This window comes from Ovis aries, chromosome 16 (genome assembly GCF_016772045.2).
Source record: "Ovis aries strain OAR_USU_Benz2616 breed Rambouillet chromosome 16, ARS-UI_Ramb_v3.0, whole genome shotgun sequence".
NCBI classification, from domain to species: Eukaryota; Metazoa; Chordata; class Mammalia; order Artiodactyla; family Bovidae; genus Ovis; species Ovis aries.
In genome coordinates, this window is record NC_056069.1 from 24,826,989 (window position 1) to 24,899,077 (window position 72,089).

Here is a 72,089-nt window from a genome sequence, read left to right on the forward strand (position 1 = left end):
AAGAAATTTTATGTGAATGCCAGCCACATCCTTCCTCGGGTGTGCTGGTCACTATCACCTTGATAGGGTGTGTGGCTTGTGTTGAAGGAGCTAAAACCTGCACAAAGTGTGAGATAGGATTTCCTCTCTGTTTAGTGGCTTCACCATCTTATCAGAAGCGGGGTCTGCTCCCAAGTTGCCAGAGCGGTAGCCTTGAAGATTGAGCAGGTTTTGTTCCTGTTAAGTGTGTTTTTCCTTCTCCCCACACTGGGGCCTTGCTTTTATCCCAGTGTTGAAGCATGTGGGGCTTGTGTGCTTACAGAGGTCCAGTGTGCTCTCTGTGTATGTGTCTGACCTCCACTCTCACACACAGCCCAAAGTCATGTCTTCTCCCTTGTTGTGGTTGTCCCAGATCTAGTACAAGGTTGTGGCAGAAAGTGAGCAGGGCCTGAGCGTTTGCCCTAGCACGACTGGAGACTGCGGCATTGCAGTTGCAGGAACTGAAGCAGCTGTCCCATTGTCAGACGGCTGGGCGACTTCCGTGGTGCTGTTTGAGTGAGTGGCAGAAAGGCTGCCACGGCCCCACCTGAATCACCTCCCAGGTCACCTCTGCATCTCTAGATTCAGTCTTTTCTCAGGACCCGGCTGTCCTACATCCAGCGTAAAGCTACGGCATGGAACAGGCAGGACTGGAGCATTTACTTAGCTGGAACTGGGGATGGCCGTATGTGTTGGGGGGAATCTTTCTTGCAGCCTTGGTTGTTTTCTTCCAGCTTTCTGTGAGAACTGTTCCACATACAGATATATTTTTGATATGTTTATGGTAGGAGGTGAGCTCCATGTCTACTTATTCCGCCATCTTGACCCCTCTCCACTTTCAGCATTTTGAAACTTAAACTTTGATTCTTCTCTGCATATGATAAGCTTTGGCATATCCATATTATGAAGTACAATACTTCCATTAAAATCACATCCTAAACAAAAACTTTTTGACATAGAGATATCTCCACAAAAAAAAAGGTGAAAATTTTATATACCTTTTCTTAAATTTATTTTTTAATTGGAGGAAGATTGCTTTATAATGTTGTGTTGGTCTCTGCAGCGCAACAGTGTGAATCAGCCATAATTATGCACATATCCCCTCCCTTCTGAGCCTCTCTCCCCTCCCCCCATGTATTCCTTTTGTAACTTGCTTTTCTCCTTAAATTTAGTGAGTATTTTTCCACTTTAGTCAATATTTTTCTGGAAAATGATTTTTATTAGCAGGATAGTATTTTATAACTTGAATAGACTTTAGTTTGCTTAACAAATTTCTTACATTTTCAACATTTCAGATTACAGAATGCCTCACAAATTTTGTATAATTTTATTGTAACAGAGTAAATTCTTTAATTCTTGCTCTTCTACTTCTCAAATTATATTAAGAGCCTTAACATACTCTCTGGCAGAAAGATTGTTCTAATTTATGCTACAAATCAGCAACAAAGAGGTATTGTTTACCATACTAAGCAACACTGAATATCATCATAATTTTTAGCCTTATTGACTAGACAAAATCCCCCCAAAATACAAATATTTCTTCAGTTCAGTTCAGTCCAATCACTCAGTCATGTCTAACTCTTTGCAACTCCATGGACTGCAGCACACCAGGCTTCCCTGTCCATCACCAACTCCCAGAGCCTACTCAAACTCATATCCATCGCGTTGGTGATGCCATCTAACCATCTCATCCTCCGTCGTCCCCTTCTCCTCCTGCCTTCAATCTTTCCCAGCGTCAGGGTCTTTTCCAAAGAGTTGGTTCTTCGCATCAGGTGGCCAAAGTATTGGCGTTTCAGCTTCAGCTTCAGTCCTTCCAATGAATATTCAGGACCGATTTCCTTTAAGAGGGACTGGTTGGATCTCCTTGCAATTTCCTCTTATGTTTCCCTATTTGTTGTTGTCTTTTTGTTCCTCGGGCACAAGAGGCCTTTCTTGTGCCAGAGGAAGAATATATAGGTGAATATGCCATTCACAGTTACGAAGGGACACAAAAAGCATACTTAGCTTGGATTTTTTAAAAATATACAATAAAATGATTATTTACAGAGATGTGGGCAGGGCTGAGGGACCAACAAAATGTTGAGGCACTGTGATATTGGGATTTCTAGTAAGAAACATATATTCCATCTTGGGCTCCATTTCTGTCACAGAGCTTCTAAAATCCTTGGAGTTTCCTAAGCGGAGAGAGAGACAAAATACATTTTTTAATTATGTTAAGAGTTACCTTTGGAAAGCCCCTAGGTAATCTAAGGATGGGGGTTGGTTGCCAGAATAGCCAGTCATGTGGTTAGAGGTTTAGAAAACTTTCAGTCCTCATCCTCGGGAGAGAAAAGGAACTAGAAACTGAATTCAGTTACCTATGGCCAAGGATTTGATCAATCGTGCCTGTGTAATGAAACCTCCATAAAACTCAAAAGGAGGTGGTTCATAGCGTTTCCATGTTGGTGGACAATTCAAGGAGACAGACCCCCAGAGAAAGTGTGAAAACTCCTCCCCGTTTCCCCTTATCTTGTCCTATGCGTCTCTTCCATCTGCCTCTTCCTGAGTTTATACTATATAATAAACTAGTGATCTACTAAGTATTAATAAAATGTTTCTCTGAGTTCTCTGAGCCAGTCTAGCAAACTAGTCCAATACAAGAAAGGGGCTATTAAAACTGCCAGTCTATATAGCCGGTTATTAGAAACACAGGTAATAAGCTGGGCTTGCAACTGATGTCTGAAGTTGGGGTTAGAGGAGAAATCTTGTCAGACTGAACCCTTAACTTGTGGGATCTAAGGGTAGATAGTGTCAGAATTGAGATGAATTTTAGGATATCGAGCTGGTATAATAGCATTGCTTGGTGATATGGGGAAAACTCCCACACATCAGAATTGATGCACATTTATAGGCACCCAGAGACCAGTAACAACGGGAAGTCATGACCCCCTTGATCCTAAAGAAACAAGGGAAAGGAAACAAAACTATCAATGTGGGCTGGAGCCAGAGGAGAAAAGGCAGTCTCATCAGAGCGGCTTTCAGAGGGAGGCAATCCCACCTACAACCTGGAATCAAAACAGCAAGAGGCAGGGAATAAAATACTTCAATCTGCCTGTCTTTCCGCAGGCTGCTGTCTGTTGGTGCCTTCAGCTGGGTAAATTCAACTTGAAATCAGAGAGCAGTGCCCTGAGGCCACAGAACAGGGCAGAGAAAGACAAGAAAACAATAGAATAACCAACGCAGTGGATACTTAAGGCATTTTTTTGTTTTTTTTTTTTTTTTCTATTTAGTACTTCTATTTTATTTTTACATTCAGTATTTCTAAAATGCATTTGTAATTTTTCTTTTGATTGTACTGTATCATAGGTATAAGCTTTTTATTTAATTTTTTAGATACCTGTATAGTTATCTTAGGTACCTATACTGTATCATATTCCTATTCATTTTATCAACTGCCATTATCAAACTAAATTTGTACAGTGGGGTTCTTTTCAGCGTTTCCTACTCTGTTCCACTGATTCATTTATTTTTGTGCAGGAACACAGTATTTTCGTTATTGTGGCATGACAGTATGGTTTATCACTAGGTAGAGCAGCTCCCAAGTGTTCTTAAGTTCTGATGAAAATTATTAGGAAAAAGTAGCTTTGAAAACTGGGGGGAAATGTCAAATATAAAAACCTTAATTACTCAGATATGTTTTAAAATGGATACTGCTATGTGATATGTGCAAGTTTTCATTCTCTCCTGTGGAATTTCAATATATATTACTAGATAATAGAAGGAAGTTTTTCTGTTTCATTATATTCATTATTTTGGCATATTTTTTAGATTCCACATATACATGATACAGTATTTTTCCTTCTCTTACTTATTTCACTAAGTACAATATTCACCATGTCCACCCATGCTGCATATTGCAAAATTTCATTCTTTTTTTAATGGCTGATTGGTATCTCACTGTGTATATATACCGCATCTGCTTATCCTCTCATTTGTTGATTGACCCTTAAGTTACTTCCATATCTTTGCTGTTGTAAATAATGCTGCTATGAACATTAGGGTGCATGCATCTTTTCAAATTAGTGTTTTGTTTTGGTCAAATATATACCCAGAAGTGGAACTGCTGTATCATATGGTAATTCTATTTTTAGTTTTTCTGAGGAACATCTGTTTTTCTACAATAGCTACACCAACTGACATTCCCACCAACAGTGGACACATCCTCGCTAACATCTGTTATTTGTGGTCTTTTTGATAAGAAAGTCTCTGACAAGTGTGTGATGACATCTCATTGTTTTGATTTGCATTTTCATGATATTAGCAATGTTAATTATCTTTTCATGTGTCTGTTGGTCATCTGTATTTCTTTGGAAAAATATCTATTCAGGTCTTCTGCCCATTTTTAACTGGGTTGTTTGGTTGTTTGGTTTTTTTTCTATGTTGAGTTGCATGAGCTGTTTACACATTTTGAATATTAACCCCTTAATACTTGTACCATTTGCAGATATTTTCTCCCATTCAATAGACTGTCTATTCATTTTGTTGATGATTTCCTTTGCTATGCAAAAGCTTTTACATTTAATTAGGTCCCATTTGTTTATTTTTGCTTTTGTTTCCTTTGCATTAGGAGATTATTCATATATATTCTCAAATAGAAAATATACACATATTATTTTCAAGTATACATAGTGCATTTAAGAAAAATTACTACATACCATGTCATAGAGAAAGTCTCAACAAATTACAAAGAATGGTATTCTAGAAGCCATTTTATATTACGTCAGTATATTTTTTGTATTTGTCCTTGAAGTTAGAAAACACTAATAAACAGGATTTTGTAAATATATACGTGCAAATATACATGCTCTTATATAGTAAATAATGCTGATGAAACATAAAAGAAAATAGTCACTTCGAATCATTTATTTAGTTACTTAGAATTCTTCATCTTTCAAATTTAAATACTGTTCTGTTATTTTGTGGAGAACATCTAGCCAACTCAATTGCTAAGACAGAGTTATTTTCAAATTATGTCCAAGCTGTAAATCAGCACATTGAATCAACATTTTAATTCTTGTTTCCAACTAATTATTTGAGCGCCTTTGAAGAGAACAGTGGTTATTATTGAAAAGCCTGTTTTTGTTTAGCTTTAGTTTAGTTGCTAAGTCATGTCCAACTCTTTGTGATTCCACAGACTGTAGCCCACCAGACTCCTCTGCCTATGGGATTTCCCAGGCAAGAAAACTGGAGTGTGTTGCCATTTCCTTCTCCAGGGGCTCTTCCTGACCCAGGGATCAAACCTGCATCTCTTGCACTGACAGCCGGATTCTTTACCGCTCAGCCACCAGGGAAGCCCATATTTTTGTCAAGCTTGTGTAGATGATTATTAGGTATTTTGGATCTTTTTTTACCTGAAGTTGTTGTGTTTTTTAAAAATTCCTCTTTAGATGTGCTAAGACCATTAATAGCAATTTCCAGATAATCACAAGTAGGTGAGAAATAAGCTAAGGGCAGTCAGTGGGATAAAAATCCCCAGTGACTTTTGGACTTCCAGGAGTGGTCCACCATCTTCAGAAAAAGAAAAATCCTGGAGAAGTTTAAGGGGACTTACACTGCACATTAAAAATTAGATCAAAATATGAGGTGATCCAGTGATTAAGATATTATGCCTCCACTACAGGGGGGATGGGTTCTATCCCTGGTCAGGGAACTAAGATCCTGCGTGCCGAGTAGTATGGTCAAAAAATACAAACAAACAAACCCCAAAACAAATATATATATATATATATAACAAATATAATATACACATTATATAATATATATAAATTATAATACATAATTATATATCATATATATGAGATATATGTCTTTTTCATTAAATCAACTTATATATTATATAAATTATATAATTTATGTATTATACATATAATATATATAAAATATCACCATATATATTATACATATATAATATATATAACATCAGCATATATATTTTATATATGGTAATGTTATAATAATATATATAATAACATATATAACACATAATAATATTATATATAATATATAATATTATATATTAGGTGATATTAGAGTTTAAATTTGAAGTCAGTGTAGATGCTGTGATTCGCCTGACACCCTCTTCCTGCAGTTCTGGGTCTGAGATTGTTGTCAGTACAAACCCTGTGTACCTCCTGGCCTGCCTTCTTTCTTTTGAAGCTTGTCACCTGCCTCCCAAGCCATGCTGCTGCCACCTTTGCCAGAGCCTTTGCTAAACTTCCTTAGGTGGCGGCTGTTCAGGTGGAAGCCCCGAGTCTGCACTTTTCTCCCTGACGGAGCGAGCCCTAACCAGGCTGAGTCATCCTTCTGTCCCCAGAATGGATGAAATGTCACACTGTGTGGCATGGGTCCGATTTTCTGAGCAGTCACTAAGGGGCTGGATGATACAACTCAGAGTTCAGGAGAGTCTACTGCCTGTGAGTTGAAACTTGACTGATGAGATATGGGAAATAGTAGGGAACAGGGCAATTTCCCCTCCTTTATTCCCTGTGGAGTGCTCTAATATTCGATTTTCTCCTGAAGGTCTTCTGCATAAGTTCCAGGTGCCTGGCCAACACCCCTGCCCAGAGGCTGCAGTCTCTTTATAGTCATTGTGAAACAGTGGCCAGCACAGCCACACATCACATCACTTTGTTTCTTGTATTTTCTTCCCTTTTTCTCCCTATTTCCTCACCTTTACCATTCTGGGCTTGCACGTGCCAAATTGTATTGCAACTTGAAGGCACCCAAATAGTGTCTCAGGCTCTGTCTTTTTGTAGAAAAGATTTCCTAAAAGCTATAGCAACAGTTTTCACTTTAGTGGAGAGCTGGCGTTTTCCCCTGGCCCCTAGGAGTCACCTTCCACTTTTTTCCACCTTGCTCTCTGCCCTGGGAGGTTGCTGAACTGTATCTACAGGACATCCACACCCTCTGGCTACCAGATAGGTCCAGCCAATAGGATGCCCCAGTAGGAGATTGAAGGGAGAAAAGTATTTATTTTCCTGGTGCCTATGAGGTCACCTTGGCTGACTGTGTCCCTCAAGATGAAAGTCAGAGCTGGAGTTCTCTATCTGACCTTCTTTTTGATTTCTGAGGCCTGCTTCCTCCTCTCACTCCTTTGGACCTAAGGAACCTAAGAGCTCCACACTGCTACCCTCAGGGTAGGGTGCTGCCTTGTGGCTCAAGTCCACCCTGCCCACTCCTCTGTAATTTATCTCTTTATAAATAAATTATTCTAATTTGAATTATTCCAATTTGACAGTGCCATCTGCTTCCTGTTGGGATGAGTAATGAGAAGGAATGGTTAAATGATATTATTGTTTATCTGTGTTGGAATTGTGTGTAACCATTACAAATCACTTAATGTTCTCTAGCAAAAGAAAGTAATGCACTATTTTTTTTCTAATCGCTTAAGAAGTCAAGCAATCAGGGTTCTGGCAAAAGCAAACAAGCAAGACCAGTCAGAATTCCATCTCCCGTGTGGATGAAAATAATCAATAAGTAATCTATAATAGGAATAGAAATGATTAAAAAAAATAAAAAGAGTTTTATTTGAGCCAAAGTGAGGACTATCGCCTGGAAGACAGCCTGTCAGCTCTGAGGAACTGCTGCAGAGACACACGATTGTCACCATAGTTTTATATCTTGTCAGAACCAGGAACATTAAATAAGCCAGGCATTTACTTCTCTAGTGGCTCAGATGGTCAAGAATCTGCCTGTGATGCAGGAGACTCAGGTTCAGTCCCTGGGTTGGGAAGATCCCCTGGAAAAGAGCATGGCAACCCACTCCAATATTTTTGCCTGGAGAATTCAATGCACAGAGGAGCCTGGCCGGCTACAGGCCATAGGTTTGTGGAGAGACAGACACAACTGAAGCAACTTAGCATGCACACGTACTTCAAGGTTACAGAAAAACAGGTCAGCATTCACACAGTGAGTCAGTATGGCCTTTGCACCAAGGAAGGGGGTCTTACAACGGAAGGAGGAACAGCATTGGTGTCCCAGGACGGGAATCATTTGCTCTTTATTTTTAACATAGACATTCTTTACTTCTGGTCAATGTGCCCTTTTCTTCAATAATTAAAGCAGGTGTAAAACAGGCTGTTTTAGTTAGCAGTTAAAATTCAAGTCAACTCATATATTAGCCAGAATGACTTCCTCATAGCTCAATATGTGAAATTTTCTTTTATCGCCTGAAAGGGTCTTTAATGAAAGAATCATTTATGGGAGAGCAGGCAGAGTAAAGGGAATCAACAGGGAATTGTGAAGTACCAGGAACAAGAAATAGCAGAAGATATCACCATCCCAAGTGTTGAAGGGGCATAAGGAAGAAACAGCGTTGGAATACTGGTGCCTGATACAATTCCACGTCTTGGAAAAGAAACTGTCCCTGCAGACCTCCAGTCCCGGGGAATGCAGGTCCTGCCGGAGCCTCATCTGCAGCAGGCTGGCAGTGGAGAATGAAATGCCGTCCTCTTCCACCCCTCCTGCCTGCCAGCTTCCTCTCTCCAATCTCTGCTCTGCAGTCAGTGCCTCCTATTGGCTGAACCTCGCTGGAAACTAGCATGACACGGCCCATCAGGGTGGGCCTGCTTGGGCTCAGAGTGGGGCTGAGTAGGGCAGAGGATGGTCTGGGTTGGTGGGAGGTGGGGAGGGCAACAGACAATAACCAATACGATCAGGATATCAAACCCTTTGCAAACATAATCCTAATTTTGAGAAAAGTGATACATGTATTTATGTATAAGAGAATTCCAAACTATAAATTTAAAGTAGCTAGCTCATGGTAGTAGAGGAATAATAAATGGTTTTTATTTTTTATAGTGCTTGGTATATCTCCCAAATTTTTTTAAAAATGTATTACTTTAAAATTTATCTTAGGAAAAATAAATGCTAATTGAATGATGTGTTTAATTTTAACTTTTAAAGGAAAACATTTCCTATCAGTGGCTCCTCACGTTAAGAACTTCACTTTCTGAAATTTCTCAGAAGATCTCACCTAGAGTAAGATCAAGGCCAACGAAAGGATGTTTGTGTTTGTTTCTCAAAGTACTAGCTTGTTTTCACACTATTCTGCCCAATAATAGAAAAGAATAATCTAATATGAGACAAAGGGCATCCCAGTCCTAGTCATATTAGTAGATGTAATCCATTAATTACTATTAACTTTGTTATATAGCAGAGTTGGTCTATGACATTCACTTTGTCAAAGAACAAAATTTGTGATCCTAGAGTTGGATGCACAAGCACCAACTTCATATAAACACCTAGCTTCAAAATGCTCTCAATTTAGTTAAACTATAAACCAACATCTCTGTTTTCAAAACGACTTGCATAGCTTCTGATTTATTTTTCTACTGTTGCATACCTCTCGCATCTGCATGTAAACTACAAACAAAGCACCATAGAGAAGCTCGGGTGTTATCAGCAGTCAGCAGCTACGCTGCTGTTTTCCATACCCAGATTCCCCGGCTATTCATAGCATTGTCCTCAGCCTCACATGGGGTCCGGGGTAAAGGCAGTTGCTGCTGCTGCTGCTAAGTCGCTTCAGTCGTGTCTGACTCTGTGCGACCCCATAGACAGCAGCCCACCAGGCTCACATGTCCCTGGGATTCTCCAGGCAAGAACACTGGAGTGGGTTGTCATTTCCTTCTCCAATGCATGAAAGTGAAAAGTGAAAGTGAAGTCACTCAGTCGTGTCCGACTCTTAGCGACCCCATGGACTGCAGCCCACCAGGCTCCTCCATCCATGGGATTTTCCAGGCAAGAGTACTGGAGTGGGGTGCCATTGCCTTCTCCAAAGGCAGCTACTTTCCCCCAAAGAAGTACTTCACATGTAGAGAATGAGATAGCAAATCCTTGGAATGTCACAGACCAGCTGTTGCAGGCAATTGTTCCTAACCACCAATGTCTCAGCCACTCCTTTGGGCCAAAGCAGCAGTTGGGGGAAATAGAAGCAGCCGATGTTCTGTATAAACTCAGACACCCACGTAAGCTGGGCCTCAGAACTTTCATTGCCTGCCAAGCTATTTAAAGCTAAGGATTACGCAGTGAGAACAGATGCAGTGCATTTTGCCATCTTCTGAAATCTAACATTTTAAGTAACATTTAAAGAGCATAGTTTAAATTTTCTTGAATTCAGTCATTGTACTTTTCAAAGTGGTTTCCTAAACTTCATAATAATTTAAGTATGATTTACTACATCTTAATATTTCATAAGTATCCACAGAACATACACTGTGCTTTAAAAAATGCTGCAGCTAAGATTCAGCTTAATATATTTCAGATCCAATTTTCCAGTACTATTTTTTAACCTTCATATTCTATATTTACAAAGCTACGCTATAATAAAATACACTGAAAAGAAAAGCTTATTAAGCGAAGGCGATCACAGCTCTTTTTAGCAATACAAAACACTGTCATAAAATGGATAAGAATTTCTTAAATTGGTGTGGCTCTTTTGCCATCAACTGTTACAAATGCAAGCTTCTCTGGCATTGTTGAAGTAAGGAAGAAATAATTCTGAGTCGTTTCTACTATCAGAGGACAATCTCCTAAACTGTCAATGTTTCAGGTGTTAAGAATAGCATCAACCTGAGCTGTAGGAACATATTTAACAACTTTCCTTTCGGAATAAAAATAACAAAGACAACCTCAACATACCAGGAATTATGTCTGTGTTTTTAATCTTCATAAAAATCATTTCAAACGTGGGTAATACACATATTCCCGAGATACCATGGGCTAAACTAGAATCTTCCTCTCGACGTATGAACAGACACTAACCCGACACGATGTCACTTGGTCCCAGCCGAATCCTTTACTTCCACCACCAGAATTCCATCGTGACAGAGGATCGCCGACAAATCTTTGGTTTCAATGCCGTCGGGCAGTTTATACTGTCGGGTGAAGCTTCTGGAGATAAAACCATGCTCATCCATTCTGGTTCCATGTTGAGCTTTTATCAGCAGCCAGCCCTCGAAGGTCTGAATGATGATATCTTCGGGGAGGAATTGGACCACGTCCAGCAGGACCTGGAAGCGGGATTCGCCTCTCTGGGGCGGCATCTCAGCGGCGTCCACTGGAGGAGCCTGGGCCGCCCTGGCCTTCCCCAGGTCCACCGTGGTTGGCCCGGGCAGTGCATATAAAGCGTGATCCAGCCTGCAGTCTTCCAGACCTCGAGCTTCGAACTCCTGCTCGTATCGCACTGGAGTCTCGATGAGGTGCCTCAGGATGATTTTTGCCATAGTGGAAGCAAAGCCGGCATCCAGCAGCGTCCTCCCCGTCCGACGTCCGCGTGGAGCTTCGCCGCTGCTTTCCAACTGGATTATCAGAGGAGAGCTGCCCTTCGCTTATAACTCCGCGCAGACGCAACTCTTTAATTAGACCTGAATCACAGTGCCGCACGCTCCCTCTTGTCTTTTCGCTCCTGCTGACAATGAACAGCTATTTATAGGGTGTGTTTCGAAGTTGCTTTTAGCACACAGCCTGCTCGAGCTGCCGAGTCAAGGATTGCCCTTACATTCTCAGTTATCCTTGGCAAGTGTGTCGGCCTCGCTTACCCAGAGAGAAAAAGAGAGTCAGAAACAATATTTGAGAAATATCTGAGTGCTCTGTCTTTGTGAACTACAGTGAACTGAGGGATCAGAACAACCTAGAGATGAGCACTTATCTTGGATAAACTAAGTCTGCACTAATCCTAGTCTCCAGGCACAAAGTCAGCGGGAGGTGACTTGAGCTTTAAATTGATTAGGAATCAATTACACACACACAGGCCCATTAAAGTCTCAAACATTCAACAAGCCCTCAGCCCTCCGTCCTATACATTTACTTTCATTTCATCCTTTAATCTTCTATCCTTAAGTGACATCTGAGCCAGGCCACCTGGGTTTCTTAAATTTGACTCATGAAAAATGAGATCAAATGACTGAGCCAGACAATGATGTCCAACCTCAGATGGGGTTGGAAAGGCATAGAATAGAGAATTTTAGTAAGGAAAATAGAGCTCCAGGGCAGAGAAAAAGCTTAAAGCTTTTTGACTATTTGATACTAAAGCCCAGAAAACTAAGGATTAATCTAGTAGTATCTCTGCTGTTGAAATGGCAAAAATAAATAACATAACTCTTAACTGTAACCCCTTTAACATTAAATTTAGATTGGAAAAGAATGAGGTAACTCTTTATCCACTGCTATGGCAAGATATCCAAGACATGTTAAGTACAAAAGGAAAGTCCAGGACAGCATATAATGTGCTATATTTGTCTTTTATCTTAAGTAGGCATTTGCTTCTGAAATAGAATCTGAAAGTTATGTCGTGGGGAACAGAAGTTGCCTCCTGGGATGGTAGCAGAGTGATCAGAAGGCAGGGGCTAGAGGGAGACTTGCCTATCACTATAAACACATTTGTGCTTTTAACTTTTATACTGTGTTTGTAATGAACATACACACAAGAGGGTTTAAAATATAGAAAACTTCCTCTCCATAGAGGTTAGTATTCTCTAGAATAGGTAGACTCCAGAATACCTTTCCTTAAAACACATGTCCATTTTCTTAGAATTAAAAATAAATCTAACTAGTTTTTAGTTTTAGTTTTTTATGGTAAAAAATCTGCCTGCAATGCCAGAGACCCAGATTTGATCCCTGGGTTGGGAGGATCCTCTGGAAAAGGGAATGCCAACCTTTTCCAATATTCTTGCCTTGGAGAACATGGACAGAGGAGCCTGTTGGGCTATTGTTCATGGGATCACAAAAAGTCAGACATGACTGAGTGACTAACACTTTCACTTTCACTTAGGAAAGTCTAAAAAATTAAAAACTAAAAAACAAAATTTTAAATTTTAAAAATTAAAAATTAGAAAACAGAAGGGAACAATTTCCTTTAGCTCTTTTATAATACCCTAAAACTCTGAGTGGATTGGTATATAGTTTAAAATATGCCTTAATTATGCTGTTCACACACAGCTTTTTTGACTTGCATTTTGCAGGTTGATGACTCTTAATGGAAAAATGTATTCTTTGAAATCTTTAATGTCCTCTGACTCACAAAATATTGAGAGATGTTTTCATTGATGCTGCTCTGAGTGGTAAGTCAAAAACAGAACTCACTACCAGTGGCAGGAAATATATACGCTACTAAGGACTTGGCTTTAAATTGCTGGAAAGAGTCATAGCAAAATTGAGAAGAAAGTATATAGATTTTCTATATATCCCCTGCCCCCACACATACATAGCATCTCCCATGGTCAGCATCCCCACCAGAGGGTACACTTGTTACGATCAGTGAACCTACATTAATAACATCGTTTACATTAGGTTTCACTCTTTGTGTTGCACGTTCTATGAATTTGCCCAAAGATATAATCACGTGTATCCACCAAAATTGTATTATACAGAGTTGTTTCACTGCCCTAAAAATCCTTTGTGCTCCATCTACTCACCTCCCCTCCTCCCAACCTTTGTTCTGAAAAACTGCTGTAAAAAATAAGCCTGTGTATTTGCTGTGCTGGGTCTTCATTGCTGCCCTCCAGCTTTCTCTAGCCTTGAGCGAGGGCTGCTCCCAGAGGTGGCTTCTCTTTCGTGGAGCGTGGGCTCTAGAGTGCGGGCTCAGGAGTTGCGGCACATGGGCTCATTGCCCCAAGGCATGTGTAATCTTCCTGGACCGCGATCAAACTCATGTCCCCTGCATTGGCAGGTGGATTCCCAACCATGGGATCACCAGGGAAGGCCAAAAAAAAAAAAAAAAATCGATTTAAAAAACTAAAACTTCTCTAAAAAAATAAATACTAGAAAGATGCTGGTAGGGTGGACAGAGAAAAACATAGCCAAATTATGGGTTATTGCCTTAAGGATCTCTAAAATTAGTGAGGAGGACTAGATATGAGTGATGTTTCCATGTTGCTTATATGACTGAGTTGCTGTGGTTTAAAGGGAGTAGTCACATTTCTGGAGCAAACACCCAAGCCTTCTACTTCTGCTGTTTCCCCAAACTGCCCTTTGACCCTAATCCTGCGCCTTCTATCCTCCTCTAGGCTTCTGTTCAACCACTTACCCCTTTCTTGATGTTCTCTAGTCTCTCACTCTCCACAGGCCTCTTTCCATCAGCATAAAGTCAGTTGTACCTCATCTTTTTAAACCAAAACAACACCTACTAGCCCTTATGTCACCCCCTAGCTAATTATTCCCCTCCCAGCCCAGCTCCTTGAATTTGCAGCCTGTGTTCAATGATAACTCTTTATGCTATTGCAAAATAACTCTGCCCTGGACTGATGTCAAAGTCAGCCTTATTGCCAAATCTATACTTTAACTTCCTTAACCTCTTGAGCGTTTGACATAAGCCTCTCAGCAGGAAAGAATGTGAACTATTTTTGTCCTAGCCCTGTCGAGAGAACAACTAGAGTTTTCTCTTATCCTATTCCATGCATTCTCAGTGGAGGTGATATCACCCTTAAGGGGGCAAAAATTGGTTCTTATGGAGCAAATCAATCAAACAAAAAATCCATGTTATCTAAGATTATACCAAATCTTAGCTCTAGGGAATGGATTATGGTCTTCCAAAAGGCCAAGGTACATAAACAGTCATAAAGAATATCTGTGGAATTAACATTTCATGGGGGAGAGTGGGGAGAAATCAGGTGGAAAATGTCTTAAAGACTCTTGGGGGTGGAAGGCTGGAGCAGTAATAAAGAAAAAATTGAGGATGCAGTCCTAGTTGGCTTCATGAATTGCTCATCCAGACCCCAATGGTGTCAGGGACTCTTTGGGGGGATTTCAGTACCAACAAGGCTTAGGGTCTGAGAAGGTTCCCTAGAAAGAGTAATCTCATGGCCTCGACAAAAAGATGATAAAGGGGGATAAACGGAGCTTTGGGAATTCAAGTGTTCCTGGCAACAGAGTGACATGTTCCAGGGCCTGGAGCCAGAAGAAGATTCTGTGTTTGGAGGACAAAAGACACAGCGTGACCACAAGGCAGGCCACAGAGTAGGAAGTGGGAGAAATGAGGCCGGAGAGGTGGGGAGCAGGGACCAGATCAGGAGAGATTTGTATGTCATCTTTGTTTTCAAATAGCTACCAGTTGCTCTGTGATACAAGAATTCTTGTTTTAGAGTAAACACTAATCTTCCTCTTCATAGTCAAAAGGCCCACTGAGGATTTTTTTTTCCAAATTAAGGTTTAGATTCTATTCTGAAACATAGGTGTTAACTTCACAAAGACCCAAATCAGTGCCTTCTTCACTTTTCTGACTATACCCACAATAAGAAACATATCGTCACCAGTGAACACACATACGCACATGTGTGCGTGCTCAGTCATGTCCAACTCTTTGTGAGCTCATGGACTGTAGCCCGCCAGGCTCCTCTGTCCATGGGATTCTCCAGGCAAGGACACTTGACACAAGGGTTGTCATTTCCTCCTCCAGGGGATATCTTCCTGACCCAGGGATCAAACCTACATCTCCTAAAGCTCCGGCATTAGCAGGCAGATTCTTTACCACTGAGCTACCTGAAAAGCCCACATATACCCATACTGGGTACAAAACATTTAGCTTTACTATATGTAATACACTCTGATGGTCTCTATTTGATTCCATTTAGCTTAACAGTGAGCCTTGCAACTCACTAAATTGATTTTACAGCCAGTTTGGGAAGCACTTAGTTAACTTTTTATATTATTAAGCAAGGTGGTTCATCATCCTTGTAGGGTGAGTTATCCCTCTGTAGGGAGACTATGATGGTCTCCACTGGTTTTTCTTCTGTGGCTGCAGAGAGATGTTGAGTGGGTAAGGAAGCAAGAGATGTAGCAAGACCAGATGGCATAGCTTGTGTCAAGTGCTGAAAGGTTAAGAATGATAAGGATGGAAGCACAGACTTAGCAGTGAGGGTGTCTTTGATTTAATGAGGGAGAGTCAGAGGCAAAATCGGGCCAAGGTTGAACTGCAGTTGTTTGGGGAGTGCATGTTGCAATTTCAAGGAGTTGGGTTGGGAGGAGATGGAACACATTCACTAGAGGCTGACATAAGGTTTGGAAGGCTTGTTTTGTTTTAATAAGATTTTCTTAAGAAAAGTGACCATTAGTCTGGTGGAAAGGAGAGAATTGGTTAGTAAGGGGCCCTGATGGGCCATGGTTGATGGAGTTTGAGACCTGAAGGGCCGATATCCTAAATATTCCTTTTAAACAAAGTGGTTTTCTTATGCCATCCTCAAATCATGAGTAAAGTTTTTGTTCAGTGTTTCAGCCTGGTGTCAAATAGACTTCGAGAGAATCAAGGCAGAGATTGTACCAGGCTTTGGGGAAACAAGTGCAAAGGGCCTCTGCTATCTGAGGAAGCAGTAATGAGACAGAAGCAGATGATATCAGCAGTCTGGAAAGAGATAAAAGTGACAACCGACTTAGAACATAGACACATGCCTGAAGGAACCCTAAAAATACAATTATTACAAATGATAATTTGATTGGACTTTGCTGCAATCTTGGAGGCTGGAGTCAGCTCTGGAATGTTGGCCTTAAGGCCATGAAGGAATTTACATTTGAGATAGAAGCCGTTTTAACAGGGTTTGAGAGGATGGACCAGGAGAGAGTCCCTACTGTGTTCACTCTGCCTTCCCTAGTCCCTCCTGTTGGGTTTACCAAGGCACCCACTTTGAGGCTTGACCCTGCTTCTGCTCCCAGGCTCATTACAACCAACAGCTCATCAACAGCCTCAGCTCGCTATCACAGGGACTCACATCAGACCTGACCTTCTCAGAGCCTGTGGCGTAGCCAACAACCAGGAGTCTGCCTGTCCTTCTGAGTCTCCAGCCAGATTCCAAATTAGAGTTGGCATCAACCCCCCATTGGAGTCACCCAATTTGTAAAGCTGAATGTTAGCCACGGGTTTCTCCTTTTGAGGCCTTTTTTCCTGCCAGGTTCCACAGGCCCTCTTAAGGCCTGGATGCCATAAGGCCTGGTAAGGTTCTGAATCTTAGCTGGTGCCTGGGTCCAGGAGACTCAGGTAGAGCCTCCCTGTTCTTTCTGTAGCCATAGATCTAGTTCCTATGTCTTCCACCTTCTAGCTAGGCTGCTACCAAGCTGTCTGAGTTCTGGCTTAAAACAGCACCTGGGATCCTTGCCAGTCATCGAAGGATGACCTGTAACCATTGCTCAAGCAGCTATGCCTTTTAACTTAGTGGTGGAGCCTATAGTGCAGCCAGAGGGAGCAGCCAGGTAGCTTCGTGCCTCCCCTGCCTCATCCTCCTTTTCCTGACGTGGATTTTCTGAGCACTAGTGGTCCTCTCTCCTGAACCTGGAGCCAAGTCTCCGAACTTGGGCCCATCTCATCTCCAATAGACCCACTACTTCATGGTGGTTAATAAAACAGACTAAGCATGCATTCTTTGGCACATAGCTTCACCTGAGTATGTTTCAATTTCTTCATCTCTAAAATGTGCAAAAGCAACAGAATGTACCTCCCAGGGACATTGGTAAGATTGAACCTAATTCTGGCCACAAAGCATTTTCACTATAAGGCATTCTGCTAAGTGATCAATAAATGAAGTGTTCCTGGTGATCTCTCTAAATCATAAACAGACTGGACACTTGAAGTTATTTGTTGTCAATCAAAAACTTTAATCCTTTTTCTCAGCTACTCTTTAGAATCTTCATGGAAAAGCATATAAATCTAATTTTCTAGGGCAATACATGTTACTGAAGCCCAGATGGTATTTTAAATGGAATATATTCTAAAATCTTGGACACAGAGGGTGCTTTTGACTGTCACCGACTGGTGTAAGGTTTCTACCTTCAAAATAGGACCAACCAAGCAGCTGTCTTTGGCTCATGTTAACATTCCCATTCGAAGAGGCGGTTTCTAAGATATACTAAGCTCCTTTAGTTGCTGGGCCAAAAAAGCAAGACATGACATATTAGTTTCAGACTGGAAAGAAACAGAGATCCCGGAATTTCTACTGAGCTGTAAAACTAAATCCAGACGTGGTTGTGACGTGAAAGTCTGAAAATGAAGCCAGGAGTGGTTTCATATTTTTGTGAGATAACTGCCCTCTGGTGGCAGAGATTAGAGTTACACTCATAAGAGATATACTAATAACTGAAATTCTGAATGAGCACCTCATTCCTCTTGTCTTTTGACTCTGTGTTCCAAATAAAGGTGCTCATACACTGAGCCCATTTCACTATCCTTCCCAACCCTTGCAGCTTTTAGATCATTTGTATTTGGATGGGAGGTGGGATAAGGATTGGGAAATTTTTGAAGAATAAATTTTGAAACCTTGCTTTCTGATTGAAAACTATCAAGCACAAACTATGCTGATTCTATATAAATGTACCTAAAGAGTGTGATTAAAGAAACAGTTTTTAGGGAGAATAAAGACCTAAATTTGAATCCTCACTCTGCCCTTCACACTCTCTGTTTGCTCTAGGGCAAGTCACGACTTCTCTAAGGCTTCATTTCTTCTTTGCCAGGAAAATGGGAAAAATACATCTCTCTCTTAGGGTTGTTGTGAGGATTAGCAAAGAGATTTAAAACATTTAGACTAGAACCTGGCACATAGAAAGTGTTCAACAAATATTAGATATTATTATTTGTAATATACAATAAGATTAGAATTCTTTAGAGAAAGAAACATCCATTTCAACTCAGTAGTGGCTATTTTAAAAGCCCATTTTTCTTTAAATATTAATCAAGGCCTTGGCAAGTGTGAGATGTTATTAGATAACTATACAAGCCACTAATTCTGTGCAGATAAGGTTCAGATCAAGCCAGACCCTGGGAGAGATATACCTAAGGCTTTCCTATCATTCCAGAGTGTCTTTATCAGCTATGATCAAATGATTTTTATTCTTTTTCCACAGTTTGCTCTTAAGCCCTTTGTTACTATTAACATTACTTTTTAGTTGTTGAACTACCAAGCTTGAGAAACTCAAGTCTGCTTTTTTAACCTGAGGAAAATTGCAAGGAAATACAACTTGCCAAATGGTTCTTGGCAGGGGGAGGGAGGTATTATTTCTTCCACAATATAGTTTAACTTAAAGGTCAGATAAGGATGTCAGGTTAAAGAAAATGTAGGATTGGAGACTGTAAGCAAAGGGTAGAGTGAAGAATTGGCAGTCAGTGGCAGAGACAGAATGCAGGAGTCCTAACCAGCTTTGTAGCCCCAGGTAGGTCATCATCACATCCATGGACCTCAGTTCTCAGGTGGAAAAACAGAAAAACGACTTAACTAAAAGTTAAAAAGAAAAAAAGATGGAGAAAAGAAGACACACAGGTACGACGCTGTTTCTATGCAGCTTGCCAAAGTGTTCTCCAAAACATTAACCATTTTCTTTTTTGTCCCCCTGTTTTCCAGCCCTAGCAACTGCCTTTCTGTCCATTTCACACTCATGCCTAGCAGCCCAGGCCAGGTGAGTGGACCAAGAGTAGACCCCTGACAAGAGGTGAGCCAGTCAGATTCTATGGGGGCGTGGCATTGGGATTCTGAGACATCAGGCCCTTGTCGGCCCTTGGGCTGAGGTGTGCATGGCATTGAACGGGCATTTCCTGCCATGACAGGTCCAAGGCAGAGAGGGACAGTCCTTGTGTCCAACTTGCTCTCCTTTCTCTGTGGGGAACTGCAGAGAAGAGTGCTCATGCAGCCTCAGAGAGAATAGTTGTCTTGGAATTAGGACTTCCCTAGAAACCAAAAAAAAAATTGCTAAGAACCGATTCCCAAGTCACTTCTTGCCCTTGTGTTAATACTTTGTTAAACAACACTTGTATCATTTGGATAAAATTATCTTATTTCTAGAGCTAGTGTTAGTAGGTTTCTGCTAATCTTTAAAAAGCAAACACATATGGGTAAAGGAGAGCTTTGAGGAATTTATTCTGGGGCTCAAGACCCCAGTAAATCCATGATTAGTTAGTCCTGGACTGACTCCAAGAAGGGGCATTTCAGACACAATCCAAGCTGTTAGAGATACATTTGAGGGCAGAAGAATCTTCTTTCAGTTCAGTTCAGTTCAGTTGCTCAGTTGTGTCTGACTCTTTGCGACCCCATGAATCGCAGCACGCCAGGCCTCCCTGTCCATCACCATCTCCTGGAGTTCACTCACACTCATGTCCATCGAGTCCGTGATGCCATCCAGCCATCTCATCCTCTGTCGTCCCCTTCTCCTTCTGCCCCAAATCCCTCGCAGCATCAAAGTCTTTCCCAGTGAGTCAACTCTTCGCAGGAAGTAGCCAAAGTACTGGAGTTTCAGCTTTAGCATCATTCCTTCCAAAGAAATCCCAGGGCTGATCTCCTTCAGAATGGGCTAGTTGGATCTCCTTGCAGTCCAAGGGACTCTCAAGAGTCTTCTCCAACACCACAGTTCAAAAGCATCAATTCTTCGGTGCTCAGCTTTCTTCACAGTCCAACTCTCACATCCATACATGACCACAGGAAAACCCATAGCCTTGACTAGATGGACCTCAGTTGGCAAAGTAATGTCTCTGCTTTTGAATATGCTATCTAGGTTGGTCATAACTTTTCTTCCAAGGAGTAAGCGTCTTTTAATTTCATGGCTGCAGTCACCATCTGCAGTGATTTTGGAGCCCCAAAAAATAAAGTCTGACACTGTTTCCACTGTTTCCCCATCTATTCCCCATGAAGTGATGGGACCAGATGCCATGATCTTCGTTTTCTGAATGTTGAGCTTTAAGCCAACTTTTTCACTCTCCTCTTCTTAGGTTTCCTCAAATCCATAGCAGCCTCCTATGCTATTTTCCTGGCTCTAATGGGAATTCTAGAGGAATATTCTTGATCAGACTTTCTATTTTGTTACAAAGCAAACAGCTAAGAACAGTTGTTCAGTCACTAAGTTCTGTCTGACTCTTTGCACCCCCATAGACTGCAGCATGCCAGGCTTCCCTGTCCTTCACTGTCTCCCATAATTTGCTCAAACTCGTGTCCATTGAGTTGGTGATGCCATCCTACCATCTCATTCTGTTACCCCCTTCTCCTCCTGCCCTTTCCTAGCATCAGAGTCCTTTCTAATGAGTCAGCTGTTTGCATCAGGTGGCCAAAGTGTTAGAGCTTCAGCTTCAGCATCAGTCCTTCCAATGAATATTCAGGGTTAATTTCCTTTAGGATAGACTGGTTTGATTTCCTTGTTGTCCAAGGGCTCTCAAGAGTCTTCTCCCGCACCACAATTCAAAAGCATCAATTCTTTGGTGCTCAGTCTTTATGGTCCAACTCTCACATCCTTATATGACTACCAGAAAAACCACAGCTTTGACTATACAGACCTTTGTAGGCAAAGTGATGTCTCTGCTTTTAATATGCTAAGATCTAAGATCTTATAATTGAAAAAAACTCAAGGTGGTATTTTTACGGACTAGACTCAGAAAGTCCTCTCTGGAGGCCCGTTTGGAGGAAGAATGTAGGCTTACCCAACTGAGGCAATCTGCTCGCGTGCTCATGCGGCCCATCCATTCAGACCTCATGACAGGCAGTGTTGCATGATGGTCAAGAGCATAAGCTACAGAATTAGTTGTCTGAGTTCAAATGCTGACTCCACTCAGGACCTAAACATCTAGTAATAGCTTAGTATCCAACTCATTGGGTTCTTGTAACACCAAATGAGTTCATACATGGAGCATCCAGTAGGTAGCAGACACAGTTGTAAATACTTTTACATAAAAATAAAAGGTGGCCTGTATGCATATAAAGTGCTTAGCTTGTTGGTCACAGGTGGAACTAGAGAGACAGCTGAGAAACTGGGTGTGTAGGTTGTCTACATGTGGGAAGGCATGCTTAGTGCTTTGATAGTAAGACCCAGTTGGTATTAATTAAAATTCATAGCAACTCACTGCCCACAGCAATTGGTCAGCAATAGTCAAAGGGCAGAACAAACCCCAGTGGTTTCTTTACCTCTCTATGTGTCGGCAGGCATGCTCACAGCGGACACTGTTCTGAAGATGTCTTTTCTAAGCCCCAGAGCAAGATGCACTATCTCATAGCCAGTTCCTGGGCTTCATAGCTTGATGGAAGCAAAGTCAACAGGCTTGTCTCCTTGAGTGGCATGTTATGTCAGAACACCAACACAGAGCACATACTCAAGGGTTCATTTCTTTCCTTTACTTCTACAAAACATTAACTTTACTGGGTCGCCACATCTCATTGCAACAATCTGGCCATCTCTTAAGTACCTCCTTGTGATAACATCTTAGTAGTTACAGCATGTGCTTTTATAGAATGTATTTGTTTCATTTCTCACAACACTGTACACTGCTTTTCCCAACCCGTGAAAAGTGTAGACTTCAATAATCTACTGCCTCCAGGACTATAACCTCCAAGGAACCTATCTTTACAACTTCACTGCCTGCATCGCCTTCTTCCTACCCTTCCTTCAAACACACACACACACCCCTTGACATTTACCCACTGAAACTTTTCCCCAGATTTCCGAAACACTGTCCCAAGTCGCTGTCTTATGTGTGTAGGTCACATGCCCCTTAGGAAATGATTTAAGGAGAATTAAAAAAATAGACTACTACAGAGGTAAGGATTGAGGAAAAGCCTAGTGTAATGCAATGGCCCCAGGGCTACCAAGAGCAGAAAATTATTACAACCTTCAGGAATATTCTCAGTTTTGATTTACAATGACAAGGAAACTTTGGGGTTTTTGTTAGCTGTGGCAGCCACAGAAGTGTACCATTCAATTCCCCAGTGAAGAAAGGAGTAGACTTGGGAAATGCAAGCGTGGGGCTAGCGACGGCTTCCAGGAGTGAGAATTGTGAGAGTGTTCGGCTTTTGAGCTGAGGCCCCACCTGTTCCAGAAATCTCCCTGCTTCCTCCCCTGTCCCCCAAGACTAAGGTCTGTGGGGGCTCTAGAGCCTGGATGCTTCTATCCACACGGAGCATCTCTTACAGATCGTCTTCACTCTGGAGCACCCGTCATGTCTGCATCACAGCCTGAGGCTCTCCATCCTGTTTGTTCCCCACTCTCTTGTGATAGGCGGCAGATCTCCATCAGGCTGTGAAAGCTCTCCCAGTCCATCTCCCTTCCTCCTCTTCTTCTTCACAGGCATTTCATCCCAGCAAGCCTTTTATGCTTCTAACTCTATCTCAATATCCGCTTCCCAGAGAACCCAACTAACTCAGCAGCCATACTTGGCCATGTCTGGGGATTGAAGAGAAGAGGAAGCCAGTCCATACAGAGACTAGAGGAGAAGACAGGAGGATGGGTTTCCCTTCACCTGTTTCCACGTCCTTCCAGAGATCTGACTTCTTTTACATCCATGACTTCCTTGGGACCCTATTAATAAATTTCTTGTTTCTTCTTGAGTTAACCTAGGCTTTTACTCTTCTGTCACAAGGATAATTAATTAATAGACTTTTTTTTTGACATCCTCTTCAAAAAGAGGGAAGAGTCAGAGCCATAAAATCTCTATCCTAACTAGTCCCCTTACACAGCTCTACCAGTGCTCACCCCCAACCCCCCGCCGTCCACAACAGTAAGTCTGAAAGGGATAAGAAAAACCACCAAGAAAATTCCCCCAAGACAAGGTGGAAGAGGGAAGCCAGGGCAAGAGATGATCAACATTAATTGAAATAATCCTCTTATTCTATGGAGGAAATGGGAATTCCTGCTAAGTTAACCAGAAGAGAAAAAAAAATGTAAAGGTGTAATTGAATCTTTTAATTGAATTAATTTTAATTGAAGCAGTTAAAAATAAACTTTTTTTTAAATTGGCTCTGTGAGCAGCAGAGAAAATAAACTATAGAATATATTTCCATGTTTGGGGGCCTCTATCATTCCAATATATTTTAGTGACATAACATTGAATACCTACTATGTGCCAGGTCCAGGAAAAGTATGGGCTATGTGAAGATAAAAAACTCATTTCTTAAAATCTCAGATAAGTGCAGGAGACAAATGATGAAAAAGAAGACTAGTGATAAACACTTGGAAAAAAATTTCATTGACTTGGGTTGTACCAGTTTTTAGTAAAGAAAGGCAGTAGCCAGGGACCGGTTACTGATGCATTGGAACAAAAAGAAAAAATACCATTTTTCCAAGACGAATGGGAATTCTTTGATAATTAGGCATGTTTTGAAATGAGGAAGAGAAATTCTATACTAAATGTAACTATGGAGATCTATCAAGTGAAGAATGAGGGCTTCCCCCTGGTGGCTCCATAGTAAAGAATCCGCCTGACAAGGCAAGAAACACAGGTTCGATCCCTGATCTGGGAACATCCCACATGGTGTGGAGCAACTAAACCCGTGCAGTACAACTATTGCGCCTGTGCTCTAGTGCCTAGGAGCCACAGCTAGGCTCCACGTGCCCTAGAACCCATGCTCCGCAGCAAGAAAAGCCACTGCAATGAAGCCCACACTTTGCAGCTAGAGAGCAGCCCGCACTCACTGCAACCAGAGAAAAGCCTGCACGCAGCAAACACCCAGCACAAGTGAAAACAAAGAAATATATAAAATAAGTGAAAAAATTAAAAAGAGAAATGAAAAAGATCGGGCATTAATATCAGCAGGACATTACCCTAAGCTGTGTCTCCTAAGAGCCCCAGCTCCAAACCTGCTCTGAAGTCCTCCTAGGAAGTGTGCCGCTGGTGAGGACAGCCCGAAACCTGAGTCCTTCATGAACCTCTCCAAATCAGTTCTCTCCAGCTTTACTGCCATCATATCTTTTTGCCTTTTCAACCTAGACAATATATTAAAAAGCAGAGACATTACTTTGCCAACAAAGAAATCATTCTTCATACAATATTGGAAAGAGCTGTTCATTTCTGAGATCACACAAAGTATCATTCTATTCATGTTTGCCTCTGGAAGATTAAAGAGCCACAGTAGGTAAACAGCAGCTCTACAGAGGGATTCTTAAGTGATCAAAGAGGAATGACAGCCGGAGCCCAGTGACTTTCATCCCAGTGGCCTGCGGAAGCAGAAATTAACAGGGAACCTCAGTGAAGGCCGATCTGCAGACAAAATGAAATTCTGTTTAAGTCAGGTTTCTAGGTTACACAGCCCAAAAGCAACTGCCCTCAAAAATCAGGTTTGCTTTAAGAACCGGCAGATTAAATAAAGGATACAGAAGCAGAAGATTCATCTTACTGTGGCAGTCACTCTGGGGCAAAGCCAAAGGAAAGTGACTGTGTTCTACCCAGACTTGCAAATTCTGCTTCCACCTCTCCATGGTTTTACAGCGTTAACCCAAACTCGCACAGACATCTGTCCCTTCTGGCAACCTAGCCTTCCATTTCTCTAGGACATGTGTGTTCAGTTCAGTTCAGTCGCTCAGTTGTGTCCGACTCTTTGTGACTCCATGGACTGTAGCCCACCAGGCTCCCCTGTCCAGAGGACTTCCAGGCATGATTGCTCAATTCTAGCCTCATCCTCTTATCCTCATGATAGCCTGAATCAAGGATTTCAAATCAGGAAAACCTATGCTTGTTTCTGAGGCCTCAAAGCCGAGCATATCTTTTAGCTATGATCCTGAAGCTGAAGCTCCAATACTCTGGCCACCTGATGCGAAGAGCTGACTCATTGGAAAAGACCCTGATGCTGGGAAAGACTGAAGGCAAAAGAAGGGATCAGCAGAGGATAAGATGATTAGATAGCATTACCAACTCAATTGACATGAATCTAAGCAAACTCTGGGAGATAATGAAGGACAAGGAAACCTGGTGTGCTGCAGTCCATGGGGTCGCAAAGAGTCAGACACAGCTTATCAACTGAACAACAACAAAATCAGTAACCTAGCAAACCCTGAGCTTTAATACCTCAGTCCTGGCCTCTCTGAGCTTTAACTAGAGCTTTGCAGCCCACAGCACTGCAAAGGGGCAAGTCAGGAATTCTAAGACCCCACATTGAGCCATCTATCTCAAGGCTAGAGCTCTGGGTCATGTCAGACCTTGCAGAAGGATCTCTTCACCCTGTTCTCACTATTTTCCAGTGAGTATTTCTTTACTCAAATACATAGGTCAGAGAATCCCTGTTCCCTTTGTGGCGGTGGGGGTGAAACACTGAAATAATAGTTTTTTTTGCAAAGATTCTGACCTAGCAGGTAACATATTATAATTGCATGTAGGTATTCACATACACAGGTCAACACACATGTACACATATGTATATCTCTGTGTGTATATATATATGGGTATGTGTAAATGCATAGAGAAAGTAAGTTTAAAGAAGAAGAATAGTGTTCCCAATACTCTGGGTCTTGGTTTATCTCATCTATAAAATGGACATAAGACAGCATATCCTGGAGGTTGTTTTGAGAATTTATTGAGATGTCTGGTAACAAGGGGCCTGGCATATATTGGCTGCAGAGCAAATAAGATCATATTAATATTGTTAAAATATATGTAGCCACCTCTCCTTTCAAATCTTGTGTAAGGGGAAGGAATTTTTTGCTGTTCTGAGAGCGCTGGACAAAGAAAGCCTGCATGGCCAATCTCTGACTACCTTTGCAGAATCATCTACTTAAACTGTAAGAGGTTTGTCTACTTTATCTCAGTGACAACAAGACCTAATGTTCTATAGAAAAAAGATCTTCATGACCCAGAAAATCACGATGATGTGGTCTCTCACCTAGAGCCAGACATCCTAAAAGGCGAAATCAAGTCGGTCTTAGGAAGCATGACTATGAACAAAGCTAGTGAAGGTGATGGAATTCCAGTTGAGCTATTTCAAATACTAAAACATGATGCTGTGAAAGTGCTACACTCAATATGACAGCAAATTTAGAAAATCCAGCAGTGGCCACAGGACAGGAAAAGGTCAATTTGCATTCTAGTCCCAAAGAAAGGCAGTGCCAAAGAATGTTCAAACTACTGCACAATTGCACTCATCTCACACGCTAGCAAAGTAATGCTCAAAATTCCCCAAGCCAGGCTTAACAGTACATGAACCGTGAACTTCCAGATGTTCAAACCGGATTTAGAAAAGGCAGAGAAACCAGAGATCAAATTGCCAACATCCACTGGATCATCAAAAAAGCAAGAGAGTTGCAGAAAAACATCTACTTCTGCTTTATTGACAATGCTAAAGCCTTTGATTGTGTGGATCACCACAAACTGTAGACAATTCTTAAAGAGATGGGAATACCAAACCACCTGACCTGCCTCCTGAGGAATTTGTATGCAGGTCAAGAAGCAACAGTTAAAACTGGACATGGAATAACAGACTGGATCCAAATTGGGAAAGGAGAACATCAAGATTGTATATTGTCACCCTGCTTATTTAACGTATCTGCAGAGTACATCATGCAAAATGCCGGGCTGGATGAAGCACAAGCTGGAATCAAGATTGCTGGGAGAAATATCAATAATCTCAGATATGCAGATGACACCACCTTTATGGAAGAAAGCAAAGAAGAACTCAAGAGCCTCTTGATGAAAGTGAAAGGGGAGAGTGAAAAAGTTGGCTTAAAACTCAACTTTCAGAAAACTAAAATCATGGCATCTGGTCTCATCACTTCATGGCAAATAGATAGGGAAACAATGGAAACAGTGAGAATTTTCATGGGCTCCAAAATCATTACAGATGGTGACTGTAGCCATGAAATTAAAAGACACTTGGCTGCTTGGAAGAAAAGCTATGACCAACCTAGACAGCATATTAAAAAGAAAAGACATTACTTTGCCAACAAAGGTCTGTCTAGTCAAGGCTATTGTTTTCCCAGTGGTCATGTATGGATGTGAGAGTTGGACTATAAAGAAGGCTGAGCGCCGAAGAATTGATGCTTTTGAACTGTGGTGTTGGAGAAGACTCTTGAGAGTTCCTTGGACTGCAAGGAGATCCAACCAGTCCATCCTAAAGGAAATCAGTCCTGAATATTCATCAGAAGGACTAATGCTAAAGCTAAAACTCCTATACTTTGGCCACCTGGATGCGAAGAACTGACTCATTTGAAAAGACCCTGATGCTGGGAATGATTGAAGGTGGGAAGAGAAGGGGACGACAGAGGATGAGATGATTGGATGCCATCACTGACTCAATGGCCATGAGTTTGAGTAAGCTCTGGGACTTGGTGATGGACAGGGAGGCCTGGCGTGCTGCAGTCCATGGGGTCGCAAAGAGTCGGACACGACTGAGTGACTGGACTGAACTGAGCTGGATGCTCTATGGCCCTCAAGATGTCTCTGGCACTGTTCTTGGGATGTTATATCAGCTAGTTTAATCTTCACTTGAATCCTGTGAAGACATTTTATTTTTACCCTAATTTGAGGAAATAAGGAAACGAGGGCCCAGAGGGGTTAAGTAAACTGTCAACATACAGCTGGACTGGGACAGAGTAGAAATTGGATCCTTACAGACAGGCTTGTCTGTGCTAGAAATTGTATGTGATAGAAAATACTCTGCCCTGAAGAAACACTTGTTCCACATGTACAAAGAGGCACATGCAGTTACGTTCACTGCAGTACTGATAAGTGAAGTCTTGGAAATCATCAGAGTGCCTATCAACAGGAAACTGAAGACGTTTGTCATGGCACGTTCATGCTGTGGAATACCATGCTGAACTTTCTGGTTTATTTTGGTTTGGGTTTTACTGTGAACGTCATGGAACAATGTTCCAAAGATATTAGGTGAAAACATATGTTGCAAAGCAGGTACAGAATGACATCATTTATTTAAGATGTGAAAAGCTCCACATTTTCAATAGATAGTTAACTCTGTAACTATAGACGTATAAAATGCAAGAGTATTTTAAAGATCTGAAAATGGGGGCCAAGTTACAACAAGTTTTGGTGTTTCTGCATGTTTAAATTTTTTGACAATGGAAATTCCTCAGTCTCTTATCTGTGTGTATTTATGTATTTACTTATTATTGAAGTATGAAAAAGTGTAAACAAATTATTGAAGTATAGTTGATGTACAGCATTATATAAATTACAGATGTACAATATAGATATACAATCTATTGCTATACAAATATACAAATGATTTCACAATTTTTTAGCCTATACTATGTTTATCATTATTACTAAATACTGGCTTTATTCTCTGTGCTGTGCAATAGATCCTCATAGCTTATTTTTCATATAATGGTTTGTACTTCTTACTCCCCTACCCCTATCTTGCCCTCCCGTTCCCTCTCCCACTGGTAACCGCTGGTTTGTTCATTTTATCTGTGAATCTGCTTCTTTTTTGTCACATTCACTAATTTGTTGTAATTTTTAGGTTTCACATGTAAGTTATCTGTGTATTTAAATGAAATATATATATATATATTTTAGTTAATAATATGAAATAAGCATTTCTCCTCACTTCTTCTTACATCCTTCAGTTTGTCCATCTTGGAAAAATGGGTTCCCCTGTGATATTCTTCTGTCTGTCATCCCTGGAATGCTGGTTACCTGTTTCTACAGTAATCACCCTTGGGAAATGGATCCCCGATTCCAAGCCTTCCTAGCCTCCCATATTTCATTTCATATTTTTGTGGACTTTAACATTCTAACTTGTCTTTCTTCCTGGGCTACAGCCAAGAATCTCTGTAGGAAAAGGTGTAGATTTGAGAGAGAGGTGAGTATCTCTGATACAAACCAGTTGAAAACTTGATTTAAAAAAGTAACTTAGGATCCATGCATCTATGGCCACCTAGTCTGTAACAAAAGAAGCAGGAATATACAATGGAGCAAAGACAGTTTCTTCAATAAATAGTGCTGGGAAAACTGGACAGCTACATGTAAAAGAATGAAATTGGAACACTCCCTAATACCATACACCAAAATAAACTCAAAATGGATTAAAGACCTAGATGTAAGGCTGGATGCTATAACACTCTTAGAGGAAACCAAAGGCAGAACACTCTTTGATATAAATCACAGCAAGATTTTTTTCATTCCACTTCCTAAAGTAATGAAAGTAAAAACAAAAATAAACAAATGGGATTTAATTAAACTGACTTTTGCATGGCAAAGGAAACCAAAATAAAATGAAAAGACAACCCTCAAAATAGGAGAAAATATTTGCAAATGAAGCAACTGACAAAGGATTAGTCTCCAAAATGTACACACAGCTCATGCATTGTAATATTTAAAAATATTTAAAAATGGGCAGAAGATCTGAATAGACATTTCTCCAAAGACATACAGATGGCCAAAAAAAAAAAAAAAAAAAAACACACATGAAGAGATGCTCAATTTTATGAATTATTAGAGGAGTGCAAATCAAAAGTACAGTAAGGTACCACCACAAGTGGTCAGAATGGCTATCATCAAAAAAATAAATGCTAGAGAGACTGAGAAAAAGCAACCCCCCTACACTGTTGGTGGGAATATAATTTGGTATAGCCACTATGGAGAATAGTATAGAGGTTCCTTAAAAGCTAAAAATAGAGCTATCATATGATCCAGCAATCCCACTTCTGGCATATATCTGGGGAAAAAAAAAAAACAAAACATAAGTTGAAAGGATGCATGTGCCCCGGTATTCTTTGCAGCACTATTTACAATAACCAGAACATGGGAACAACCTAAATGTCCATCAACAGAAACAGGATAAAGAAGAAGCAGTACATCTATACAGTGAAATATTACTCAGCAGCAAAAAGGAAGAAACTGCCATTTACAGTGACCTGAATGGACCCAGAGACTGTCAGAGTGAAGTCTGTAAGAGAAAGACAAATATACGATATCACTTATATGCAGAATATAGAAAAACGGTACAAACGAACTTAGAAGCAACCCTGAATATTCATTAGAAGGACTGAGGATAAGGATGAAGCTCCAATACTTTGGGCACCTGATTTGAAGAGCTGACTCACTGGAAAAGACCCTGATGCCGGGAAAGACTAAGGGCAGAAGGAGAAGGGGGCAACAGAAGATGAGGTGGTTAGTTAGCATCACCGACTCAATGGACATGAGTTTGAGCAAACTCCAGGAGATAGTGAAGGACAGGGAAGCCTGACATGCTGCATTCCATGGGGTCGCAAAGAGTTGGACACAACTGAGCGACTGAACAACAACAAAGAAAAATGGTAGAAATGAACTTAGAGTCACAGACATAGAAAACAAGCTTATGGTTATTAAGTGGGGAAGAGAGTTGAGGGAGGGATAAATTAAGAGTTTGAATTAGCTGGTATTAAATTTTAAAAAATGAGGCATGGAACCCAGTGGCTTTCCCATCTAATTGTATGAATTTCTGATGTCTGCTCTCATTTGGTTGGGGAGTGGGAACATCAGTGGATATTTTTACTGGGCTTCATTTGCTTGATTTAAGTACACATGAATGTCTGACGCCCATGAGTGGCAGCTTGCAGGCTGTCTGTCCCTTCCATCCATTCTGGAGTCCCTTGAGATGGCATTTAAGCTGTCCTCAGCTAACTCTGTCCCTTGATGGGACCCCTGAAGGGTTTCCTAACCCTATGTCTCTTTCCTATCACCTCCCTATTTCCTGTGCAGGGGAACTTTGCCTGTTTTGATTGTCCTTTTCCTCTGCAGTTAAACTGCTTGGGCTAAAGTTGTGTCAGCTATGGCGATCTTTTTCTTAGTCCCTTTTCATTTCAACATCTGGCTTTTCAATTCACCTTTTCCCTTTTTTTCATTTGTTGTCTAAACATTTGTTGTTCAGTTGCTATGTGGTGTCTTTACTCTTTACAACCCCATGGACTGTAGCACACCAGGCTTCTCTGTCCTCCAGTATCTCCCGGAGTTTGCTCAAGTTCATGTTCATTGAGTTGGTGATGCTATCTAACCATCTCATCCTCTGCTGACCCCTTCTCATTTCGCCTTCAATCTTTCCCAGCAACAGGGTCTTTTCCAGTGAGGCAGCTCTTCACTTCAGGTAGCCAAAGTACTGGAGCTTGAGCTTGAGCTTCAGCATCTGTCCTTCCAAATATTCTGTCCTGAATCAGTCTGGAATATTCAGGGTTGATTTCCTTTTAGGATTGACTGATTTGATCTCCTTGCAATCTAAGGGACTCTCAAGAGTCTTCTCCAACCCCATGATTCAAAAGCATCAATTCTTCAGTGCTTAGCCTCCTTTATGATCAGCTCTGCCTGGGGGTATGGCTCAGTGGTAGAGTGCATGCTTGGCATGCATGAGACCCTGGGTTCAATCCCCAGTACCCCCATATTCATATTTTGGGCCTCCCTGGTGGCTCAGGTGGCAAAGAATCTGCCTACAGTGCAGGAGACCTGGGTTTGCTCCCTGGATTGGGAAGATCCCTTGGAGAAGGGAATGGCAACCCACTCCAGTATTCTTGCCTGGAGAATTCCATGGGCAGAGGATCCTGGCAGGCTACTTTGTCCATGGGGTTGCAAGCAGTCGGATATGACTGAGCAACTAAGCACAAGCACTCACATCTGAACGTGAATACTGGAAAAGCCATAGTTTTGCCAGCAAAGGTCTGTATAGTCAAAGTGATGTCTCTGCTTTTTAATACGCTGTCTGGATTTGTCATAGCTTTCCTTCCAAGGAACAAGCATCTTTTAATTTCATGTCTACAGTCACTGTACACAGTGATTTTGGAGCCTAAGAAAATAAAATCTGTCACTTCTTCCACATTTTCCCCTTCAATTGCCATGAAGTGATGGGACCAGATGCCATGATGTTAGTTTTTTGACTGTAGAGTTTCAAATCAGCTTTTTTGCTCTCCTCTTTTATCTTCATCAAGAGGCTCTTTAGTTCTTCTTTACCTTCTGCCATTTGAGTGGATCGTCTGCATATCTGAGGTTGTTGATATTTCTCCCAGCAATTTTGATCCCAGCTTGTGATTCATCCAGAACACCATTTCACATGATGTACTCTGCATATAAGTTGAATAAGCAGGGTGACAATATATAGCCTTGTCATATTCCTTTCCCAATTTTGAACCAGTCAGTTGTTCCATATTCCGTTCTAACTGTTGCTTCTTGACTTGCATACAGGTTTCTCAGGGTACAGGTAAGGTGATATGATATTCCCATCTCTTTAAGAATTTTCCACAGTGTTGTGATCCATACAGTCAAAGGATTTAGCATAGTCAATGAAGCAGAAGTAGATGTTTTTCTGGAGCTCCCTTGCTTTCTCCAAGATCTAACTAATGTTGGCAACATCTAAATACTAACGTGGACCAAAAAAGTTACTCAATAATCAAAGAAAAGGAAAATTTTATTTGAACCAACCTGAGGATTATAACCTGGGAGACAGTCTTTCAGAAAGCTCTGAGGAATGTTCTGAAGTAAGGGAACAGGTGGTCAGGATATATATATGTATATATGCTAAAGGAGCAGAGGGCAGCAAAGGGTGCAATGGCTGGATGGCACCACTGACTCAATGGGCCTGAGTTTGAGCAACCTCCAGGAGACAGTGAAGGACAGGGGAGCCTGGCATGTTGCAGTCCATGGGGTTGCATGAGAGGCAGCTGGTGGGAAAAGTGGGGAAAACATATTTATTTTTCAAAGCTTCAAATGATGAACATGCTACATGTTTTTAAGTTGGGCATTAGAAAAGAACACTTATTTGTGCTTCTTGGAAAGAAGACAGTAACTGATGCTGACAGTGCCCAGCCCAGAACTCACCTGCAAACAGTTCCCTTGGTGCTGATAGACTCTGCTTCTCTGCCTAGGGACGTTCCCTGGACCAGGGGGAACCTGTGTGCAGGGCTGCAAGGAAATTAACCGCCTGGGATCCGCGTTCAACAGAAGAGGGGCAGGAGTTTGTAGATAAATACCTCAACTTTGTCTTCTCTCAGCAGGACAGTTCTGGGGTATGTTCTGTGTAGTTTCTCAGAGGCCCCCAGGAGGATTACACCCCAATACCCACAGCAGTTTGTGCATGCTCAGTCGCTTCAGTCATGTCTGACTCTGTGCAACCCTCTGGGCTGTAGCCCACCAGGCTCCTCTGTCCATGGGATTCTCCAGGCAAGAACACTGGAGTGGGTTGCCATTTCCTCCTCCAGGGGATCTTCCCGACCCAGGGATCAAACCCACATCTCTTACTTCTCCTGCACTGGCAGGCAGGTTCTTTACTGTTAGTGCCGCCTGGGAAGCCCCCACCCACAGCAGTAATGTGCTCATAAATGCGCATATATATTAGTTTCTTTTCCCCTCCTCTGTCTTACCCATTCCCTCACCATCTTTCCTGGGATCACCTCTCAAATTAATAACCTCTATCCAAATCTTCATTTTAGGGTCTGCTTTCATGGGAGCCCAAAGACAGAAAGCATATACAGAAATCTGGAATTTTATTTCACAAGTATTACATTGTAGTCCCACAGACCTCCTGCAGCTGATTAATAGAATCAGCATTAGATTTATCAGCAGTTGGAAAAATTCTTACATCCTTTCACAGACCAGGAAAAAGTAGTGGATTGGCTAGCTCGGAATGGCCTGCACTTGACAGTAGTACGGAAAGATGGTAAGACCTCTCTCCAAAGAGAGGGAGGTGGTTTAAAGAAATGCCCTTAGGTAGTAGACCCTGGAGGGCCAGGCCAGGGCAGAAGGAGAAAAGGCCTTTTGCTAATCCTTAAGGATGAATCCAGCTCAACTAATGTCTTGTAGTTTATGGGCAATTGCTTAACATCTTTGGAAGATATGGACAAAAACATTCAGCAGGCATTAAAAGAAAAAGAAGGTTGCTTTTTTGCAAATCTGTGGCAGAAAGCAGCAGAGGAGGGAGCAATAGAAAGAGATAAGACAAACCAGGTCATGTGGGAGCACCCTGGATAAGCTACTGAGAGTCACTGTGGGATCGCACTCTGCCTGAGAAGGCAGCCTGCAGATCCTTGCTGTTCAGTGTAACCAAGAGAGGAGGCTCCTCTGGAATCAGAAGGCCGTTGGAGGAAGACCTAGGAGTCATTGTTTTGCCACCAGAACTGTGAAGACGAACATAAGGACATCAGCTCTAGATGCCAGGCGATCCACTCAGGATCTGAAGGCATTGGAGACAAGATGGGGCAGATCTGGAAAAGAGCCCAGAACCTGGGTGGCCAGAACCGGAGCTACACATGCAAGGGAGCCAGAAGCCCCAGCGTAGGCTCTGAGACCAGGGGCTTGGAAGTCTAGAAGGACCATCATCCAGTCCTGAAAGGAGAAAGCCTCAAGACTGAGTGCAGTAGTCCGGGCCAAATGATTTTTTTTTTAAACTGTCATTTAGGGAAGACTGCTATGTGGAAAAATAAATGCTGCCCTGGGTGATTCAGAGGGCTTCCCAGGGAGCCCAGCGGTAAAGAATCCACCTGCCAATGCAGGAGACACAAGAGACACGGGTTCAGTCCCTGAGTCAGGCAGATCTCCTGGAGGAGGAAGCGGCAACCCCCTCTAGTATTCTTGCCTGGAGAATCCCATGGACAGAGGAGCCCAGCAGGCTAGAGTCTATGGTGTCACAAAGAGTCGGACATGACTTAGCAACTGAACAACAACAACACGGGTGATTCAGAAGCTAAAATCTTCTAAATCAGCATGAAAAATACCAGGTGGGGCCAGTACACAGCCACCTGCTCAATTTCAAGTAAGATGCTAAAATTAATACCTGTTGTTCTTTATTTCCTCATTTATTTCCCAAATGTGCCAAGTTATCTTTGATTGTCCCTCCATCTTTCTGCCTCCATCGGGCTGAGCAATAGCAATTACATCAACAGGCATCCAGGCTCCCGGGCTTCCCTCTGGGTTCAGCCAATAGGAGCCAACAGGCAGGAGATCAGAGGGAGGAGCTGGGAGGAAGGCTGGGATGTGGGTTCCCCAGCTCTCTCTCTGTAAGGTCACCCAGAGGTCACCCAGGCTGACTATGCACCTCACCGAACATCACTGTATCTTTGAAGGGGACCTGCTGGACAGGACTCATCCTTCCAGGTTTGAATCATCTCTCTGCCCTTGTCTGATCAGGCCTGGGAGGAAACCGCTGTTGCTGCCAGTTCCTGGGTTTTCCTGCTGGGACTATGGTTCTCATGCATCCCTCACTCCTATATATTTGGTCCTTTTGAAAACAAGACCTCTTTGAAAGTGAAAGTGTTAGTCTCTTAGTTGTGTCTGACTCTTTGTGATCCCATGGACTGTACCCCACCAGGCTCCTCTGTCCATGGAATTCTCCAGGCAAGAATACTGGAGTCGGTAGCCATTCCCTTCTCCAGGGAATCTTCCCGACCCAGGGATCAAACCTGGGTCTCCTGCACCGCAGGCAGATTCTTTACTGTCTGAGCCACACCTTTGTTCTCTTTGGATAACCCTAATTTAACAGACCGTCTGCGTCCCCTTGGGGTCCTAGCTGCTACAGTAGTGGTGTCTGGTGGGGAGAGGATGAACTGGTGAGGATGGCCACAGCAGCATGATCAGGGTAGAGAGAAGTGTTGCCTTGGCCACAGGCCCCTGTGAGACCTCAGGAAGAGTTGCAGGTAACTCCATGTCGGGTCCAAAGTTACTGTGACACGACCCTCAGCAGCAGGGTCCTGTCTGAAAAGGGTTTTCCCTCCAGCTGAGTGGATGTGGGAGTGCCGAGCGCAACACCAAATCCATGGAGGATCAGGGCACTCTAGCTTCCAGGCATGGAGCCTCCACTAACACTGAAGACGGAAAAGTAAATGCCGATCACTTGCTACCCTGTAGTTGCTGTAGACAAAAGTTCATTTTTCTAAAACTTTGCTGCCAGTTTCTAACAAGCACACAGAAAATATAGCTGACCTCCAAACCCAAAGTTCACTGCCATGCCATTTTTTTAAATCTTGTCTAGGATGGTTTTCCATTTCTATTATACCTCTTTTGGAGCTCTGTGAGAGAATGAAGTCTTCTCAGTGGCTAGAAATAATTTTGTAGTAATAATATCAGCAAACTTCTAAGTGCTTCAATTTGTGCTTGCCATATATAAAGCTCTTCATTTGCAGCTCTCTTATTTAATCTTCATAGCAACCCTGTAAGTACTATAACCAAACCCATTGTCCAGATTAGAGAACCGAGGTACAGAGAATTGAAATAACTTCCGTGTAGGTAGGGAGCTGGGATATGAAGGGTGGAGTCCTAGATTCCAAGCTACACAGAGGAGTCATCTGCTCTCTATACACCCAACCACCTCATTGAGATTAGAGGACTATGCCTGGAAGTACAATGATGATAGAAGAAATTCTTGGAAAGTTTTGAAAATAAATAAGGGAGAATATGTTTAAAGTGCACACACAAAACCAATTCTAATCTAGTTTAAGGGCTGGTTCAAAACCTTTCAGAAGGGCCCTTATCACGTGCTTCCTGGCTGCAGTTCCTGAACTAGAACAGGTGCCCCAGAAGAAGAAAAGCCCACTGAAGCAGATGCCTCCAGAACTTACGGCTTCTGTTTTCAGTATATTTGAATGTCATTTCACTGATTTTGTCCTGAACAAGATATATTTACCTTGGAGTCTAGTACATAATATGAACTACTAAAGAGTAATTAAAATCTGTTGTGATTGATATAAACAAATATTGAATCATGTTGTACATAGGAAACTAATCTGTCAACTACACTTCAATGAAAAGAAACCAATTGTGCCATTTAAGTGAGCAAAACCATCAAGAAAACATGTGAAAATACTTAAGGCTGGCAGGGCCAAAAGTATGCTGTGAGGCCTAGGGAACAGAGTCAAAACTTAGTTACACTGGTTCTTCTCCAATTCTCCTTTTTGGAATTTGACAGAAAATAGTAATAGAAATATGAAATTAATAATAGATAATTTTATATGTAAAAATCTAAATTTACCTCAAATAATTATTTTTATGTATCAATAATTATTTTTTAATACAAATCAGATACTTTATTAAATAGCAATTCAATCATTAAATGTCCACCTATTATAGTAGTAGCAATAATACCACCTATCATTTTAACTCAAATCATTATTATTAGGGGTAAATCATACCTACAGGGCAACAATACTGTTTTCTCAGAATTAAGCATAAAATTGGAAATATTCCTTTCTCCAACTGTGGCAGAAGAGAAAAAGGAGAGTGACATGCTGTCAAGAGTCTGGTATCCTATTTCTGAAACAGAACCTTCTCTGCTTTTATTCTTGGATATCCTAGATTCCATTAACCCCCTAACCACCCTCCATCTTCCCTTATGCATTACGCATTGCCCCCCTGCCAAAGGGAGCAATGAATTATTTGGTGAAGATTTAAAGATTGCATTTTTTCTGTCTCAGTTCATATTAAATAATGAACCGAGAAATTGTACAGTAAGTGATTTATAAAGAAAGAACTAGATCGAATTTAATAATCTGTCCATGACCAGAAAAAAAGAACGAGAGATAGTAATAGTGTATTTGACCATAAAATTTAATCAGAATATTAACATGCAGAAAATATAGATAGCATCTAGACCAATAAGAAAAGCCATATAGGTTTGCCTGATAATTTATTGGTACATAGGAGCAACCAATATATTAATTTATCACACAGACCTTCGAAGTTTGCTTTCCTGAAAGTATCATAAAGAGTCGTAGATGGGCTTTTAAAAGGATGTCCTGGAGGTCAGACTCTTCAGTTCAGTTGCTCAGTCGTGTCTGACTCTCTGCGACCCCATCAACTGCAGCACGACAGGCTTCCCTACCCATCACCAGCTCCTGGAGTTTACTCAAACTCATGTCCATCGAGTCGGTGATGCCATCCAGCCACCTCGTCCTCTGTTGTCCCCTTCTCCTTCCACCTTCAATCTTTCCCAGCATCAGGGTCTTTTCCAATGAGTCAGTTCTTTGCATCAGGTGGCCAAATGATTGGAGTTTCAGTTTCAGCACCAGTGCTTTCAATGAATATTCAAGGCTGATTTCCTTCAGGTTAGACTCTTAGCCCAGCTGAAAAATCTCTCTCCTCCAAATTTCACTGGCAACACCTATAAATGTGAGCAAATTCCTCTCTTCTTCAGGTCCCTCAAATTCCTCAAACTTCCTGGCCTGCCTAGAGATGACCTTTCCTACTCTCCTGAAGGATAGTCCTTTAAGCCAGGCAACAAACCAGTTTTGGGGGGAAGGTGACTTTAGCTCCCCAAAAGTCTTTAGTCATATCTGATTAAGTGGCATCTCTCCCAAGTATGACATTCCAGGCAAGACTTTGATTGCATAATTTATTTTTCTAGTTATGGGCTGGTTAAAGGAAGCCAGATTCTTTTCTGTGTTTTTTTTTTTCCCCAAACTTACTTATTTTTAATTGAAGGAAAATTGCTTCACAATATTGTGTTGGCCTCTGTCATACAACAGGAGTCAGCCGTAGGTAAACATGTGTCCCCTCCCTCTTTAACCTTCCTCCCACCTCCCACGCTTTCCCACCCCTCTAGGTTGCCATAGAGCCCTGGTTTGAGCTCCCTGAGTCATACAGCAAATTCCCCTTGGTTGTTTTTTTTCACATAGGGTGGTGTATATGCTTCCATGTTACTCTCTCCATTCTCCCACCCTCTCCTTACTGCCCCCTGCCCAGGTCCATAAGCCTGTTCTCTATGTTTGTGTCTCCATTGCTTCCCTATAAACAGGTTGATCAGTACCATCTTCCTAGATTCCATATACATGTGTTAATATACGATATTTATCTTTCTCTTTCTGACTTACTTCACTCTGTATAGTAGGCTCTAGGTTCATCCACCTCATTAGAACTGACTCAAATGTGTTCCTTTTTATGGCTGAGTAATATTCCATTGTATATATGTACCACAATTTCTTTATCCATTCATCTGATAATGGACATCTAGGTTGGAAAGTCAGATTCTCACTGAACCTTTGCAAATAAATCTATTGCTGTTTAAAGTAAGTATATTCAAGAATATCTTCTGAATTCAAATAATAGAGGAGAGGGGAGTTCAGCAAGAAAAAACATACCATTTTAAAATGTTTCATTTCACTTTATAAAAGAAAAGTATATTAAACTGTTATGGGATACAGATAAAGATGGAAGGGCTTCCTTTTATATCCAGAAAGTATAGCATTAAAACAATATCAACAATATTCCAAACATATAACCACCATCATGCCTCAGGAGTTCATTCATCCCAGGTAATTAAGTTGTCTTCTCTTGTAGCTCTAGTTAGCAGTTTTATGATGCCATCTGCTCTTAGCTAAAGAGTTCAGGAAATCTCAACTCAGTCCTCAGGGATAGACTAAAACCTGACTGAGCAATGCCAACAGAAGTCTGCACCCCAAAGCCTGTTCTTTGAATTGTCATTAACATACCTGCTACCGTCTTTTTCTGTGGGGTTCTGAGACAGTCATTGTGTGAAGACACAAACTCTGATCAGTAGCTGATTACAGAACTTTCAGGAAGACATTAGAGTAAAATAATCTATTTGTAGATGATAAAGACTTAACAACAACTGTGGTAAATGTACTATTGGTGATTTTTAAAGTAAAAGGTCTTTTGAGAGTTTTATAATAAGAATATTGCAATTTATAAGTAAATCTGGTTGTTTTATAGCATGTAAAATAAAAATGAAGTAATTAAAAAAACATTTTAGATAATATGTCTATTAGGACAATATTTAGCCAGTTTTCAAGGTCAGTACGTATTTCATCTGATTTGTAAAAATGGATGAATGTCATTTTTACATATAATCTTGAGACACAAGGTACCAAGACATAATATACCAATGACATACCAAGCATTTTCTAAGACTCTGAAGAGTATATCAAGAAAATTAAGTAAAGACAGTAAGTCAAGTCTGATATGCATTTTAAAAACACTGGCCAAGAAGATGCTAGATTCAAATTAAAGATGCAATGTTGCAGCCAAGTTTTAAATAATAAGTGAAATCATGATTGATAACCCTATAGTGCTCTCAACTAATATCACCAAACAACCACCACAACTCTGATAAATACAGAAAACCTCATCAGAACTATTTCATATAAATTATTTCAGTATTTTTCCTAAGGTTGAAACATATTATTGAAAATGAGGGCATTGACATTTCTCTAGGGACTTCCCATGAAATACAACATTTCTAAAGTATTATATTGCTAACATTTTACTGATAGAAATTTAATAGATTTAACCAACAGTTTAAAAAGAAAAGCACGATTCTTTCATAAATAATTACCCATTATTAATGAACAATAACATTGAAAGCTAATAACTCTGAAATTACTCGTATATCTGCTTAATAATAATTTAAAAGAAGAAAACAAAATCCGATGCATGTTTTGTGGCAATGTTGGAAAATGTATACAAACTTGCAACATGTAAAGCAAGCTGTTTCATTAGAGGAGGTGCAGAGGTGCCACTAGGGGGCACTATAAACATTACAGGACGAACCTCTGTCTTTCATGGTAAGGAGCATGACTTTGTCTTAAAAAATCTTAAACCATTAGCAACAAAAGTGAGAAAGTACATCTCTTTGAGACTTGTGCACTCTTTTATCTCGTTGTTGAGCCAGCTTCATGGATATTATGTAGAGGATTTCTGCTACAGGTGGAAGGGCAGAAGGTAAGGTTGGTTAGAAGGCTGCTCTGGTCCCTGCTAAACTGGACCCTTCACATCAGGTTCATTCAAGTTCACTTCAATAGCTTTTCCAATATTTATTATATAACACAAAATTAATAAATGAATCTATATACTCCTCTTAAGGTTTAATAGGGAGATATAGGTATTTGCTTCAGATGTTTTCAAGAAACCAAGAACAGTACAGGTAGAAATGAAGCCTTTTTGAACCCTCTCCTAATTCCATTTGCTTCCCTCCCTCCTTATATGAAAAAATTCCAGAATGTACTACTATTCTGAAACTGATGTGTCCATCCCACCCTGTGTTTAATACTTCTATTACTTATAAGGAAGTATGGTTCATATCCTGTTGTGTTGCTCCAGAGGGCACTCTTCCTTACCTCCCTTTGTATTCTTTTCTTTATTCCTGCTACTGGACTAGAATATGTGTTTTCTTTTTATTCTTTTAGTACTGTGTTTTCAGGCCGCTATACATGCTACATTTAAGGACCTTAGCATCTTAAATCTGATCCCCCCCCTTATCCCATTCTTCATGTCCCTCTATCATATTGTTCTTTTTTACCACCATTGTGCACCACCCATTACTATTTGATCTCCTACTTCTGAGTTTTGGTACTGGGAGGAAATCTGCATCCGTTCAGAATATCATGCAGTTGAAGTCTACAAAAACCCTTCTAAATGGTCTTTCTTCCAATTCATTTTAACCCTTTTATTAGATTAAAATGTTTAACTGAAGTGTAATTGATTTATAATATAAATATGAATTGCAGGTGTACAGCTTAGTTGGAGAAGGCAATGGCACCCCACTCCAGCACTCTTGCCTGGAAAATCCCATGGACAGAGGAGCCTGGTGGGCTGCAGTCCATGGGGTCGCTAAGAGTCAGACACGACTGAGCGACTTCACTTTCACTTTTCACTTTCATGCATTGGAGAAGGAAATGGCAACCCACTCCAGGGTTCTTGCCTGGAGAATCCCAGGGATGGGGGAGCTTGGTGGGCTGCCATCTATGGGGTTGCACAGAGTCAGACACGACTAAGGCGACTTAGCAGCAACAGCTTAGTGATTCTATATTTTTATAGATTATACTCCATTTAAAGTTATTACAAAATACTGGCTGTATTCCTGGGATTGTATAATAGATCCTTGTGAGTTATTTACGTTATACACCGCAGTCTGTATCTGTAATCCCTCACCTGTATCTTGCCCCTCCACTACCCACCCTCCCCACTGGTAACCACCAGTTTGTTCTCTAGAAATCTACTTGTATTTTCTACAGTCGTTCATTTTATTTTTTAGATTCCATGTATCAGTGATATGGTGCTTGTCTTTCTGTCTGACTCATTTCATTCAGCATAATACCTTCCAGGTCCATCCACGTTTTTGCAAATGGCAAAATTATCTTCTTTTTCTGGCTGCGTAGTATTCCATGCTGGATATATACCACGTCTTTGTCCATCAGTTGTTGATGGATGCTTAGGTTGTTTCCACATCTTAGCTATTGTAAATAATGCTATGAATGTTGCAGTGTGGGTATCTTTTTGAATTAGTGGGGTTTTTCAGATACCTACCCAGGAGTGGAATTGCTGGGTCACACAGGAGTTCTATTTTTAGCTTTTTGAGTGATTTCCCCAGTGTTTCCCGCAGTGGCTACCCCAGTTTACATTACCACCAGCAGTATACAGGTCTCCCTTTTCTCCACATCTTCACCAAATTTAATTGTGTTCTTTTAGATGATGACCATTCTGACAGCTGTGAGGTGATGTCTCATTGTGGTTTTGATGTACAGTTCTCTGGTAATTAGCAACATGGAGCATCTTTTCATTTGTTTATTGGCCATCTGCATATCTTTTCTAGGAAAATGTCTATTCAGTCCTTCTGCCCATTGTTTAATCAGGTTGTTTGTGATTTTTTTGATATTGAGTTGTATGAGTTGTTTATACATTTGTTAACCCCTTCGCAGTCTTATCATTTGCAAATATTTTCTCCCATTCAGTAGTTTGTCTATTTGTTTTGTTGATAATTTCATTTGCTATGAAAAAGATTTTAAGTTTAATTAGGTCCCATTTGTTTATTTTTGCTTTTATTTCCTTTGCCTTAGGAGACAGATCCAAAAACGTATACTATGATTTATGTTGAAGAGTATTCTGTGTACGTTTTCCTCTAGGAGTTTTACAGTATCCAGTCTTACATTTAGGTCTTTGTAATCCATTTGGAGTTTATTTCTCTATATGGTATGAGAAATTGTCCTAATTTCATTCTTTTCAGTTCAATTCAGTTCAGTTCAGTCGCTCAGTCGTGTCCGACTCTTTGTGACCCCATGAATCGTAGCATGCCAGGCCTCCCCTGTCCATCACCATCTCCTGCAGTTCACTCAGACTCACGTCCATCGAGTCAGTGATGCCATCCAGCCATCTCATCCTCGGTCGTCCCCTTCTCCTCCTGCCCCCAATCCCTCCCAGCATCAGACTCTTTTCCAATGAGTCAACTCTTCGCATGAGGTGGCCAAAGTACTGGAGCTTCAGCTTTAGCATCATTCCTTCCAAAGAAATCTTAGGGTTGATCTCCTTCAGAATGGACTGGTTGGATCTCCTTGCAGTCCAAGGGACTCTCAAGAGTCTTCTCCAACACCACAGTTCAAACGCATCAATTCTTCGGTGCTCAGCCTTCTTCACAGTCCAACTCTCACATCCATACATGACTAGTGGAAAAACCATAGCCTTGACTAGACAGACCTTAGTCGGCAAAGTATAGCTATCTAATCTTCCCAGCTCCATTTATTGAAGAGACTGGCTTTTCTGCATTCTATGCTTTTGCCTTCCTTGCTGTACATTAATTGACTGTCAAGTGTGTGAATTAACTTCTGGACTCTCTCTCCTGTCCTAAAGCTTGTGTCAGCTCGCTGGTGAGTGGGGCTGGGTACCAGGATGGCTGGCTGAGGGGCCCGTGGTGTCTCAGAGCTAGTGTTGGTCTGCTGGTGGGTGGGCTGAATCCTGCCATTGCAGGCTGTGGATTGCAGTCATCCTAGGGCTGGTGTCCACCTGCTGGTGGGAAGGTCGGGGGCCCAGCAGGTCCTGGAGCTGGTGCCTGCCCACTGGTGGATGGAGCTGGGTCTTGGGGTTTCTGACTGCAGGGCCCTGGGGATCCTGGCTGTATGGCCTGTACCCTGGATATACCAGTGTGGTATATTTACGGGTCGTGTCCTGGGCCTCTAGTGGACATGGCCAAGTCCAGGGATGGCTGTGGGCTAAGGGAGACTTAAGGCAACCTGCCTCCTGGTGGGCATGACTGTGTCCCTCCTTGGCTAGTTACCTGACTTACCCAAGTACTGGTGCCTACAGGTTGGTGGGTGCTGGCAGGGCTGGATCCTGAGGTTAATAAAAGCTAGAGAGGGGATTGCAAATTTCACCTGCCTGCACCAGCGTCCGTGTGGTAGCAGGAGCTCCCCAGAGTGGCTGGTGCCAGTGTCTATGTCCCCAGAGCAAGGCTCTCCAAGATCAGCATTTAGGTCTGACCCAGGCTCCTTTCAAATTAATGTTTCTGCCAAGTCCCGGAGCATACGAGATTTTGTGCGCATCTTTTAAGAGTGAAGTCTCTATTTTCCACAGCCTTCTGGGATTCCCCAAAGTAAGCCCTGCTGGCCTTCAGAGTCAAATGTCCTAGGGGCTCACATTCCCCTTGTAGGATCCCCAGGCTGGGGTGCCCAGTGTAGAGCTCAGACCCTTACTCCTTGGGAGAATATCTGCAATTGTAGTTATTCCCCCATTTGTGAGTTTCCCTCTGCAGACATGGGTCTTAGATCCATGGGAATCTGCCTCTCCTGCTCATCTCATTGTGGTTGCTTTTTTATGTCTTTAGTTGTAGAAGATCTTTTCTGGTAGATTCTGTTTTTCTCATCAATAGTTGCTCTTAAAAAGTTTGTAGTTTTGGTGTGCACATGATAGGAGGTAAGCTCAGGGTCTTCCTACTTAGTCATCTTGGCCAAGCTCCTCTACTGTATATATCACTACCAGATTAATTTTTGCAAAGAATTGCTTTCTTTCATTATACCTATGAGCATTATATTACTTTCTAGCTCAAGTGCCCACTGATAATGTTTGAAACCATATAGTATATCATATCATGTTTTTTCTAATTTCTCTCACTGTTTGCAGACATCATGTTTCCCTAATCTAGATCATGATCCTTCCTCACTGGCCTGCAATACCTCTGTGTTTGTTTATGCATTTCTGCCTTCTTTTTCATTATGCCTGTAGGCAAATTTTCTCTTCTTTTCTTCTGTCCAAATCATTCCTCCTAAATCCACTGAGAGACACATTTGTGAGAAAGTCTTATGCCAGGTACCCCAATTCTATCTTTCTCTCTTGCCTGATCATCTCTTAAGACTCTAAAAGCCTATCACACAACTTGATATTGATCATACACTCTCTCAAGACCTCTATTCCGTAAAGGATTGTTTCCTCTTTATTGGAAAGTACAGTTGGTTGTTTATTGGCCCTTTCATTTAACTGATAGATGCAATAGCATTTATTAATTTGAACTCAACTTCAAAACAAGTTAGTGATTAAATGCAAAAAGATTGTATCCTATGTGTAGAGACTTTGCTGGGCTAGTTTTACAAGAGATTTTTTTTTGTTAAACCAGTGCTCTCTCTCTTATTATTTCATATCACTGTTACAGTCATTCAAGTATTTAATGAGAAAGTATGTACAAGTCTTTGTGCTATATATCATGGGGAAATGCAGAGACACAAAAGCATACCTAACCCACTGGAAGTCATGCCCAAGAGATGGTAAACTGGACAGCCTGAGCTCAAATCTCAGTTCTGCCACCTAGCGGCTATGTAATTTTAGAAAATTCTTCTCCATGCTTTGGCTGGTCTTAAAACAAAACAAAACCAAACAAACAGACAAAGAAACAAGGTGGGGTGGGGGGGACAAATGGCCAACCTTCTGAAGCAGTATCCACTGGGAAACGCTAGAAGACAGGGAAACGACTATGTGTGTGGGTCTCTAGTTACTCACTCTAGGACAGCACACAGCAATCTGGCGGATCTACATTTCAGATTTCAGGAGAGGGGCCCTCTGCTTGTTCCTGGGTTGTGGAGCTTTCGAGCTGCATGGTTAGGAAAGCCCAGGCTCCTCTCTGGGTCATCAAGGACTGGAATATAGCAGCAGTCTGGTAGAGTAGATTCTTGCCTCCTGCTCTGTCCTTCCAGCTCAGCATTGGTGATTAGGGTAGCAGCAGCTGTCTGTCTGCAAGATCAGGGAAACTGGGGTGCAAGCCAGTGGCAGGATCCATCACCTCACCATTTGTGGTTGGTAGGCACCAGCTTTTCCTAGTAAGAAGAAGGAGTAAAGGATAAGACTTGTGTTTATCTATGGCCCATGGGTGAAGGCAATCAGTCCTGATCAGTTTCCATGGAAATCTGGAGTAATCCAGTACCTTTCTTCTGTAAGATCAGCCTGTAGAGGATTAGCTTAACCTAAATTATTCTTACCTCTTATTTTTCTTATCTGTAACACAGGCATAATAATAGTACCTACCTTCATGGAATTAGTATGAGTTTATATAGTATGTATAAAAGGGTAGCTAAGCCCTTATTAAATGTGTGTGCAATTATTACAGAAGTACCTTTCAAGTGATATCATGCTATAGGAGTTCAGAGTGAGTCACTAACTAGAATTTCCAGAAATGACGATCTCCATCAGTCTATAGTTGGTCTTCTCTTAAACCTACCTGTACTGAGTCTCAGATCTTATTGTCAGCCTCTCTGTCTGGATTCTACACTCTGCCTCTCCTACCTGCTTGTTTGGTCCCTGGGCCCTAAAGTCTGTTCACATCCAGGCCTCACTTCTGCCTATGAGCTAACTGGTCTGGATGACCAAGCACTGCCTGGCTCGTCCTTACTAGTGGACATCCCAGATCTCCTGGAGGCTTTAGCTCCAGCCAAGGCCCTGCTGTTATTTGCCTTCCCACACCCTATGACCCTAGGCTGAACTTCGCTGAGAATCATCCATTTAATCAAGCTTTGTCCTTCATCCTCTCTCCCTCTGAAGCTCTGTCCTTTGGATTTCTCTCTCCTTTATGAAAGTTATTTTTTTTAACTTTTATAGTTACTGTACAATATTACATATTACAAATGTAAAATATAGTGATTCACAATTTTAAAAGATTATACTCCATTTATAGTTATTGTAAAATATGAGCTGTATTCCTCATATTATATAACATATCCCTGTAGTTTATTTTATATCTAATAGTTTGTACTCTTACCCCACCACCTCCATATTGCCCCTTCCTCCTTCCCTTTTCTCCACTGATAACCGCTAGTTTGTGCTCTTTATCTGTGAGTCTGCTTCTTTTTTGTTCTAGTTACTGGCTTGTTGTATTTTATGTATATATCATACTGTGTAACATATAAGTGATATAATACAGTATTTGTCTTTGTCTGACATTTCACTTGGGAGCATAACACCCTCCAAGGCTATTCATGTTGCTGCAAATGGCAAGGTTCTTTTTTATGACTGAGTAGTATTACACAGACACACAGACACACACCATGTCTTATTTATCCATTTATCTGCTGATGGACACTTAGGTTGCTTCCATATCTTGGCAATTGCAAATAACATTTCTGTGAAGTTTGGGGTGCATGCATCTTTTTGAATTAGTGGTTTTTCTCAGGTATATACCCAGGGCTGGAATTGCTGGGTCATGTAATAGTTCTCTTATCCTTTTTTTTTTTTTTTTTTGAGGGAAAAATGCTTCATACTGCTTTCCACAATGACTGCACTAATTTACATTCCTACCAACAGTGTATGAGGGTTCCTTTTTCTCCATATTCTTACCAACACTTTTTATAATAGCCATTCTGACAGGTGTGAGGCAATAGCTCACTGTGGTTTAGCTTTGCATTTCCCTGATGATTAGTAATACTGAACATCTTTTCATGTGCTGTTGGCCATGAAATCTGTATCTCTTCTTCGAGAAAATGTCTATTCAGATCTTCTGTTCATTTTTAAATGGGTTGTTTGCTTTTTTGGGGTGGAGTTGTATGAGCTGTTTATATATGCTAAATAGTAATCCCTTATGGATCATATCATTTGCAAATAACCTTTCCATTCAGTAGGTTGCCTGTTTTGCGATGGTTTCCTTTGCTGTGCCGAAGTTTTTAAATTTAAACAGGTCCCGTTTGTTTATTTTTGCTTTTATTCATTTACTTTAGGAGGTGGATCCAAAAAAAATATTGCTGCAATATATGTCAGAGTGTTCTGCCTATGTTTTCCTATAGGAGTTTTATAGTATCCAGTTTTACACATAGGTCTTTAATCTAGTTTGAGTTTATTTTTGTATATGGTGTTAGAGAATGTTCTAATTTCATTCTGCTATGTGTAGTTGTCCAGTTTTCCCAACACCACTTATTGAAGAGATGTTTTTTCTCCATTGTATATTCTTGCTTTATTGTATATTCTTGTATATTCTTTGATGTAGATTAATTGATCATATATGACAGTCATGTTTGGCAGGTAAATCAGGTGTGTCTTAATCAGTTCAGGCCACTGTAACAAAATATCACAAACTGGCTGGCTCGGACAACAGACATGTAGTTCTCACTGTTCTTGAGACTGGGAGATCCACGGTCAAGGTGCTGGTAGACTGTATGTCTGGTAAGAATCCTCTTTCTGGTTCACACTTTGTCGCCTTCTTGCTTTGTCCTTGTATGGTCAAGAAAGATCGTCTCTCTTCTGTCTCTTCTCATAGGGCACTGATTCCTTCATGAGGGCTCCACCCCATGACCTAATTACCTCCACTTCCAAACAGCATCCAGAGAAGGCAATGGCACCCCACTCCAATACTCTTGCCTGGAAAATCCCATGGACGGAGGAGCCTGGTAGGCTGCAGTCCATGGGGTCGCTAAGAGTCGGACACAACTGAGCGACTTCACTTTCCCTTTTCACTTTCATGCACTGGAGAAGGAAATGGCAATCCACTCCCGTGTTCTTGCCTGGAGAATCTCAGGGACGGGGGAGCCTGGTGGACTGCCGTCTATGGGGTCGCACAGAGTCGGACATGACTGAAGCGACTTAGCAGCAGCAGCAGCAGCAGCCAAACAGCATCATGTTGGAGATTAGGGCTTCAGTGTGTGAATTTGGTGGGGAAACATACTTTCAATCTATATCAAGGCTCTATCACCTGATATAACTTCTGTTCTGACTTTTTCTGTTCTTTCAAACTTGTCCCCTCTTACAGCATTTCTTCTGTGAGTGATAGGACCAAATCATATCATATTTTAGAGGAGATCATGAGGCATACAACAGGTGCTCATGGATGAACAAAACAAAACCCTTGCTATCAAGGAACTTGCCCTACTGTAGGAAAGACAAAATGTATCAATGTGATATGTGCATTTATAATAGAAATACATATAGGGTAGCCAGGAAATATGATTATCACTGAGAAAGAGATGTCTGGGTCAAAATTCAATTTTTGGCATCTACCGTATGTCAGATACTGGGTATGGGAATAGAGAGGAAGAACTGTTTCTTTTCAGGCTTGACACAGTTGGAGCTTGAGTGCAAAAAGCTTTAGCAATAAAGAAGAAAAACCTTTGAGCTTGTTTCCATATTTGCTTCAAGTATCTACTTATCTATCTTGTTGAACCAGTTCAAAGTAAATATATCATCATCACATTTCATCCCTTAATACTTCAACATGCATTTCAAAAAAACCAAACAAAAAAACCCCAAACTCAGGGCATTCTCATATATAACCCCAGCATTATTATCATCTAACAATTAAGAAGAATGTTCTACTCTACTCCCCAGCTGTGCCTTATTGTCCCTTTGATCCTCACCTACAGATACATTATCCACTTTCTGTGCTCTTAGCCCCAAGAAGCTGACTTGTACAGACTGCCACAGCCAGGCTCCCAATTGAGTTCAGCCAATGGGAGCTGCCCACAGATACCAGAGGCTAACAGAAGCACTAATAGAAGATGATGGTGCAGAGATAAGCTGGGATACGTTTTCTCTGCTCCACACTGCCAGGTTGCTGGTCTGGCATTTACTGCACCTACTACTGAATCTTCTGTGAAGCATCATCCCCTGCCATAGCTCCACCCGTGACTGGGCTCTTGGAACTGCACCCGCACTTGCTTATTAAGGTCTAAAAGTAGCTGGCAACGGCTTCCCTGTTAACCCTGGGTAGCTCAGCATCCTGTTGATTCCTTTAGCCCTGACCACACCTCTCAACAGTCTGGTCATTAAGTGCTTCATTAGTAGGTTCTTTGAGTTTGTTTCCTGCAAGGACCCTGTTTGACATTTGGAAAATCCATAATCAAATGTCACCATTAGTTTAAAGTGTTTTTAAAGATTATTTTTAACCAAAATCCAATGAAAGATCTTGTACTGAACTCGGTTATGCCTCTTTATTTTCTTAATCTAGCAGCTCCTTCCTTTTTTCTTGCCATTGACTTTCTAAAAAGAGATTGGACCAGTTTTGTTCAAGTCCCACATTCTAAATGTATCCAGTTGCTTCCTCATTCAGTTCAGTCGCTCAGTCATGTCCTACTCTTTGCGACCCCATGAATCGCAGCACGCCAGGCCTCCCTGTCCATCACTAACTCCTGGAGTTCACTCAAACTCATGTCGATCGAGTCAGTGATGCCATCCAGCCATCTCATCCTCTGTCGTCCCCTTCTTCTCCTGCTCCCAATCCCTCCCAGCATCAGGGTCTTTTCCAATGAGTCAGCTCTTCGCATGAGGTGGCCAAAGTCCTGGAGTTTCAGCTTCAGCATCATTCCTTCCAAAGAACACCCAGGGCTGGTCTCCTTCAGAATGGACTTGTCACTTAGTTTGTTCTTCTCCTCTTTGTATTCCTTTAACTTGAATCTAATCAAGCCTTCAGATTCAACTTCCATTTAAACACTGTTAATTATAATACAGGTGATACATATCATTTATAAGGCATTATCAGAGCCTTGAGACCTCATTAATAGTGGGACAATTGGATAGTAAGTTCAACTACCAAGTGATAATAGCCATATTTCTCTATTATAAAAGGCACTCCACCCCAACTGCTATTAGCAAATCATCTGGGAGGTAGTCCTTTTGTACCAAGTGAATACCTAGCTCTCTATCAATTCTAATAATTTTAGAATTCATTATTGATTCTTGCCTGCATCAGTTATTTCATTATATCTTGCAAACTTATTCTTTTCTATTCCAATCATCACTTCTACATTTATTAGCTAATATTCTTCCATAAATAAGAGCTTTAATGAAAAAAAGACTTTTTCTTTTTCCTGACAACAGTTGCTACAATAAAGAAGAATAAACCCTAACTGTTTTCCCTTCAGTTATTTACTCTAAAATCAGATAATCAATATGATACTATTACTGCTAATAATATAAACATTATACTGTATTTCATTAATGAGGTCTCAGAATTCTGTACAATTAAGCTTGAACTGGTTATCAGAGAAACTAAATGCTTAAACTTTCTGATACACAATATGTTCAATTCCATCTGCCTTCTTGCTTTCAATGATTGCCTCAGAGTTTCCTACCCCAGCCCTGGTCATCTATACAGTTCTAGCACTAACAGACAGAGACTTCATATAGCACAAACGGTAGGAATAAAAACCAATATCAGTAGCTGGCAATTACACCACAATTAGATTGCACCTCTCATAGGAGCCCTCAAGATGCATTCTAAATGGCTATTATCCTCCTCTGTGTTAGCTATTGGTTTCACAAATCTTTGATCACAGGATCTTAAAGCTTTGCTCTATTGTGACATTGCTTTCTCTACATGTATACTGAAATAAGCCATTTTGCTCCTCTAAGTGCTTCCGACTGGATGAAACAATGGAGTTTTAAAAGCTTAGGCAGTGAGACTTCTAGGTTCTGTTTGGGCTTTTATAAGCAACCGTGTGGGAGCTGCTCTTTTGTCGTCTGAGTGACCTTTGTCTGTCTCCATCACTCCCTGTGCTCTCACAGGTGCTTGCCCCAAGTAGCAGCAGCTGGCTACCAAGCTTCCTGTCAGGAATACTCACTGTTATTCATCTATGTGGTCCTGGGCTTTTTTCTGCAGCCCCCACCTCTTAGTAACTGTTCCTCAGTCACAAACATCAAAACAGATGGAGAGAGCCAGTCTCAAGAAAAGGCGGACATGGCCATCATCAATTATTAAAATCCTTGTCCAGTAAGACTCACAAAAATTAGCTGAATTTTCTAACATCATATGGTCATCATAAATGAAGCCTCTCTTGCTAGCTGATGAAATCTTCATCATCACTGAGAAAACAGAGTGATCCATATATGCCAAAAGCCTTTAAGGATGTATGAACAAAACTGTGGTATGGTCTGTTGGGTATTGGCTTCTTTGCTCTCAGGTCCATTATTTGTTTCACACACCACCCCACCCTCAAGTCTGTTCTAGGTTATAGAGACTGTCCCCTGCAAACACCAATTCCCAGTGTATTCATTTGCTATTGCTATATGACAAATTACCACAAATTTAGTGGTTGAAAATAACACCTGGTAATTATCTCCTATTTCTTTATTTAAGAGCTTGGGTGAGTTCAACTGGCTGTCTGCTCAGGATCTCGTGAGACCACATAGCTGCTGGGCTCTTCCCTGCAGGCTCCGGGGAAGCAGCCACTTCTGAGCTCGTTCAGGTTGCTGGTTTAGCTCAGTTCCCTGCAGTTAGAGGACTCAGGTCCCTTTTCCTTGCTGGCTGTCAGTGGGAGGCTACACCTTGCTCAGTTACTGCCTGGAGGACACCAAACATACTGTGATCAGGGCTCAAGTTGAGGTGAAGCTCAGTGATAAAGAATCCGTCTGTCAATGCAAAAGATTCAGCTTCAATCCCTGGGTCAGGAAGATCCCCTGGAGGAGGAAATAGCAACCCACTCTGGTTTTCTTGCCTGGAGAATTCTATGGACAGAGGAGCCTGGCAGGCTATAGTCTATGGGGTTGCAAAGAATCAGACATGACACAGCAATTAAACAACAACAGCGAAGGTAAAAGCTAACTGTTCAAGGTTGTTGGATAATACTCCTCAGGACTGGGCATTACTCCTTTCTTACAGGAAGATCTAAACCAGTGTTGGCAAACTGCAGCCTGAGGGCGAAGTCTGGCCAGCCACCTGTTCTTATACAGCCCTGCAAGATAAAAATGGTTTTCACTTCTTTAATGGTTACATTTTAAACAGTTACATAAGTCTCAATTATTTTGCAGCTTAGCCCACAAAGGCTAAAATATTTACTATCTGGCCCTTTACAGAAAGAACTAGTGGAACCATGAATTCTATTTAGATTATAGTTCAAGCCTATCAGGTCAGAAGAGAGGGCCTGGGGGAGGGGAGCTGTGATGCGTTGGGAAAGAAGGAGGTAGAAGACACCCTACAAAGAAAATAACTAAATTCTGGGATCATGAGAATAGCACAGGTCTAAAAAGTGAGACTGTAAATCTTCCTGGAATGAAGAATAATTTTTTTAAGGCTTTGCTAATTTGTTGTAAGAAAAATGCACTTGTTTTAATTTGCATATCATTTGGTTACCAATAAAGTTGGAGTTGGATTTTTTTCACATGTTAATCTGAAGAATTGCAAATGACTGCCACAAATAAAAAGAACAGATTTCTGAACCAAGGACAAAATCAAAATAGTTAATATCTATGAAGCTAAAATAATCTATAAAATGGAAAATATATTAATGTTCCAACCAAGAAAGGAACAAATGTTTACTCTTTTAAATGTGTTAATATTCAAAAATAAAAAGAAAATTTGAAGCATAACTTCTGAGTCCAAAATTTCATAGTTGAGCATTTGGAAATACTTAAGGTAGTTTCCTAGTACTTCCTATCACTTCCCTATAAGTCTGGCTAAACCTAGCTGTATTCCTAAGACTCATATTATCAAAGAAGCAGGAAAAATTTTTTTCATGCGGAAAATGGAGCCAAGACTACTGAGTTTAGATTGGCAATAAAGCTATTTTCTCTTGAAGGAATTACAAAAGTTTTATCAGTATAGTTGGAAAACTTATCCAGTTGCATCTAGCTCTTGTTGAAGAGTAATATTGCCTTTAATGATCAGAATATGATCTTTAGATACTATTCTCCACTAAAAGAAGCTCCTTTAGAAAATAGTGGATTTCAAGTCTACATCAGGACATTTACAAAATGAGTCAGATATGATTTTGTGCCAGAAAACAAAGAAACATTGCAACTCTGAAGAGGCCTTATCAAAGGCACACAAACACTAAACTGAAAAGGTTTCTGCTGCAAAGTTGAGACAATCTGAGCGAAAAAGAATAACATCAGTGATTAAAAAGTCATTATATAAAAATTTAGTAGTTTACAATAACATTCACAGAAAGACTCACTGGTTCTAGTCATCTGGGTTACCAGCTCTTTGCTCTCAAAATTGATAAAAGAATAGAATCAAGACTTCACTTTTCCTGAATGAGCTGTTGTTGGGGTCCAGCCCCAGCAGAGTCCAGGGATACCACCAGGATGAACAGCAATGGCGAAAGAATGACACGGGGAGACCAAGCTTCAGTGAGCGAAGCCTGTATCTTTATTTTTAAAAGGGGCTTTTATACCCTGACTTGTACATAGAGGAAAATGAAAGAGGCAAAGTCATGTAGAGTCAACTCAAACATTCCAGCAGTTTTGTCCTTATCGAAACCAGGATATTTTTTGCATACCTTTTCTATAAACAAGGGTCTTATGTTGTGTACATTATCTTCTGGCCTTGGATGCCTGTTGACATTTTATGACCCTTTTTTGATAAAAGTTGATCAACCAGAAAACTTGTTTTCCCTTGAAGTGTTTGGTGTTTTTTGTTTTTTTTTTTTTAATACCTCTAATCTGTGTCAGCCTCAGAAAGTACTAAACAAAGTTACATTTTCATGGAGCAAAGGTGTAGTGGGTTACAAAAAAGAACTTATTAGCTCAAAGGTCTGGTGTGGTTAATACCAAGGCTACTACTTGTTTTTTTTACATTTCAACTATATTAACTAATGTACTCCCAGGCACACAATGGATAAGGGATATGGGAACTTGGCAGCAAGTATTGGCTCAACAATGAAACCCTTTACCAGTATCATTTTAATAAAACTTTTTCACCCCTCGAAGGGCTCTATATTTTCAGAATGCTTAGGCTTCCCATGTCATGGTTTGTGAACAATCATATGTGTAGTTGTAAGAGTCTTTATAAACCTGTCAAGCAAGCTAGAATATTAACGGGGGGGGGGGGGGGGGGGGTGGTGACTAGAAATGTTCTTTTTATGCCCAGGAGACTTATCAACTAGAGCCCTAAGTTGATTTTTTCCAGAGAAAGGTGGTCGAGGATAGCCCCCTGTTAATGTCAGAAGAGTTGGTGAAAGGCTTAATATAGTATACAGTAGACAGACAGATTTTGGTTTGGGGTAGATGTTCGAGCAGGTCCAGGGAGTCTCTCGAGTCCTGATCCACCTTGCCTGTCAGGTCTCCTCCGCATGACCTTGTCATGGGTGGGATCTCCCATGCTGGCTCCTGGCAAGCTGTGTTTCAGCCTATCCAAGAGATGAGGGTTTCCTAGTGGCTCAGTTGGTAAAGAATCCATCTGCAGTTCAGGGGACACAGATTGGATCCCTTGGTCAGGAAGATCCCTGGGACAGCCCACTCCCAGTATTCTTGCCTGGGAAGTCCCATGAATGGAGGAGCCTGGCTGGCTTCAGTTGCAAAAGAGTCAGACGGGACTTAATGACTAAACCGCCAAGAGTTGGTAAGGTCTAGTTCTTCACAAAAAGAATTCTAGATAATAAAAAGAGAAGGAATGATAGGAATTTGCTATTTTTCAATCTCAGTGAAACAGTGAATCTAGGGAGTGATCAGTGGTTGATAAATCATGAAGTCCTATAAGTTGCTGGAAACTTTATAATGGAGGGATCCAGATGCCACCTCATATTATGCTAATCAGCCTTGGCATCACTAACATTGTGCTTTAATATATGAGTCAATAAGAACCATAAAGTTTGGTTTATGATGCATTCTTACCAGCAAAACTGAACCTGAAACTAAACCAAATTTCAAGGTCTAACCACCTATTTGCCTGTTTTCATGCTCAGTTGCATCCGACTCTCTGTGACTCCATATAGCCCACCAGGCTCTCCTATCCACAGAATTTTCCAGGCAAGAATATTGGAGCAGGTTACCAGATCCTCCTGCAGGGAATTTTCCCTACCAAGGGATCAAACCTGAGCCTCTTGCATCTCCTGCTTTGGCAGGTGGATTCTTTACCATTGTGACACCTGGGAAGAAACAACCAGTTTACCAGTGATAAATATGGAGAAAGCAATCAGCTAAATTAAAAATGTGGACTATTCTGTAATAAGAGAACTGGTTTCTTCAACAAATGAATTATATTAAAAATGGGTAGAAGGTATAAAAATAAAAATATAGTCAATAAACAACCAAGTGCAGTGTTTGGACTTCGGATTCTAATTTGGACAAACCAGCTATAAACAACATTTGAGACCGTCAAAAAAATTTAACATGGGCTGAGTATTAAGTGAAATGAAGAAACCACTGTTAATTTTGTTAGGTATGATCTGATCAAGACATGGAAATTGTATGAGGAGAAAAAAAAGTAGTCCTTAAGTTAAAAATGCTTCAGCCAGTGTAAATGTCCCTCAAGGCCAATGAGGCCTCTCTAGAACAGGGAAGAAATCTCAGGGGCTTCGAAGCAGGAATTTTCAGCCTGAAACAGTACTTGTTTCCTTGATGCAACATACCTCCTAATTGACTGGTAATTTGAGGTGTTAAGAATGTGATGCAGAAGTTACTTTGGTGAATATGTGATTTTTGCCAATATACTGATTGAGGCAATTAGGGTGAGCTTTCTTACATTTAGGGAGAAAGTCTTAGAAATATAAAAAGACTTTAGTAAAAACCTGTATGTCTGTACAATGAGGACCTTCAATAAAGCGGTGGTTTCTCAAACTGCTAACCAGCCACTAAGTTTTCTATGATATTAAACTATCTGATGAAGCAGGGAATATAGATGAAGATGCTCCAGGGATGCATTCCATTAAAACCCTGTATCAGATCCCTGATGTTGATGCAAATGTTCTCTACTGGCAGCGAGGGCCCCAAGGTCACGCATCCCTAGGAAGAAGCCTGAGCTCCAAAATGTAAGGCTTCAAAGGACTGGCTGTGATATCAGGTACAAACACTGAGATTTGGATATGCTTGCATTTCTGCTTGTGTAGCTATTGGGTTTTTTAGTTTCTAATTATAAAATTTTCTAGCACTAACTCCATTTTTTCCATAAGCTCTATTTTTGGCTCACTCTTTTGACAGCTGTGAGGTTTATTTAGGAATGCATATGCCTTATAGCAAAAATAACTGTTCAGGCATACCTTACTTTATTGTGCTTCGCAGACATTGCGATTTTTATAAATTGAAGGTTTGCAGTTAACCTGCGTCGAACAAGTCTATCGGTGCCACTTTTTCCAACAGCATTTGCTCACTTAATGTCACTTTTTGGTAATTATCACAATATTTCAAACTTTTTCACTATTATTATACTTATTATGGTGTTCTTCCATCAGTGATCTCTGATGTTACTATTGGGATTGTTTGGGGCACCATGACTCCCACCCATATAAGATAAAATTTAACCAATAAACATTGTGTGTGTTCTGTCTGCTCCACCAACCAGCCATTCCCTCATCTCCCTCCCTCTACTTGGGCCTCCCTATACCCCGAGACACAATGATACTGAAATTAGGCCAATTAATAATGCTATAGTGTCCTCTAAGTGTTCAAGTAAAAGAAGAGTCACTTTAAATCAAAAATTAGAAATGGTTAATCTTATTAAGGCAAGCATGTTGAAAGCCAAGATGGGTCAAAAACTAGGCCTCTTATGCCAAACAGTTAGCAAAGCTGTGAGTGCAAAGGAAAAGTTCTTGAAGGGAACTGAAAGTGTTGCCCAGTGAACACATGAATGATAAGAAAGGAAAATAGCCCTATTGCTGACATGGAGAAAGTTTTAGTTGCCTGGAAAGAAGATCAAACCAGCCATAACATTCCCTTTAGCCAAAGCCTAATCCAGAGCAAGGCCCTAACTCTCTTCAATTCTGTGAAGTCTGAGAGAGGTAAGGAAGCTGCAGAACAAAAGTGTAAAGGGAGCAAAGTTGGTTCATGAAACTGAAGGAAAGAAGCCATCGCCTTAGCAGAAGTGCAGGATGAAATAGCGAGTGCTGATGCAGAAGCCACAGCTAGTTATCCAGAAGATCTAGCTAAGGTCATTAATGAAGGTGTTCTATAATAAACAACAGATTTTCAGTGTAGACAAAGCAACCTTATACTGGAAGAAGATACCATAGCCAGAAAGGTGAAGTCAACATCTGGCTTTAAACCTTGAAAGGATAGACTGGCTCTTCAGTTAGGGCTAACGCAGCCAGTGGCTTTAAGTTGAAGCCAATGCTCATTCATTGTTGTTGTTGTTTAGACACTAAGTCATGTCTGACTCTTTTGTGACCCCATGGACTATAATCCATGTGAAGTTGCTCATGGATTCTCTGCCCATGGGCTTCTCTGTCCATGGGATTCTCCAGGCAGGAATGCTGGAGTAGTTTGCCATGCCCTCCTCCAGGGGATCTTTCTGACCCAGGGATTGAACCTGTGTCCCCTGCATTGGCAGGTGGGTTTTTTTTTACCACTGAGCTACCTGTGAAGCATAACAGTGCTCATTTACCATTCTAACAATCCTATGGCCCTTAAGAATTGTGCTTAATCTACTATTTCTGTGCTCTGTGATTGAAATGGAATAACAAAGCCTGGATGACACACATTTATTTATAGTATGATTTACTGAATATTTTGGAGAAGGCAATGACACAGCACTCTTGCCTGGAAAATCCCATGGACAGAGGAGCCTGGCGGGCTGCAGTCCATGGGGTCGGTAAGAGTCGGACACGACTGAGCAACTTCACTTTCACTTTTCAGTTTCATGCATTGGAGAAGGAAATGGCAACCCACTCCAGTGTTCTTGCCTGGAGAATCCCAGGGACCGGGGAGCCTGGTGGGCTGCCGTCTATGGGGTCGCACAGAGTCGGACACAACTGAAGCGACTTAGCAGCAGCAGCAGCAACTGAATATTTTAAGCCCACTGCTGAGACCCACTGCTCAGAAAAAAGATTCCTTTCAAAATGTGACTGCTCACTGACAATGTACCTTGTCACCCAAGACCTCTGATGGAAAAGTACAATGAGATTAACGTGTTTTCATGCCTGATAACACAGCATCCATTCTGCAGCCCATGGATCAAGGAGTCATTTGGACTTTCTACTCTTATTATATAAGAAATACATTTTGTAAGGCTCTAGCTTACAGATGTAGTGATGCCTCTGATGGATCTCGGCAAAGTAAATTGAAAACCTTCTATAAAGTATTAACCATTCTATATGCCATTAAGAACATTTGTGATTCATGAGAAGGTGTCAAAATATTAACATTAACAGGATTTTGGAGAGGTTGATTCCAACACTCATGAATGACTTTGAGGGGTTCAAGACTTCATCGGAGGAAGCCCCTGCCGACGTGGTGGAAATAGCAGAGAAGCAGAGCCTGAAGATTTGATTGAAGTGCTGCAATCTCATGATAAAACTTTAACAGATGAGGAGTTTCTTCTTACAAATGAGCAAAGAAAATGAATTTTTTGAGATGGAATCTATTCCTGGTGTAGATGCTATGAAGATATAAACCAGCAACAAGGTTTGAGAGATTGACTCCAGTACTGAAAGAAGTTCTTCTGAGGGTAAAATCCCATCAAATAGTATTGCATGTTACCGAGAAATTATTTGTGCAAGAGTCAATTGGTGCAACAAACTTCACTGTTGTATTATTAATATCTTAAGAAATTGCCACAGCCACTCCAGTCGTCAGCCAATCCAACCTGATCAGTCGGCAGCCTTCAACATCAAGGCAAGACCATTCACCAAACAAAAAGATGACAACCCTCTGAAGACTCAACTGATGGTTTGCATTTTTCCTCAATAAAATATTTTAAAATTAAGATATGGACATTGTTTTTTAGAAATAATGTTATCACACACTTAATAGATTGTAGTATAGTATAAGCATAATTTTTATATGTACTGAGAAACCAAAAATTTCATGGTGACTCGCTTTATCACAAAATTCACTTGATTGCAGTGGTCTGGAACCAAACCTGCAACGTTGCTGAGGCATGCCTGTATACCAGAGTTAAAATGTTGACCCTATTAGAAACCTGATGTTGAACAAACCACTAAATTTCTCTGGACTGCCTGGCTTTTCAGTTTCACAAATGGGAATGCCATTAGCAATAAGGTTACAAAGGTTGTGCGTGTAAAGCACCTAATGTGTCGTTGAACACATGGCAGGCACTGAATACATAGTGGCTGTTATTATCCAAGTACAAGCTCTGATTGTCTACCTACCACCTCTCGGCCAGGCAGCTCAAGAGTAACCAGGCCAACCAGACTGCAGAGGTTCGGAAACAAACACCCAGTGATTTATCCAATGGTCTAGCCACCAGCTCTGCCAAACCACAGGAACATAAGCAGCCTTTCATTGTTCCTTCCTCTGGTCTGCAGGTTAAACCCCAAATGGAGCCACACCCTGCACCATTGTCCTGATTGTTACAGACAAGCTGAGCCAAGCTCAGAAAGCCCCAAGTTCCTGCTTCTCCTGATGGTAATTTGAGTTAGTATCTGGTATGTTGAAAAGCAGTCCTGGAGCTTTCCCAAGCATCCCCATTGCTGCTCTGTGATAAACCAGGACCTGAAGTAGCTCCTCAGAGGAACTGTAACTAAGGAGTCCAGCAACCAGGGTCTCAGTATCCATCTTCTCACCTTGTGCCCTCTTCACTGCTTCTGGCTGCAAAAGCTTTCCCAAAGGAAATCCTTTCCACAAAAAAGTCTTTTGCCAGAGGAAAAAGCTCTAGAAGGAACCTGATCAGAAACCCTAAGAGCCCTTTGTCAATATCCAATATGTCCATCCATATAACCTTGGTCAGAGTCAAGGAAAGTTTAAAAGCACAGTGCAAAACTGAAAACAGAGCTCTGGTCTCTCCTTGTAGCAGCTCTCCTAAGACTCAAGGGGCTCAGCCCTTGGGTTCCCGCTCAGGGGAACCCAGTGAGACTTCTCAGATTCATACTCTGTCCTTCCCCTCTATGAGCCTAGGGAAGGACCAGCCTGTTTAATGATGTCTCCCTTCCTGCTCAGTCCCTCCTGACCCAGCATCACCCAGACTTCATCCAGAACAGATCCCACTGAGGGATGATGATGCAATCCAGGAAGAGAAAAAGAGAAATGGGTGAAGAAAGTAGAAGAAAGCAAAGAAAACTAGAGGGACTTCCCTGCTGGTCCAGTGGCTAAGACTCCACGCTCCCATTTAGGGGGCCTGGGTTTGATTCCTGGTCAGGGAACTAGATCCCACATGATGCAATTTAGAGTGTGCATACCACAGCTAAAAGGTCCCATGTGCTGCAGCTAAGACCCAGGGCAGCCAAATATATATATATATATATATATATATATATATATATATATATATATATATATATTTTTTAAGTCAGAAGGAGGCTTAAATTCTAAGAAACAGCAAAGTGTTTATTCATGCCCAGGGATGTCACATATTACCATATTTTTTAATATAAAAAATACCTAAAAATATTCAGGAAGAAACCACAGAGGATGGGGGAAATGGGAGGAGATGGTCAAATGGTATAAACTTCCAGTTACAAATAAATCTGAGCATGTAATGTGGTGGTGGTTTAGATGCTAAGTCGTGTCCAACTCTTGCAACCCCATGGACTGTAGCCTGCCAGGCTCCTCTGTCCATGGGATTCTCCAGGCAAGAATACTGGAGTGGGTTGCCATTTCCTTCTCCAGAGGATCTTCCCAACCCAGGGATCAAACCCAGGTACAGCATGGTATATAACTCTAGTTAACAATCCTGTACTGTATATTTGAATTGGAGGGCTATATCCTGGAAGGATTCATAGTTCTATTGTGAAAGTTTGGCCCTTAAGGGCTTTTGTTTCCCATTAATATGTATGAATTATGAGAGTGGAAAGTTTTTGGCCAACTAAGATCTTTGTTATTTAGGTTTATATCAACCTATCTCACTCTCCTTATTTTTCCAAAACAGTTGATCATCTAGATATTTAATGTTAATAAATGAAGTGACATTCAGTGTTGTTGGTGTTGTCCATGTAGAAGTGACTGTTACCCACACAGAGCTTTCTTTCCAGACAGTGTAACATTCCCATGGAATGCACTAACGGAACAGACAGATCTCCAATTGTTTCTCATAAAGTGCTTCCAGACTTTTATCCTCAGAGAGGGTGTCTTGTTTTCAAGAAGTTTGAGAGCAAGCTCTTACACGTTCTAGAAGAGAAGGCTTTAAAACATAGAAACAGCTTGTTTTTCAAAAGATGTCCAGTTGATTGGACAAATTAGTTCTAGGTAGAAAAGAGAGTGTGAAAGGCAGATGATGAATTATGATTAATGTACGTATGCTTTATGGAGTGCATGCTGAGATGCTTCAGTCGTATCTGACTCTTTGAGACCCTATGGACTGTAGACTGCCAGGCTCCTCTGTCCATGGGATTCTCCAGGTAAGAATACTGGAGTGGGTTGCCATGTCCTCCTCCAGGGGATCTTCCAGACCTAGGGATCAAACCCATGCCTCCTATATCTGCAGTATTGGCAGGCAGGTTCTTTGCTACTAGCACCACCAGGGAAACCCCAATATTAGAGTCAGATCATTTAAAAATTCATTGGTTTTTCCACTATTCTCTATAAGAGTAACTGGCAAAATACAATGTCAAAATTCACATAAGAGCTTAGCACAATTGATAAAACATGGGCAAATAGAAGTTATGAGTGACACTTTCTATCCTCAATGTCTAGAGCTCATTTGGGTGTTTAAAGATACCTTCACAAAAATTAAACCCTGAAAGAATAAAATTTCCACCAACTTCCTAGGCTGTTCTTTCAAAAGAAAAAAAAAAACTAAAGATATTTGAGTTTATAGCTTAGAGTTTTGGGTAAATTCTAAGAACATTCATATTGCTAAAATTAAAGCCAGCACAACTGAAGTGCTTTATTAAAAACTCAACTGGGGAAATTCCCTAGTGGCCCAGTGGTTAGGACTCAGGACTCTCACTGCTGGGGCCCCAGGTTCAATCTCTGGTAGTGGAACTAAGATCCTGCAAGCTGTGTGGTGTGGCCAAAATAATAATAATAAAAACCTCAACTGGTACTGTTTCTAAATTAAAGAAAATGCTCCCATTGCTTTTGTCTATTTAGAATTGTACAAAATAAAAGTGCAAATATCTGCTAGGAATACTGCCAGGTTCAAGTTTTTACTTCTGTCAGAGGGGTTCTACTGAAGGAAAAAATAACAGCCTTTTCTGTTCTTTCATGCATGAAGGACTTGTTCTGAAAATATACACACTAATTATCCAAGCAAATGTAAAAATTACTGTTTTGTGAGATCTTATTGGTGTTTAAGCACACTGAATGCATTGGAGATGTGTCTCAATTATCTACTGCTACATTAAAAATGACCCCCAAATTTAGGAATTGAAGACAACATGTATTGTCTTCACATAGTTTATAGTGCCAGGAACCCAGGAGTGGTTTAGTTGGATAGTTGTTACTCATAAAATTACAATCAAGCTGTCAGCTGGGGCTGGAGACTTGTTTTGGTGGTGGGGTGGTGCAGGGATGAAGGCCTCCAAGAGCTTGACTAGAGCTAGAGAATCTGCTCAATCTTATATGTGGTTGATTTTTTAAAAAAATATTTAATTATTTGGCTGTGCCTTAGTTCCAACATGCTGGATCTTTAGTTGTAGCATGCAGGATCTAGCTCCCAGACCAGGGATCAAACCCCGGGCCCCCTGTATTGGGAGCATGGAGTCTTAGCCCCTGGACCACCACCAGGAAGTCCCTTATTCACGTGGTTGTTGGCAAGCCTCAGTCCCTCATCCCCTGAGATTCTCTGTAGGGCTATTCATTGTATGGTGGCTGGCTTCCCTCAGAGATGAATCCTGGTACTGTATGGGAAGATGCTCTATAAGGGTATGAATACCAGGAGGAGACCACCTTGACCATCTGCCATCTGGGTCCCAGAGATTCATGTTTTCCCTCACACATAAAATACACTCGTCCCATCCCATGCCTCCTAACATTCTCATCCCACTGAAGCATTAACTCAAAGTTCAGAAGCATGGCATCTAAATTGGATCCAGCTTCACATGAGGCTCCTCAGGTATATTTCTTAATGTCCAGTTCCTTGAGTATCATTTCTCTTAATTTAAAAACCTGTGAATTAAAGAGATAAGTCATCTGCCCTCCTCACAGCCAACACACAATGGTGAACAGGCATGGGATAAACATCACAGGCATCACTATTCAAAACATAAGGCATTGGGAAGCACACAGGTATCCCCACACCTTCTCTGACGTCTAGCCGGGCAAATATTGGAAGCTCCTTAGGACTCAGTCCTGTTCCTTTTGTTGTTGTTCTTTTGCTAAGTCGTGTCCGACTCTCCAGGAACGCTTCTCTGTGGTTCTTCCTTATGCTTTCCAAACCATCCATTCTTTTTCATGAAAGTTGGTACATGTATGCAGCTGAATAATTTCCCAAACCTGCAGTAGAATGGGGGGTGGAGGGGGAAAAGCCTCTTTTCATTTTACACTCTGTTCCTTTTAGTTCTAGTTGTCAATGTTTCTGTGGATATAATTCTTTAAAAATGGTAAATCTCCTGGAAATTTTATCAGGTCAATCCATTAGACAAAAGCCATACTCAGAGATATCTATGAGATAATCACTTTTTCCATCTTGTGATTCTGCTGAAGAGCAATGCTGTTAAGCTACTCAACGCGTGTGTGGGGGTGTGGGTGTGTGTTAGTCACTCAGTCATATCCGACTCTTTGTGACCCCAGGGACTGTAGCCCGCCATGCTCCTCTGTCCATGGAGTTCTTCAGGCAAGAATACTGCATCAGTAGCCACTCCCTGATGCTCTATTATTTGAGAGGATCTGGGAGCCTCACCCTAAAAAACTTCAGAAAGCCTTTCACATGACTAACCTATATGCTGAGGTGCCACTTGTGATCTTTCTGAGATCATAACAAAGGATTTTATAGTCACACCTTCAGCCTCATCTTTAAATCACAATGGTGCTCTGGGTTTGACCTTTGCTCTGAAAACCTTCCTTAATTTTAACATTGTTTGCTGCTGGTAAAGGCTGGCATCTTTACAACTGGTGAGTCCTGGCTCTTTTTGCTTAATTGCTCTTCTGTTAGCCTATCTCTTGCATTTTATTGTAAAAAGCTAGAAGAAACCAGGTGAACTGTCAGCATTCTAGCGAGGTATCTCCTGAATTACAGCTCTCTGTTCATTAGATACATTTTCTACCTTCCACATTGCTAAAGACAATGAAGTTGCTAAATTTTCTGCCACTACATAATAAGGATCCACTGCCCTCCAGAATTCAGCAAGCTTTTCCTCCCTTTCTTTTCAACACCAGTGAGGAGTCTGCTCAAAATTCTGCTAACAATCTGTTCAAGGCTCTTTCGGCTTTCACCAATACATTCTTTAAACTCCTTTCAGCTCCTGTCCAAGGCCCAGATTCTAAGCCACGCCTAAATTTTAGGTGTTAGTTACAGTAGCATTTCACTTCCAGGTACTAAAATCTATGTAGTTATCTATTACAGTATAACAAATTACTCACAAAACTTAACAGCTGAAAGCAGCAAATGTTTATTATTCTACAAAATTTCTGAAGACCAGGAATCCAGAAGCAGCTTAGGTGCATTATTCTGGCCCAGAGTCTCTCATTAGGCTGCAGTCAAATTGTCAGCCAGGGCTATGGTCTTCTGAAGGCTTAAGTGGGGCTGAAGGTCCTGCTTCCGGGCTATTTGTCACATGGGCCTCTCCCTGGAACTACTCACCACATGACAGCTGTCTACCCACAAAGTCAGTGATCTAGGAGAGAGTCTTTTATAAACTAATGTTGGACGCTACATATCATCACATCTGACATGCTGGAATTACGTGGGAGGGTGTGGATACCTGATGTTATGCTTTTGGAGGCTATCACAGGGTATAATTATTTTTTTAAAAAACTCATTTTCTTCCTTCCCAGAACCAATTTTTGCCATGCAAAAGTTAAGCAGAGATCAAGATATTAACATTATTGTGGGCAGAAGTGGAATAGCAGAGGTGGCTTAGATATGTGGCCACAGTGAGCTTCACTAGACCTCAGAATTAGACTGACCCAGTCGCAGAAAGAAAACGACATTTTCCCTTTCTCCCAGATCAGCTTATCACATAATAGTCAAAGAAAAGCAACTTTCCATGGTTTTGGAAATCTCAGAGTACAAAAAAAGCACACAATCAGAGTAAGGAAAAGGAAGCAGACAGAGTGGAGGAAAGACAGATGGGTTCCTCCAACCCATCGTTTTTTCCTCAAGGACTGGAGGGCAAAAAATGGAGACACTCAGTATAGGTTGCTCTGGAGGGCTCAGCTCCCAAGGGCTCAGACAACAGTTTCGGAAGTCCATCTAGCAAAACCTGCCTGCCTCTTCTTTATCAGCTCAGAGCAGGTCTAGCACAATAGTTCTCATGCTCACCTTCAGATTGCTGGGCTCTGCTCGCAAACAATTTGCATTTCTTTACAAGTCCCCAGGTGATACTGGTATAAATGACCTGAACAGACTTTGAGAACCATTGGTCTAGTGTCATTCAGGTACCCACGACCTGCAAGTGCTTTATATGCATTTCATTTCTTATTCACATGTTTATTAATCTGCATAACAATGTAAGATAGATTTCATTAACCCTTTATCTGCATTATACAGAAAAAGAGACTAAGTGAAAACACTTCAGAAGTGAAGCATTGGTGATGGACAGGGAGGCCTAGCGTGCTGCGGTTCATGGGGTCGCAAAGAGTTGGACACGACTGAGCGACTGAACTGAACTGAACCTTCTGCTGGCCACACAGAGCCAGTTGTCAGTCCAGATCTGACTCCAAAGTCTGTGATCTTTCTTCTACACCAAGTTGCCAAATATTGGTGGGAACCAGGGTGTAGCCAACTCTGCTTTTTGTCTTCTCGACCATAATCTTAAGCACAATTTTCTCCATTTTCTTTATTGAAAGTAATTGTACGCTAGGCAGTTTGGTCTATGGCCATGTCTGTGAATCTTAGAGGTGGATTAACACATTCACCTTTAGTGGGTTTCCCTGGTGAAAGTGAAAGTCACTCAGTTGTGTCCTACTCTTTGTAACCCCATGGACTGTCCATGGAGTTCTCCAGGCCTGACTACTGGAGTGGATAGCCTTTTCCTTCTCCAGGGGATCTTCCCAACCCAGGGATAGAACCTAGGTCTTCCCACATTGCAGGCAGATTCTTTACCAGCTGAGCCACCAGGGAAGCCCTTCAGTGGTAAAGAATCTGCCTGCAATGCAGAAGACACAAGAGAAGTGGATTTGATTCCTGGGTTGGGAAGATCCCCTGGAGAAAGTAGTGGCAACCTACTCCAATATTCTTGCCTGAGAAATCCCATGGACAGAGGAGCCTGGAGGGCTACAGTCCATGAGATAGCAAGAGTCAGACACAGCTTAGCTACTAAACAACAACAAATACATTCACCTTTAAGCAGAAAGATTAAGAGTATCAATTTACAATACACTAGCATTCTAACAGATCCATCAAAGAAGTTAGCAAATGGCCAGCACAACACATCTCTGGCTATTGGTTCTCCAAGTCAACCCTCCGCCCACTCGCTGCTCAGGCGGTGAGCCTCTGTGAACTAGGACAGGCTCCCTTGCCCTCAGGCTTTCAAATGGGTCCGTCATCCTCGGACGTGAACAGAGGGAGGAAGGAGATTTCTTTCCCCAACTCCCTCCATGTAGGCTCATCTAGACAGACTGCACACTTCCACAGAGGACTCTAGTCTTCAAAGCAGCTGCTCCAAGCAACCTTTTCCTTCCAGGCTTCGGGAACCCCTCCCTCCCCTGCCCCTTCAGGCCGAGGGTCAGTAATAGTCCTTAGAGTCCTGGGCTCCCCCCACCGGCCCCAGGGGTCCCCTCACCCTGTCCACACCTTTGTAAACAATCCCCATATTAATTCCTCCCTGACCTACCCTGACCTGAGTGTGCTGGCCCTGCTGGGCCCAATGGTGAGCACAGATTTAGGGACAGTTTACAGCTTTGCTTTCTGGGAGCTTGCCTGGGCTCAGGTCTTCCTCCCAGAAGCCAGCAACTTTCTGGAGCTCCTGCTGCTGCCCAGATGGTCAGGCCTACCCCAGTCTTGGTTTAAAGGTGCAAAACCCCACCTTCTGGCCCTTGTGTATCCTGCCCGGTAGGTAGACCAAATGGTAAGAGGCCACTTGGCAGGTTCTGCTGGCAAAATTCCTATGACAAAAATTGCTGCTCCATTTCAGAACACAGTTTTTCTCTCTTGGACCAGGCATTTATTCCAACAGAAGGTAAATTATCCCTGGAAGAAAGCTAGATGTAAAGTTGGCAGTCAAAGACATCTGTGTTAAATGAGTTTCAGATGTTTTCTATTTTCCCAGCTAGCTGCAAGCCTGGGTTGAGAAAGGGGAGCATAAAATTCAAATAGATTCTAGATTTTAGAACAATGATTCTCAAGGTGTGTGGGGAAGGTGACTTACATTGTCTCCTGGAAAGCATTTTGGAAATTGTGGGGAGTCTTTGATTGTGGGTCATGACCCAAGGATGCTAGCCTGCCTGTAGTTAAGAGGTAGTCCCATGCAACAGATACTAACCCCATAGGAACTTGAATGTCCTGAGAATGTTTCTGTTGCTGAAAAACCCGTTTATAATTATCTTGGTGAAAGACTTATGTTTTCCTTTACATTCAAAAAAAGAAAGAAGGCATTTGTATGTGGCTTTAATATTTATTCAGATTTCCCAGAATGTAACTACCACGTGAACTGAGGAACTGTCATCCATTGTTTTGTTTGAATTTTATCAAGTTGGTCATGATTTGTCAAACAACACAGATATCTGCATTTGCATCTGTAACTTTCAAAGTGATTCTACAAAAATACTCAAATGACAGACAGGTGATTTCCTTTTGTCTTCCAGTGAAGTTGAGCCCTACTATACATACTGAAATGTGTAGAGAAAATCTCCCCACATGCAATTTTAAAATAAATATGTAATATAATATAGTAATGGAAATATAAAAGATGGATACAAAGAAATTAGTTATAAATGTCTCATTTGGAGATCACCAACAGTGTACAGCAAAGGCCTTTATAAATGGGTGTTGCATCTGATAGACACAAGACCCAGAGATTCAGAGCAAGGCGTTCTGTCAGCTGAGGATGTCCACTGAGGGAAAAATCTCTCTTTGGAAGAAATTACCATGAAAAGAGCCATAGGAAGAAAACTAAAAGGAAGCTTAAGTGTGTAAGCTACACACTGGGCCTCGTCCTTACTGATAATACTGTTTTTCATATAACTGCCAACTCCTTTCATCATTTGGCGTGTAGCAGACACTTGCCTGTAGTAGCACTCTTGCCTGGAAACTCCCATGGACGGAGGAGCCTGGTAGGCTCCACTTTCACTACCAGTGAAAGACTTCACTTTCACTTTTCACTTTCATGCACTGGAGAAGGAAATGGCAACCCACTCCAGTGTTCTTGTCTGGAGAATCCCAGGGATGGGGGAGCCTGGTGGGCTGCTGTCTATGGGGTTGCACAGAGTCAGACACGACTGAAACGACTTAACAGCAGCAGCAGCAGACACTCAGTAAACGTCAAAAAGTCACTCAACAAAAATCCCCTTTAACAAATTAAAGATACAATCATTTATTTCTTGAAACACTGATCAAACAAGCAACAGTGATTTGTAACTTCTATGCAAAAAGATTCTGTAATATTTTATCACACTTTGTAACTTTGGTGAGTGATATTTCCTATACAATTTCAGATCTAAATTTGTAGTGTGATTTCCCTGATGAAAGGTTATCTAGCCAAACTGATGGCCTCAAAAGTCCTGAGTAAGTCAGAAGCTGATATATTTTGTTATGGACATTATATTTCACTTGTTGACAAGTTAGGAAACATCTTGGGCTTTTTTTTAATGTTCTGAGTGGAACAATAGAGATCAAAAGTTATCTGGAAATACAGCTCCTTTATTAAAAGGAAAACTCAATGAATGTTAAAACCTAAGCCCCTCTCCTTTCCCCTGACATACTCCTAATCATGCTTTAGGTCTCAAGAACTTTCCTCACACCCCATGTCCTCGGTAAGAGTACTTCATCAGCTTCCATTGCACTTAACACACTTTCATAGAAATTACAACATGAGTAACTGTTTGCTTATTTGCTTTTCCACTAGACTGTAAGCTCTGAGTGGGCAGGGATCAAACTTATTCATTATTTTCCCTCAAACCCAGTCATCAGTGCTTAGTCAATCAGTCAACAAGTATTTAGCATACTGCCAAGTGGCAGTACTGACTTCTACATTGTTCCACTGGGCAGCCAAGAAGGACAGGATGCACCTCTAAGCTTCCTGTGGTTCCCCCTGAACACCATGGGACTCAAGTTCTGTGCCTTTTACACGTCCTCCTCCAGGCTCCAAGGCTCTTCTGTTTCGTCTGCCAGCTTCACCACCAATTAAGTTGGAGTCAGAAGCTGTGGGAAGCTCTGTTCTTAGTCATTCGTTTGATTGTTCAGTTGTGCTAAAATTTTAGCATGCTGGGCCTCGCCTCCAGAGTTTCTAATTCAGGAGTTCTAGGAGGAGGAGTGGCAAAAGTCTGCATTACTAACAAGTACCCAAGCAATGCTGGTCCTGCTGATCGGGAGACCATACTTTGAGAATCATTGGCTGAGTAAGAAATTTCAGCCACTGAATAAGAAGTTTTAGCCAGATCTTTATAGATATCTCCAGTTTTGAATTTAAAGAATGTGTTCCTTGTTATAAAAGTTGTAGATATCAAGAAGTGGGTAAAGAGAATATGGGGTACCAAAATCTTCCTGAATATTCTAAACTCCATAGAATGAAGCTGGCTCTGGCTTTTTGGTTAGGCTAGAGAAGAGGGAACAGAGAGAATCAAAAGAGAGAACCAGAAGTCTACTTCCCATGGAGAAGCCAAGCTGAGACAAGGCAACACAGAGGATGATGAGCCAGTAAAAGTTTCTAGGATCTGGGGCCTCAGTTATCTTTGTGAGGTCTGCCCACAGCAACCACATCCCCCCGCTTAGCTCTGCTTGAATGAGGACCTCACAATTCTAACAGCCTTAGCTGAATCTGAAGATGCTGCAGTGCATCTATATTTCCGTCTGCTCAGGCTGCTATAACAAAACACTGTAGTCGAGTGGCTTAAAAACAACAGACATCTACTTCTCACAGGTCTGGAGTCTGGGAAGTCCAGGATCAAGACACCGGCAGATTTGGTATCTGATGAGCCCATTTCCTAGTTTATAGATGGCTGTCTTCTTGCTGAAACCTCACATGGCAGATGGGGAAGGGAAATCTCTGGGACCTTTTATAAGGGCAGGAAGGTTCCACCCTTATGACTTAATCACCTCCCAAAGATACCACCTCCAATATCATCATAACAAGTATTAGAATTTAATATATGAAACTGGTGGGATGAGGGAAGGACATAAGCTTTAGTCTATAGCAAATCTGTT

The 72,089-nt window shown here is 41.4% G+C and overlaps 1 protein-coding gene and 1 non-coding gene across 3 annotated transcripts; one reads left to right on the forward strand and one right to left on the reverse strand.

Annotated features, from left to right (window-relative positions):
• Positions 1 to 1,216: 1,216 nt before the first annotated feature.
• HSPB3 (heat shock protein family B (small) member 3) lies at positions 1,217 to 11,456 on the reverse strand. 2 transcript variants are annotated; one of them, XR_003591909.3, is made up of 2 exons: positions 10,696 to 11,456; positions 1,217 to 2,192 (listed from the first exon to the last, which is right to left on the reverse strand). XR_003591909.3 is itself a non-coding variant. In XM_004016995.6 (2 exons), the coding sequence occupies exon 1, from the start codon at positions 11,277 to 11,279 to the stop codon at positions 10,830 to 10,832; it is 450 nt and encodes a 149-aa protein (XP_004017044.1). In that variant the 5' UTR covers positions 11,280 to 11,456; the 3' UTR covers positions 1,217 to 2,192; positions 10,819 to 10,829. The 2 variants fall into 2 exon arrangements, 1 of the variants encoding a protein (XP_004017044.1); XM_004016995.6 differs by having other exon boundaries at positions 10,819 to 11,456.
• A 20,548-nt stretch (positions 11,457 to 32,004) lies between these two features.
• On the forward strand, positions 32,005 to 32,076 carry TRNAA-GGC (transfer RNA alanine (anticodon GGC)). The gene has a single exon. It is a non-coding gene; the product is annotated as a tRNA-Ala (tRNA).
• Positions 32,077 to 72,089: the final 40,013 nt, after the last annotated feature.

What these genes read in the sequence shown, in the direction of transcription:
- HSPB3 (XM_004016995.6), bottom strand. Translation starts at nt 11,279, where the DNA reads ATGGCAAAAATCATCCTGAGGCACCTCATCGAGACTCCAGTGCGATAC.